Source organism: Olea europaea, chromosome 10, assembly GCF_002742605.1.
Source record: "Olea europaea var. sylvestris chromosome 10, O_europaea_v1, whole genome shotgun sequence".
Classification (NCBI taxonomy): domain Eukaryota; kingdom Viridiplantae; phylum Streptophyta; class Magnoliopsida; order Lamiales; family Oleaceae; genus Olea; species Olea europaea.
Window position 1 is genome coordinate 44,475,587 of NC_036246.1, and position 65,677 is coordinate 44,541,263.

The 65,677-nt window shown below is 34.0% G+C and overlaps 4 protein-coding genes and 1 pseudogene across 7 annotated transcripts in view; 3 read left to right on the forward strand and 2 right to left on the reverse strand.

The window, feature by feature from the left end:
* Nucleotides 1-8,744: 8,744 nt before the first annotated feature.
* On the forward strand, nucleotides 8,745-10,010 carry LOC111402800. The gene is made up of 2 exons (XM_023031131.1): nucleotides 8,745-9,076; nucleotides 9,159-10,010. Exons 1-2 carry the CDS (start codon nucleotides 8,864-8,866, stop codon nucleotides 9,738-9,740), a joined length of 795 nt encoding a protein of 264 aa, XP_022886899.1. The 5' UTR covers nucleotides 8,745-8,863; the 3' UTR covers nucleotides 9,741-10,010.
* Nucleotides 10,011-11,236: 1,226 nt separating this feature from the next.
* LOC111402467 lies at nucleotides 11,237-15,151 on the reverse strand. The gene is made up of 2 exons (XM_023030797.1): nucleotides 14,600-15,151; nucleotides 11,237-11,824 (listed from the first exon to the last, which is right to left on the reverse strand). Exons 1-2 carry the CDS (start codon nucleotides 14,895-14,897, stop codon nucleotides 11,763-11,765), a joined length of 360 nt encoding a protein of 119 aa, XP_022886565.1. The 5' UTR covers nucleotides 14,898-15,151; the 3' UTR covers nucleotides 11,237-11,762.
* Nucleotides 15,152-21,862: 6,711 nt separating this feature from the next.
* Nucleotides 21,863-32,886, reverse strand: LOC111400729 (annotated as a pseudogene).
* On the forward strand, nucleotides 32,770-36,193 carry LOC111402468 (syntaxin-51-like). The gene is made up of 6 exons (XM_023030798.1): nucleotides 32,770-32,985; nucleotides 33,722-33,942; nucleotides 34,561-34,766; nucleotides 34,856-34,956; nucleotides 35,090-35,134; nucleotides 35,826-36,193. The coding sequence occupies exons 2-6, from the start codon at nucleotides 33,725-33,727 to the stop codon at nucleotides 35,955-35,957; spliced, it is 702 nt and encodes a 233-aa protein (XP_022886566.1). The 5' UTR covers nucleotides 32,770-32,985; nucleotides 33,722-33,724; the 3' UTR covers nucleotides 35,958-36,193.
* Nucleotides 36,194-63,861: 27,668 nt separating this feature from the next.
* LOC111402469 (uncharacterized ATP-dependent helicase YprA) overlaps nucleotides 63,862-65,677 on the forward strand; it is a 19,340-nt gene continuing 17,524 nt past the window's right edge. For 2 of the 4 annotated variants that reach the window (XM_023030800.1, XM_023030801.1), the window contains exons 1-2: nucleotides 63,865-64,183; nucleotides 64,505-65,242. In XM_023030800.1, the coding sequence (XP_022886568.1) occupies nucleotides 64,019-64,183; nucleotides 64,505-65,242 (903 nt within the window). In that variant the 5' untranslated portion in view covers nucleotides 63,865-64,018. Of the gene's footprint in view, nucleotides 64,184-64,504; nucleotides 65,243-65,677 lie in introns of all 4 variants that reach the window. The other 2 variants (XM_023030803.1, XM_023030802.1) reach the window with 2 other exon arrangements.

The window sequence follows — 65,677 nt, forward strand, 5'->3', positions numbered from 1 at the left end:
ACTGGGCCGTTAAACACCGGCGGTGGTTAAGTTGGACCGTACCTCGAGGAGGCCCGGCCGAGTCTCATCACTCCTTCCATTTTTTTCTCGCCATTGTTTTAGAGATAGTAAAGACGATGTGTCATGTGTGGGGGAGCTTTTGAAGCAGAAACATTTTGAGAAAAATGCTAAACGACCCGCGGCGTTGACACCACGGATGACCGCTCCCTCACAGCTGAGGTGTGAGTCCCGCGTTGAATTAAAAAATATTTCCCCCCTTGTGTGTATGTGACTGCGCGGTTTGTCTAGCACGGTTGATATTTTGAAGAGGAGAGTATACTGTAGAGTTTGAGAGATGTCGCTTTCTTGGATATGAATTGGAGGTAGAGCATTTTAGTACTTCTTGGTTTCTCTGTTCTGTTAAAAAAACATTTACTTTGACATTGTGGTGAGGTGAAATTTTTTTACGCATGGATCTTCACGACACTTTAAAAAATCGATGGTACAGATTTTGTACACAAATGATGTACAACTAGTTTAATCAATTGTTAAAAGGTCAGCAAGACGAGGTTGTTGAAACACGGAAAACTTTAGTAAGACTAAACTGTTCATAATACCTTGTTCGTCGAGTGAGTAAAAGAGAGAAACATAATGGGTAAATTGTGATTTGAATGGTTCAAGTTCAATATATTGTGCTTAGAATATGTGCCGCTAACAAATGTGTATACGATCGTCAAATCGAGATATTTCTCGATCTAACAAGGAATACGCTTCGAAGGTAGTGTAGAGAAATTTAGCTTTTGTTATTTTAATTTTTGAGGATGACAAGTTTGAGAAAATCTAAATACTATGCATACAAAATCAGAGGTGATCCCATGTAAGGTGCTATTAAATAATAAAATCAATAAAGTTGACTTTTTTATCCACAAATATAATCAAGGGAGATTTGTTTAAGAAGCCTAGTCAACCATAATTTTTGCTAAAATAGCCTATATCAATAGTTTTTGTTCAGAGAGCCTATGTCATGTATTAAAAGTCTTATATACCCTTAAATTGAAATTACTAAAATATCCAATTTGGAGTTCAATATTTACCAAATCCCCACTTTTATACTAACTTTTCGCACACATTTTAAAACTAACGGCAAAATGGCATACTGCCTTTTTAAACTACTGAACGTCATTTTTAACTAATTTCATGTTTGTATCACTTTATGTTTCCTCGTATCCACATAAAAATTAATGAAAACAAGTTCTAACTGTATTTTGAGTGAAATTGAGAGTCCATGATCTAAAGCGGGATGCTGTCGTTGTAAACAGTTTGATGACGTTTTAACTAACGTAGACAATTTTTCACTACATTTATAGTGAAATCAAAGACCCTATATATCCAAAATGTCATGTTGTCATTTTAAATGAGTGGATGTCGTTTCAACTAATTTCGTATCCGTTTTTCTTTATTTTCACTCGTATGCACATGAAAATGAACGAGTAGAAGTTTTCATTTTATTTGGACCAGAGTAACGATATAAAGTTTACAGGATAATGATCAATACTATATTCCGTGAGTAAATTGAATTAGACTTAACTATGAACGAAGGCAAGTAAATTACATTATATTCTAATTATGAAATAAAATATTCAATAAATTACTGCATTTAACTTGTACAAGTCTTCTACGACGTTCCAAGTCTAATCGACTCATTTTGTACTGAAATCAAGGCCTCGTGACCCGAAAACAACATCATGTCAATGAAAAGGTTAGGTGTCATTTCAACTATTTTTGTGTTCATTCCACTTTATGTTCACTTGTATTCATATAAAATGAACTAGTTCAAGTTTTACCACATTTGGATATACAAAAGTTCACTCGATAGTAATCTACAATATTATTTCGTTAGTAAACTATAGTAGATTTCGATATGAATAAAGGTAAACAATTCAAATTCGAATTATGAGATAAAAAAATCAACAAATCGGCTCGTTCAACTTGTATAAGTCTTATATAATGTTCCAAAGTATGATCAACTCATTTTAGAGTGAAATCTAGAACCCATAATCCAAAATGTCATGTTGTCGTTTCAAGTGATTGAGTGTTATTTCAACTAATTTTGTATCAGTTTCACTTTATTTTCATTCGTATGCATATGAAAATGAATGAATTGAAACTTTCATTACATTTGTTCAAATTACATTGAGTCACTCCATAATTCGGTGGGAAATTACACTACACTTGATAACAAAGAAAAACATAAGTAGCAAGTATGGTATCCAAAACATAGCACATGTTGTTGTCCAATGTGTACGAGTTATGTATAATGTTTCAAAGCATGTTTTACTAGTTTCGAAGTGAAATTAATATCTCGTGACCCAAAGTGACATCTGGTCATTTTAAACGTATGACTGATGTTTCTACTCTTTTAGTGCCCGTTTCGGTTCATTTATGCCTGTAACCACGTGAAAAAGTTTAGGGATGAAAGGTTCTACTACATTTCGACATTGCTATCAACACATTTATTCAAACTATATTGAGTCACATCATACATTCGATTGGAAAGCACATTACATTTGACTACAAAAGAAAATGTAACAAATATGGTACACAAAACATAGCATGTACAATAATACAACTTGTACATCTTATCTATAATGTTTCAAACATTGTTTTTACTAGTTTCGGATGGAAATTGATACCCCGTGATCCAAAATGGCATCTGATCATTTTAAACGTATAACTGACGTTTCTATTCATTTAGTGTTCGTTTCGATTCATTCATATCCATAACCACGTGAAAGTTTTAACTATATTTCGACGTTGTGGTCGTCACATTTGTTCAAACTACAGTGAGTCATTACATAATTCGATAAGAAACTACACTACACTTAACAACAAGTATGCTATACAAAACATAGCATGTAAAATCATTTGAGTTCTACGTTTTATCTATGATGTTTCAAACATTATTTTTACTCATTTCAGAGTAAAATTGATACCACGTGACTTAAAACAGCATCTGATTATTTTAAATGTATAGCCGACATTTCTATTCATTTAGTGTTCGTTTCATATCATTCACGTCCGTAACCACGTGAAAGTTTAGGGATGAAAGTTTTTATTACATTTCGATGTTGCGATCGACACATTTACTCAAACTATAGTGAGTCAATTCATAATCCGTTAGAAAACCACACTTCACTTGACAAAAAAGAAAAACGTAAGTAATAAGTATAGTATTCAAAATATAGCACGTGTAGTTGTTTAATCTATACGACTCGTGTATGATGTTTCAAAGCATGTTTCACTAGTTTCGGAATGAAATCGACACCCCATGACCCAAAACAACATCTAGTCATTTTAAACACAGAGTTGCCGTTTAGGGTTTAGATTTTAGTGTATAGGGTTTATGTTTTAAGATATAGTGTTTACAAAATAGAAAAACATGTAATTATTCAACATGTAAAAGTCATGTATGATGTTTGAAATACTATTTTATTAGTTTTGGAGTGAAATCCATACCTTGTGAGGTCAAATGGCATCTGATCATTTTAAATGGAGGGTTGTCGTTTAGGGTTTAAGTTTTAGGATATAGGGTTTAGAAAACAGAAAAACATATAATTGTTCAACATGTACAAGTCTATATGATGTTCAAAATACTATTTTACTAGTTTTAGAGTGAATTTGAGACCCCTTGACCAAAACAGCATGTTATCATTTTACACGTAAGGGTGCCTTTAAAGGGGTAGAGTATACAAAAATATAGCTCATGTAATCATTCAATATGATCAAGTGAAATTGAGATCTTGTTACCCAATACCACATGTCATTCCAATACTTGTTTCTTAGTGAGATTGAGACCTCGTGATCCAAAATAGCATGTTGTCATTTTAAATGTATAACTGTCATTTTCCATACTAGATAAATTTGCATAGTTAATAATACAATTTGTTTTTCCATTGCGTAAATATATAAGCTATCATAAAAACTGCAACTCTATTTCAACCCTACTACTTAATGTTTGAATAAAACATTCATTCAATGGAAATCATTGCAAAATTTCATAGCTACACTAGTCAACATCCATACACATGTTCTGTAATCAATCATAAAAATCAATACTAACTAAACAAAATCAGCATTCATGCACTTATTTTCCAACCAAATCATACAAAACGCTCATAGCTAGATAAAATTAGCATCTAAGTCCTATATCCTTCGACTACATAAAATTGAAAAATATACAAAGAAAACAATTATGTTAACTCGGCCATTGAAAGCGAAATATATTCCACCAAAATACATTATCATAGATATGTTGGTCAAACTGTAAATATAAATGAAAATTTCCACTGATATGCTTATTGTTTCAATCACTTCCGCATTCCTAAGACTAAAATTTGACGTGACAAAATACTCTTAAAAATAGCAACACTACCTATCATAGATAAGATAAGATGAAACAAAATAGTTCTAAAGAAACATATTCAAGTTATTCTCGTTTAAACTTTGCACGAGCTACTACTAAAGCACCTAGTACCGAATACATCTAGTCATCAGAATATACCAATTGCAAGAGATAACTGCCAACTATGTACTGACTAAATGCATACTCCTGCAGAAGTAAATTCTCAAATAAGGACAAAAGAAAGAAAAATGACCATGTAAATTTCTCAAAACAAATGCCAAAATTAGCATGGACCTTGTTTTTAGGAAATTAAGCTAATGCTTGTACCATTAAATACAAACCCTTCAAAGGGTTTAGTGAATGAATGAATCAAAATTTCAAAATGCTCTTATTTCATTACAGCAAAAGTAAACAGCTAATCAAAACACTACCATCTAAACAAAATTAGCAACCAAGTCCTATATCATCCGATCACATAAAATTGAAAAATATACAAAGAAAACAATTATTCAATCTTATCATCGAATATAAGTTTTACGTCTAATCCGACCGACAAAAGTTCTATAAAGTTGATAGTGTATATTCCACAATCTCATCGGTCGACAAGACATAACTGCCAGCTACCTACTGATGTATCCATTGCTTATCTCTGCTCATCATTCAATTGTGCGACCAAAAGCTTTTCTCCCCCAAACATCATCTAACATTTCTTAAATATAGTAAGTCTTTCAAGGGAGCGTATTTTTTAAGGTCTACCTTTAATTTTATCTTCAGCGGGAATCACAAACTCAAATGAGTGTTCTATTTCTATAATAAAGGAATCACATACAAAAATGAGTGTTCCATTTCTACAATAAAAGACACAAAATGATCGTGTTAATTAATCAATGAACAAATATGAGAAATTTACAGTAATATTAAATGATACGTAATACAATTCATTTTCAAAAATAGAAAAAAGATAGGTGACATTTTCAAAATTACATAAACAACAGGATGCAATTTTCAGAACTAGATAAACTTCATGGTGCCAAGCTAGAAAATTCAACAACTAACATATCAAATATTTCAATCTCAACCAAGTAAATGCAATTTACATCATGGAAAAACATGCAAAACATTACCATATATTAGTTACAGTAAAAAATCATGATATTTTATTACTCTACCATATTCCATTTGATACAAATTGCAAAATAATACCAATTTGCTAAGACTTCAATGATATCACAGAATGTCTATTTCATTACACTAATATTGCAACTAACATGACATTTAAATATTTTCAACAAGCAAATACTTAAATATCTAATTTTTGATAACACTTTCTATTAAATTGCCATCTTTATTTCCACTTATTAGCTCAACACTAATTAGAATAAAAAAGAATCATATGTTGCTAGAATTTTTTTTTTTTTTTTTTAAGTCAAGAAGCAAAAATATCTCAAACAATAAGTAGAGCATAAGAATAAGACAATTGTGGTTTTTCATTTTCTGGGAAAAAACAATAATTTACTTGTTGTCAAAATTTCATCACGTAATTTTTTCATAGAAACAAGTTTAGGTTTGGTGAAAATGAATAATCTTGTGCAACTTCAAATAGGATTAAGTCCTATTTACAACAAATGTAGACATAAATCAAATTCAAAATCACCTACATTATTTACTTATAAGCCCATATGTATATGTTCAATATCTCATACTCAGAACACTCTACTACATATTTTTTCCCAATTTGCTTATATATCTACATCATGAAGAATAAACAAAGGAATAACATTTTTTCAAATTTGCAATTACAAGAAGAAAGTTGAATTATTAAGTATTTTTCGTGTAATTCAAAGCAATAATGAAAAATATGGAGAAAATTGAGTTCCAAAAGTTAATCACAACATCCAAAATATGAATAACTTTAAAGTTCTAAAAAAGCCCACCCTATTGGTATAATTCTTCCTGGCACAAATTTTTCTAAATTTTTTTTGTATAAAATCATATTAAAAATGAAAATTTGATGAATCATTCATACCTGGATAGCCTACTGTGAAATTGGTTCTTAGAAGTGGTTATTCACGTATGGGTGCTTTTTTTTGCGAGTTTCGATCTTGGAAAAATTGATGAAACCTTCATACCAAATTCCTCATTTCACTCAAGAAGACGAAGGAAATCAATTTTGAATGGTAGAAGGATCTGGAGATGAAGAAGCCACGAAGAAAAAATAAGGGGGGTTGTGGATTGTGAAGAGAGAACAAAGATGATAGATTTAGGATTCTGGAATTCAATTGATTTGAGAAAAGAAAATGGGGAATTAAGTTTTTTAGTGATGCTGAATAAGGGTGTTTTATGTAGTCTATAAATTATGATTTAATATATTTATTTTAAAAACATTATTCTGGTCAAAAGGCTAAAATCCCAGAGTGTATTATAACATAGGCTATTTGACCCAATTACCACTATAATCAACCTTATTTATATTGTCACGTCACATAGAAATGATCCCTTGCATATAGAGCGGTATTCAAATATACACACACACACACACACACACAAAAACAAACAAGCATTCGATATGTACAGAGGATGAGCTTATAGAATTGACACAATAGGAGGGGTGGATGGTTCTTATGGACAATATTTTAAGTGGAAATTACAGAACTCCTGGTATTTGAATATCACAGTGCAAAAGTCAGACCAGAAGGTTTTTTATTCAGATTTCAGGTTTTGAAAATATTAAATTTTCCCCACTTATACCAAACCCTAACTTGCTTCTCTCTTTCTCTGTCTAAACACACGCACACACAACAGTCACTTCTCTCCCTCTCTTGGTGCCACTCCTCTTCTTCCTAATATCTCCTCTCTTAACAGTGGTGGCACCGACCTTGATATGAGCGACTCTTTCAAATCTCTCGCCCCGATTTTGGGTTGCTTTGTGCGTAGCTTGAGTGCCATGTTGTAGCGGTGGTGGATGTCTATTCTGGTGTATGCCACATTGACAGCCTTTCAAGCACAGGTGACAGATGTGGTGCTGTGTGGGCTGAGTCGTTACCAATCGTTAGTACGATGGTGGTTTCATGTGGTGGTGGTGTTGGCAGCAGTTGTGATGGTGTTTGGCAAGGGTGGGTAGTGTTTGTGACCAAGTATTGTGGTGGAATGGGATCTAGATTGGGTGTGGTGTTATAGTGGTGTGGTGCTAGCGTCGATTGAGTGGTGGTGATTTGTGGCCAAAATTGGTGTTGGATCGGGATCGGTGTAGTGGGGGTGTTTGGAATCTGTGATCAACTATTTCGCTGATTTGTGACCAAAATTAGGTGTTTGTGACTAAAAAATAAATTGCGACCAATAAATCGTGACCTATGTGACCCATAGATAAAACGTGACTTATAATTTGAATGATCTGTAACCAAATAATAAATCTGTGACTTACAAAAATTTTGATTTGTGACATCGAAATAATATGTGACCAATTAATTTGATGATATGTGACCAGTGAATAAATCTGTGATCGATAATTATGAATCTATTACCATTAATTTTATAACAGTGATTTTATTATATTTAATTAATTATACACATACTTGAATTTTGAACTTTTATACTATTGACCTGGCTTTTGAATTTGTGTAAACAATACACTTGAAATGTTAATTTTCCCTATATTTTAATAACATGGGGCTCACCTCCATTTGATTGTCTATAGCAATTTTATGAAGCCCATTTTCTGCACAAATGCTTTAAACCATAAGAAAAACGCGCTTTACCAAACGAGTCAATAGAGATATACTTGGGTAAATTGCGCAAAAGGTTTCCAACCTTGCCATTTTTAGTAATTTCATCTTCAATCCCACCCCCAACATAAACAATTACTATTAGTTTGCTGATTTTCCTTTGTTTTTTTACTGCAAAAACTTTCTATTTTGCTCGAAATCATCAATGAATTTTGCAACTCTATGATCGAATTATCAAACTTTCATTTTTACTTAGTTAATTATTCAATAAATTGATATTTTTTCCGTTCTTTCCTTTACCCGTAACACAAGGGAAGCTTTAAAAGAAGGGAGGATTATTACTCTTTTAACTTTTCTTCCTTGTACATTTATTAATTTCTATTCAATATCAAGTCCTACTCGTTAGCAAAAGTTGCTAGCTAAAACATCGAGGTTGTGAAACAAGTATCTTTATAACGCATGCTTTGGCTGGGATGAGGACAATGTCGAGAAACTCCAAGACATCCTTGTATGAAATGAAAACGACTAGGTAACAAAGTTATCACTAATAGAGGAGAAAACATGGGAAAATCCAAAATGTGGATCCAGTTTGGATGTAAATGCCATCTTCATTGATTAGACGATATTACCAATGCTTAAAATCTTATGATAATTCGTCCAGTTGGAAAGCCCACAAAAGTATCCTTTATAAATTATAATTACTTCGATTCTCAAAGTTAAATACATAATCAGTTCGGTATCTTTATTTTTTTAAGTAGAAATGGAAGCAAAATTCTGTGGTTCTGGGCAAGCCAGTCCCAACAGATTGACCAGACATGGAGCTGATGACAAAAATGGCAGTCTAAAACCACTGGTAATGAACTTCATAGACATAAAGGCAAAACGTTTACGGTCTGCCATGAAAATAAGCAAAAAGCAGTTTCATCGACAAGAAAATCAACAGCAGGAGCTACTTTCGAAGAACACGAAAAAGGTAAGTGTAATATACAGTACTAGACAGCACTGCCCAAGATAACAAATTTTTAACCATTTTATCCTACTTCAATACTGTGCAGCATAATCAAATCCAGCCTACAAGTAAGGTGGTAACTCTACAGGACAGGATGTTATCCTCACCAGGTTTCAACAGAGGCCATTACAGTGGAGGTGATTTACATTATAGCGGTCTAAAAGGATCGTTGATGAAATTCATGAAGCCAATACGATTGTGGACTGCGATGAAAATACGAAAAAAGCAGTTTCATGGACAGGAAAATCAGCAGCAGCTTTTGAAGAATATCTGTAAGGTAGTAACATTGGAGGATTGGATTTTATCTTCACCAGGTTTCAATAATAGTACCGGTGGAGGTGATTTACATGTATCTAAACAATCTTCTAATAGAATCCATCCATCATTTGATGGAGAACATGAAGATTTTGTTCCTAACTCTAGAACAAGTTTGCCTGTGGTGACTCCTATAGAGATTGAGAAAAGCGACAAAGGGCAGTCGGAGAATACCTCATTGTGCAGAAACGAAAAACGGAAGTTGAAGAAGAAAGTAAGCTTTAGAAATCCAGAAGTAGCTGATATACTCCTACTGCAATCACCACAGACAAACTTGGGAGAGTATCCCTCGTCTCCTGTAGGACTCCAATGACAAAATTAGTTTAAACTAAAAGAAGCAAATGTGTGTTTGCGTGTTTTACCATAACTGCGTCTTTGCTTAGGATTGTCGAAATATGATCTCTGTCTGCCTGTGTATGGGGGGAGACGAATTAAATATGGGGGAGAGAGCATGTTCCCGGAAACGGGTTAATAAGACTTTGCTCAAATCAGAAGAAAAAGTGCAACTAAAAACCAAATATGATTCATTTACACATTGGCTGCAAATGAAATATTCAAGTAAAAATTGAAAAAAAAAAAAAAACCCTTGGCTGAAAATTGTTTCTTTTATTCACGTTTCCATTTTTCATTTTCCTATTTGTAAATTAACAGAACGCATAACTATGAGGATATTTACAACAATTTTTGTTCATGTCAGTTACTTATCTTAATGATTGTATGCTGGCATGTGGAAATTTTTTTTTTTTTTAAATAAACCATGCTTTTACAGTAAAGACCGGTTGTCAGACACAAATAAAACCACGAATCAAGTACCTGAACAAAATTTGAACAACGGGTGTTACAATGGATTGGAGAGCTCCAATGATGGTATTTGTTAACCCATAATTAACAGGAAATGTCATGAAATAGCCCTTTTGATTCGTCATAAATCCATCTGCACAAGAGATATGAATGAACTAAGGATAAAAAAAAAAAAAATTAGACGTGATCCTGGATGTGCCTTACAAACTTATAATTTAATAGAATTCATTTTTTAGGGTATATGTATATTAAATGTGACTGTAAATTAAAATAATAATAATAAATTAATTGGAAATTATTTTATGTCCAAAACCAAAATAACAAAAACGATACAACGGACCATCTTCTGATTTATAGGATTGGAGATAGACCATTGTCATGGTGACGCATGTACGTACTTCCTCCAAAATGGAGAGTCCAAGCAACAAATAGTCAAGGTAAGATACATGCAAGAAGAAACTTTTCGTAAAATGACGTTTTAAGTATCTAGAACAAGATGACCATTATACTGTAGTCCCATGGGATGGATAGTAAGATGAGTTTTTATGGAGTTCAGGTAACCTGTAATCCAGCTTATAGATTCGCAATCCCAAATACAAAACCAGTAAGCATCTGGTTTTGAGATCTCAATCTTCTCGTGAGTGTTTTGAAACTAATCAAAATTAGTCACATTAAATTGTAGAACCATATAATTTTTCCCCTATTGTGACCTCTCAAAATGAAATCACTTCCAACGTGTTCCAAGAAAGGGCAAAAAGAAAAAAAAAAAAAAAAAAAAAAAAAAAAAAAAAAAAGGGTTTTGCTAGATATTATATTTGACTGAATGTACTCTGCAATCACACTGAACTTAATCCATCTCAATCCGTTGGAGCAAGTTCTGAGGGTTCCCAAATACTCTACCATTCTATCACATTATTTTTTCTATAGTACTCATTTTCAACTACACATTATTCATTAAAATAATATTACATGTAAATTAAAAAAAAATTCTTCTTTTTTAATTACACATTTCAACATCAATTACTATTCCGTAATACATTATACACAAATAATGGGCACAAACACCCCCAAAGTTTTAAAGGAATTAATTTGTCATTGTCAAAGCGAATAAGAACATAATCCAGGAGTTCATGGACACATCCATTGATGCAGCAAGATTTATAGGAGGTTTTCTCATCTGAAACTTGAATTGGACCCTCAACCCAATCAACAGCATTATCTGGTGGAGACCTACCCTGCTCTGCATTCCCAGCCCTGGCAATCAAAGTTTCTGCAAGGTTTCCTCGTATAACTTCTCTTCCATTTAGTTGGCTTGATTTACCATTGGAAGTTTCTACGCCATGAGAGTCTTTGGAATCCCTAGGCATAACATGGTTTTCAAAAGATATCTTTGGCGGGCTTGCTTAATCGCTCGGCAAACTCTAGGAGCTTGTGAGTGGATAGACAAACTGGGGCTGTCTCTTATTTTGCAGGAGCTTGTGAGATGTTCGAGCAGTATGCGTCGTACCATGGATATTAATGGCTGCACCAGAATTCAGTTGTGCGTGTCGAGATGAATGCGGAGTAAGATGCAGAGAAATCCTCTAATTTTTCCATCTAAAACACGGAATAATAGAAAAGACTAAACATCAGTTTAACACGCAATATACAGTCTAATAAGCAGTACAAAAGCAACAAATGCAACACGCTATGATGCACCGACACGGACACATATCGAATATGTCGACTCGTGATTTTTCAAAAAAATACCTACACGATACGTCGCTGACACGTTCATTAAATTCTTTAAAATTCTCCATTTATGTAGTTTAAATTTAGTTTTATACTTAATATTGAATTTTCTTACCGAAATTTTTTAAATATGAGTACTTATTTGTTATTTACTAATAATTTTGAGTTAGAAATATATAATAGCTATAGTAAGAAAGAATAATAATTATTGTAGAGTGACGGAAGAGTGTCGGTATCGATACGTGTCAGATACGGATACGTTACCCTAGTTAAAATGTCGATGCTATAAAGGCAAGACGAAAAACCATATGTACTTTGTTCCACAAGGCAACATACCGAAATTAAACATGTCAAAGGAGATGACCATCCAAACCCACTAATACTATCAACAAATTTAACTGTAAGAGATTAAAAAATGTAGCATCTAAAAACACTGCCCCAAAATTAGTACTCCAAAGTTCAGAAACATACACCAAGGTGAAAAAATCATAAAAAAAAAAAAAAAAAAACCCAAAGGGAAAAAAAAAAAAAAAAAAAAAAAAAAAAAGTATGACCCCAACAACACCCAAATAAATGAATAATGCACGTTAACCTTATGAAAAACATTGTGCAATGGCCCATCTTATAGAGAGACTAGATGGCACAACTTTCACAAGCATGGTGAAATAACATTGGAAAACAAGTAAAATGTCTGATTGCATTATCAATCGTCTTGTCCAAATAGTTTATTTACTTAGAACCACATTTTCGTAATCAAACCAGTCTTCTCACCTTCAAGGCCCTTTTAAGTTACCCAAGATAGGGTTTATAACAGAGATAAACCTATAACAAACTGACGATCTTGAATTCTCCATTTCATTATTTTTTGTTCTTATCATGCCACAGATTTTACAGTTTGTTAGTTAATGTGTGTGAGTCCGAGATTTAGTACAATGGTTATTAATGTGTTCTTCCAATAAATTTTGAAAATACAAGTAGAAATCTCTTAAATAGTTTGTCAAAGAAATCTTCGTGTAAAAGGTAACATTCTATAATTCACCACTCAACATGTTCTCGTTGGAAAAGCTGGAACTATGGCAGACGGAGTAAAAAAAAATAGTTCAAAGATCACCAAAATCTAGAGCTCCTCTTGAGAACCAGATACCCACTTACAATTTACTAAGAAATTAAAATTCACCATTTCAAAATAGCTACAGTTTCATGCGATAAAGCTCAAAAAATCTCATGTGTGCAAAAAGGGCAGTTTTATATTCTCTCATTTGGTTGGCATTTTGCTTCCAGTCACCTGAACCTTTGAGGATATAATACTTTTAACGGTATCCCTTGAGAACAATACTCCTTGCATTGAACCTACAATGTAAACTATCTTCTTATAAGTTGTATCCATGCATGCCAATAATCAGACTCATTAGAGCTTTATGTTTGTGTTGTCAAATATCATAATCACACGGCCACAGCGATTGGCATAAACCTTTTTTCTATAAATTCCAATGTTACAGTATTTCTGTTATAGGTATAACCTTCAATATTAGCTCTTGATTGCATATAGACCCCCATCACTAACTAAAATATAAATCACAATGAAGTGTGATTTGCTAATTTTTTCTAAGATATATCTGCCTTGGAACTTAACATTAGTTCGTAAGTTATAATGCGTCTAAGGTACCATACAATTCTCATTCATGTGCTAGAAATTTTTAAAAACAGCTTGGTTTAACTTGAGACTTCACTTGCTAAGAAGTAAACAATTGAATCAAATGAACTGGATTTCACTTGATGGTACTATCAACTTTAGAAAGAATCCACCAGAATAATTAAATGGAATTCCCCATTTTAAGTTGGAACATGAAAACAATAACTAGTCTAAAAGCCTGGTGAAAATGGAAAAGATGTAAAGAATGGAATTTGAAAAAAGAGAAAAATAAAAAAATGAGAGAGAGACTGTTGAATATGGATGTAAAATAACAATATCTGTTTATCAGAGTTTTTTTCCTAAAACAATGGGAAATGAACAAAACGGCTATTGAGGCTTTATTTATTGGCCATATTCAAAATACGAAGAAGGAAGTCCTTTCTTAACAATGAAAATGCATGATCAAACTTAAAGACTGTAACTTTACAAATTTATGAGTACTTTTCAAAAAATAACAGAAGTTCACAAGTACTTGTAGCATTATACACTTTGTACAATACACTTGTCAAGTTCCATAGCATCTACTGACTTTTCCAGGTTCCAATTGGTCACCCACTTCACCCCCTAATGTATACATGACCAAGGAAGCACAGTCAGATTTTTCGGAAAAGGGCCGATAGCTAGAAGATATTTCAGAGTCTTCCCCTCTAACCACGTACCAAATTAAAACTCCACATTCATATTCCACAAAGTGTCTCGTACCCCCCCCCCCTCCCATAACCAGTTTTCTTAGCTTGTTCTTTATCAATTATAAACACCATAACTAGCCAATTATAATCTTACAGAATCTGAGTAGCCTAACAAAAATTCCGAATAAAAATCAAACGAAAAAAATTAAAAAAACTGTCTTTTAGAGAGCATCAACTCTTCAGCAATTGATATTTTGGGAGGACGAAATTCTAGCAACTGTTCTTTCAATTTATTTAGCCCCAAATCCTCAATCATACCTCCAAAAGCATCTTGCGGGAACATGTCCTTCGGAGCAAAACATTCACGTACCTTCGCCATCCTGCAAAGAGCATCTGTTATCAAGGTATTCTCGAGCTCCGTGGGCCCCCTCCCCACCCTCATTTTCCCCATAGCCGCCAACACCAACACCGTCTCAGCCAACTTCTTCACATTTCCAATCAAACCCCATCCTTCAATTCTCTTTGCCAGAGGACTCTCTTTCGATAACCTCACATCCCCTTCTGCCAGAACACTGTCCAATCTTCGTCCAGATTCAAACTCCACCGTCCAATCCATCTAATAAAAACCCAAAGAAATCATCACCACCAAAACCCCATAAACCAAGTCGCTTCAAAAGAATTCACGGCAAAATCGGCTGCTTTTTGAGCCGCAAAACGTAGATGGTAAATTGTACAAGTGAGTCAGTCAGCTGTAGACTCAGTGTAGAAAGCATGATGGGTTCGGGGAAAAACTTATGCAGAACGAAGAGAGAGAGAAGGGGAAATGTTTTAGAAAGAGGAAGGGTTGTATAACGGATTATTTTCTTTTTATTTTCTGTAATTACTGACTTGGTTATAAACACGAACGTTGCACGATTCGGCCGTGTGCTACTTTCGTGCTCTTTTTCCACGTTTGTCTTCGCTGAAAGCTTAGTCGTGATGTTCAAATAAGCGCGTTACGGAAAATGCGACTATAGCGGCTTCAATGGAAGTTCTATATCTGTCTTTCCAAATGAAGTTGTGTAATGGAATAATTTTATCACGAGTATATAAGCCTTAAAAGGTGTCGTCATCAAAATCCTATGGGAGTATTCAATGAATTGTAATGAAGGATAAAGGAAAAATCTATAATAATAGGAAGTAAAGAATGACTTAAAGTAGACACAAACTTATTAAAGTATGGCAGTCAAGTTCACATGCAAGGAACGTCAATATGCAAAGTGATTTTTATTATTTGTGAAGCAATTCTACCACTTTGAAGCAAGGTAGTAATGAGGTGCAAATTTCTATTCAAAACTTCATTCTCTTGGACCTAGTCCTCCACGACTAGAGTTGAAACAACACGTTCTTCCTTATTTGAGATTTGTAACTACACCTCTTACTATAGGACACCTATCAGCCAACACTTACATCCAACTCTACATAGAACAATGTGGTTAGCATAAACTTTAAATGTGAATACTTTGTTGTCCGAAATATCTAGGCTTAGTGAAGGGATCTTTTATATATAGAAGATGGAAATGAAGATTTTGAAGAGAGAAATTCCAAGGTTGTTTTACAGGGTTAGAAGACTCCAAAGCTTGTTCATAATTTTAAATCCAAAATTAGATTGGGTTTTACACATTTAATAATCCAACATTAATGATGACAATCAACATTTTGAGACAATCTAATAGGAATGAATCATGTTATCAAACATTATTGACGACACTCATTGTCGAGACTTGAATCTTGTTCCTACACTGGATTTCCTCAACCTTTTCCGTATTACTCAACAAAATAAATCCAAAAGGTTTTTGGGGATAATGGCTTAATGAAGGGAATTGCTAGCACAAAGGAAGAGAACAATAGTAAATCATTACAAGAACATAGCAAATCAAGCTGGTTTCTTCTGGAGGGTCTCTATATAACTTTTGCTATTATCGCAACCAAAAATAAAAAGGTTTTCGCGTACCCTGCACATGGTATGGAAGTGAGGTAATTTTGTATGTACAAGTGTTCTTTGGCATACAAGTAACACAACACTGTCACAAGAACACAAAAGATAGAAACACGAACCACCAAGAAAAATGAGATTTCAAATTGATTTTTGGGTCCCCGGCATGATATGTCGTGAACACATAATGCCGTTCTTTCTACTCATCTGAGGAGCTCGTCACTGTGAGTCGAAATCCCAAACTTGCCTGCACTTGAAGACGGCATTTCACCATGCAACTATATGTTTTCACTTTCATCAACCCAATAAATATAGATTAGAAAAGTAGTAAATCTTCCCAACTTCAGCTCTATAAGAAGTAATCTGGAGGCGGATTTTTGGCAAGCGATCCTCTTGATTCCTGCATTTCATCATAAACCGACTTACATGCATAGAACAAGTACATTGAAATATGACTATTTTCATTCATAAACAAAACAGGACTGCGCAAGTAATTTCATTGAATTCGAGGTGTACTCTCTCTCTCTCTCTGTGGGTGCGGTAAGAGGCGATAAAACCAGACTGAACCAACCAATAGGTCCGTCGACCCTCAAAGCAATACGGTATGCTGCTTCTACGCTATCTAGCAAACACAATGCTTTTCGGGCATAGTGATCAGTAAAGTAAATCCACTTGTTTTTCCACCAGAACGTCTGACTTGGAATTCTTGATGCCACGCCAGATTACTGTTTTTGATGTTAAACTCCATAAGAAAGATTTAATAAAAGTAACTTAACGAAAGGCAAATTTCAGTAACCACCTATCAAACAGAATAATAAAAGTAACTAACACAATACTTTGCTATAATTTGAGCAACTAATAGCATAATTACCAGACCTGACCTGGTGCGATTGACCCGATTAACAAATCAAGCCAAGGGATTAGTAGTTCAACCAATGGGTCATGACCATGTTAAAAGTTCAAACAAAAACACAACACGTATATGATAAAGATAATAAAAGTTATCATACAAGCATTATTTGTACTTTTTGAATCATATAGTCAATATTTTTCTCATATTCTTAAAACACAAAAATGTTTAAAATTGATAATATTAGATAAAATAAATAAGAAAACTGTTGGGCTGTGATGACCAATGATCTTTTCTGGGCTGTGATGACAAATGGGCTAAAGCCCAATAACTGTTTTAACAATTCAGGCTCTTGCCCAATAACATGACCCGATCCGCCCCGGCCCAATGGTAGATAAAACGTGTTTTGGCGTGGCATATTTTAATGCAGCCAAACACGCCTTTCTTCAGTTATATGGATGCCTCCTGACCATCAGATTAAATTTGATCTAAGGGTGTTTTTGGTTGTATATATATACTTGGCCCCTTTTGCCCTAATTCACTTGGACCGTCATTTTCCCTTTTCTCCAGCTGCGACTGAGGTTCGAGAGTCTTCCATACCCTCTCTTCTTCTTCGTGAGAATCCAATCTCTGATTGGATCTGGTTTCTATGTGATTCCGTCTTTGTGATACATAATACTGTGTGTATTGGAGAGTTTGGTGTGTGATTTTACCCCTTGTGGTTTCCTTTAACTGATAGAGGAAAACCTTAGGGTTTGGGGCGATCGGTGTGGGTCATACAGAAGGGTACAATCCTGTATTTTCTTGAGTCTGAGCCCTATTCTAGAAAGGAACTTCATCTTGATGCCGTGTGGTTTGAGTTCTCTGTGAATGACTGGAGGATTTCATTTTCTGCCTCATTTTTCTTGTAATCTTTCTTGTTTATTTCTGTGGTTTTGTACTGATAGTTTGTTGTAACAAAAACTGAAGACGCAGTAATCGAAATGATAATCAGAGAATTGTTATTTTCTTGAATTCGGTATATGATAGTATACAAAGATCAGTATATATATACAAGTTCTTGGAGTAGTAAATAAGCAACAAAAATTTTAACCACGTGATGTAACCATAAGAATCAAAACAGTTATAACAACTTATTGGTGGCCCCAAGGGTGCACGTTAGCAACTAATGGTCTGTCAAGTGCAAATATATTTCAACATCCTCCCTCAAGCTGGAGTTTATTCTTTTACTCCAAGTTTGTCTTTGAGAAATAAAAATCTGGTTTGAGCAAAGGGCTTAGTTAGCAAATCTGCAATTTGGTCTGATGATGGAATATATTGTATATTTAGCTTCCCTTCAAGAACTTTGCCTCTGACAAAATGTATATCCAACTCAATGTGTTTAGTTCGTGCATGATAGACAGGATTAGAAGCCAAGGCACTAGCATTGAGATTATCATACCACAATGTAGGAGGTGAAACAGGATGCAAATTGATTTCCTTAAGCAATGATTCAATCCAGGTTATCTCTACAGCAGTTTGAGCTAAAGCCCTGTATTCTGATTCTGTGCTTGATCTCGCTACAACCTGCTATTTCTTTGAAGAACAGGCAACTAAAGTGTCTCCCAAATACACACAATACCCAACTGTTGACCTCCTGTCATCAGGGCATGAAGCCTAATTTGCATCAGCAAAACCAGTGATGTTTATTCTGTCATTTCTTTGAATCCATAAACCATGATCAATTGTCCCTTTTAGATATCTGAAAACTCTTTTCACTACTTTCCAATGTACATCTGAAGGAATTTGTAGAAACTGATTTAATTTGTTCACTGCAAAGGATATATCAGGCCTTGTATGTGCCAGATACTGTAGTCCTCCAACTGTACTTCTATACAAGGAAGAATCAGCCATCTTTTCACCTTCATTTTTAGAAATATACTTACCTACTGTCATAGGTATTGTACAAGGTTTAAGATGCTCAAGGTTGAATCTTTTCAACAAGTCCTTTATGTACTTAACCTGACTGAGGTGCATACCAAATTTATCCTTTCTTACTTCAATTCCTAGAAACTGATGTAGCTCACCCATGTCCTTTAGTGCAAACTGTGCATTTAAGTTGTTGATGAAGCTTTGCAACAACTTGTTATCATTGCCGGTAATCACTATATCATCAACATATACTAAGGCAAAAATCACTTGCCTCCGATTCATGTAAAAGAACAAGGAGTTGTCTGCCTTTGATTTCGTGAACTTCCATTCTAGAAGTGTTTTCTTCAATCTTTCATACCATGCCCTAGGTGCCTGCTTGAGTCTATAAAGCGCCTTTTCAAGTTTACACACACGGTTAGGATTGTTTTTATCAACAAAACCTTCTAGCTGACTCATATAGACCTCTTCATTTAGCTTTCCATTCAAGAAAGCATTGTTGATGACTACCTGCCTAACACTCCAATTATTTGAGATTGCAAGTGTAAGGATTATTCTCAGAGTTGAGGCTTTAATTACTGGACTGAAAGTTTCATGATAATCAACTCCTGAAGTTTGTAGAAATTCTTTTGCAACAAGTCTTGCCTTGTACTTCAGCACCTTTCCTCCAACATTTCGTTTGATTCTAAACACCCACTTATTTCCTATTACCTTCTGGTTGATGAACAGGTGGTACAAGTTTCCAGGTTTTATTATTCTACAAGGCTCTATATTCATCCTCCATTGCATTTTTCCAGTCTTTATTTTCCAAGGCCTCAAACACATCATTTGGTTCAAGTCCGGTATGCTCCATCTTACATTGAGTTGAGTAGGCTTTTGGTTTGAAAATGCCAGCTTTACTTCTGGTAATCATGGGGTGTTCTACATTCTATTTGCTCTGTTCTGCCAAGCTCTGATTCTCCTCATTATTCATTTTAGTCCCCTCAATCTCAATATTTGCAACTTCTTCTTGATTTTGGATTTGAGTATGAACATTACTCGTCTCTGAATTTTCATTTTCATTTACCTCTGGTGCCCCAGTTTGGCATTTCTAAATGATCAAATCTTTGAGATGTTATTGTTGGGGTTGCTTCAGAGTGAATTATGTCAATTGAACATATTGGATCATAGTATAAGGAAGTATGAACTGGTAGATATTGAATAATGGTTTCAGTTTTCTGTGGATTACTCTTTATGTTAAGAAAACCAAACTGAAATGGAAACTCTTTTTCATTGAAGACTACATGTCTGGAAATGTAAACTCTATCAGTTGGACTAAGACATTTGTATCCTTTATGTGAATTGCTGAAACCAAAAATATACATTTAGTGGAATGGAAAGTAAGCTTATGTTTTTGATAGGGTCTGAGACAGGGAAAACAGGCACATTCAAAAACCTTTAGAGATTTGTAGTCAAATTGCTCATAGTGTAGAGTTTCACAGGGTGATTTCATCTTGAGGATAGGTGTAGGCAGTCTATTTATAAGATATGTGGCTGTGTGAAAAGACTCCCACCAATAATGCAAGGGCATACTTGCTTGAGCAAGAACAGTCAATCCGGTTTCAGTTATGTGCCTATGTTTCCTTTCTGCTCTACCATTTTGGGCTGAGGTGTAAGGGCATGAAAATCTCATATCAATGCCAGATTGTAGAGCTAAATCAGTAAAAGCTATGAATTCACCTCCCCAATCTGATTGAAGAGTTTTTATTTTATTGCTGAATTTGTTTTTATCCAAGTTCTTGAATTGAGTAAACAAGTTTAAGGCTTCATAGTCATCAATGAAGATGATGTATTATTTGAAACCTGAGGTAGATTGTATAGGTACAAGACCCCATACATCTGTGTGAATTAAATCAAGAGGAGCAGATGCATGTGAAGTAGAAAGTTTGAAAGGTAGGGAGTATGATTTACCAAGTTGACAGGCATCACATAAATGACTAATTTCATTCACATCAAGTTTTTCATTACATGATGTGAGCACTTGTGACATCACAGGACCTATAGGATGTCCAAGTCTCATATGCCACAATTTCATTTTGGACTCGTGTTCTGTGGTATTTGCAGACACTTTAGACTTAATGGCAAAGGTTGAAAGGTTCAACTTATTTGAATTGAATGGCTCTTGATAGTAGGGCCTTTTGACTTGATCTCAGTAGTGTTCAAATTGATATAATCCATCCTTAAGCTTCCCTTCCAACAATACCTCCTTTGTTTGTTTGTCCTTAACAACACAAAAATCAGAGTGTAACTGCACAAATACACCATTATCAGCAGTCAATTGTGAGACACTTATCAAATTTTTCTGGATTGATGGTACCAGTAGAACATTACTGAGAACCAATGATTTGTTAATACATGTTCTCAAGTGATTTGTGCCAATGTGAGAGATATGAAGTTTATTTCCATTACCAACAGTAAGACTCTCCTTACCACCATACTCATGTGCTTCAAACAAGTTCCCTTTCTCACTAGTTACGTGATTTCTTGCTCCTGTGTCTGCAAACCATGCTGGATTTGAAACAGTTCTTGATGAGGCCACAAGTGTAGCTAGTTCTGAGAAGTTGTGTTGATAGTACTGATTAGGTTTGGTACCTATGTATCTCTCATCATAACGGTTGAAGCACTTCTTAGTTGAGTGATTACTCATCCCACAGATTTGACATGGTCCTTTACTTCCAATTGGCCTGCCTCCTCTGCCCCTGCTTCTTCTTCCTCTGTTATTAGAGCTTCTTCCACCATAGTTAAATCTTCATCCTCTGTTTGTGTTGGATTTTTGCATAAAATTTGCTGAGGCTTGACTTAAGTTAAATGAGGTTAGGCTGCTTTACACAACATTTAGATGTTCAATCCTGCTTTCATAGTTCATTAGTTTGGATTGCAATTCATGCCAAGAGATGGACTCCCTACTGTTGATTTAAACGATAATAGGGGTGTATTCTTCATCCAATTCGGGCAGCACTTGGGTAACAAGGTCAGCATGAGGAATGCTATTTCAAGGTTGTCTGCTAGCTGCTTAATTGTGTTGAGCTATTTATCAATACTCATTGAACCTTTCCTTGTCCTTTTAAGTTCACTGATAAGGAAGATTATCCTTGATTTATTCATAACTCCAAAACTTTCTTGGACTGCATTCCAAAGATTGCAGGAGCTTGAAGATCCCATCACTCTCATTGCTATATCAGGTGTCATAGATGAATACAGCCAACCCATCAGTAGTTGATCAGTAGACATCCATTTTATATATTCAGAATTTGGAGTCATCTCCACGGTGACACCGGCAACACCAGTGGTTTGAGTTGCCAAAACCTCTACTGGACAAGCTTTTGTCCCTGTAATGAAACCTTCAAGATTGTGACCTCTAATGATTGGCATGACCATGTTCTTCCAAAGTAAAAAGTTGTTCCTATCAAGTTTAACTGGTGGAACTTGGGTGAGGCTTATCCCAAGTGATGGCAGCTGATTTCCTCCCAGTACTGAAGACACCAGTGTGGTTGAAGTTGGCTGAGCCGATTGAGCATTGTCATTGGATCTGGTGTTAGCCATTAATGGCTTTGATACCAAGATAAAATTAATAAGAAAACTGAAGATGCAGTAATTGAAATGAAAATCAGAGAATTGTTATTTTCTTGAATTCGGTATATTATCAATATACAAAGATCAGTGTATATATACAAGTTCTTGGAGTAGTGAACAAGCAAAGAAAATGTTAACCACGTGATGTAACCATAAGAATCAAAACAGTTATAACAACTCATTGGTGGCCCCAAGGATGCACGTTAGCAGCTAATGGTCTGTCAAGTGCAAATATATTTCAACAATATTGAATAGAAAATAACATTAAATATTTCACTATTCTTTATGTTAAATTTGCTCAATTATATTATATGAGACATTAGTTTATTACAGCAGCAGGGCAGGTGTCCTAGAGAAAAGAGTGACTGCATAACTCTGTGATCCCTAGTTTCAATCTTGAGAGAAGCACGTTTAAGTTTATTTTGGATGATTGATCGAGTTTAAACAAAAATGACATGTTTCAAACATTAAAAACCAGAGGTTCAAGCAGTGCTTGACCGGGTCATTTGCAGAATGGTTCATTAAGCAACTCAAACCAGTTACATTAGCGGTTTACCCGATTCTAGAACATGGCCGCACAGGACAATTCAGTCCAGTTTTGATAACTATGACTAACAAATGTTTTTAACAACTCTTCTAAGTTCTAAAATACAAGCAGTCCACACTTTTACATATTCACATGTTACAAGCCCCAAGTATCAACCGATAAAATAATATTTTACGAGTGAATTTTCATATGAACATCTCAGGAGTCATGGTAGCCTGTAAATTAAGACCTACACAAATTAATATTGATGTTGGTATTGCTGCTATTGATCTCTAACTATGTAGCTATTGATCTCTAACTATGTAGTAAGAACAGCTTTAGCAACTTAAATAGAATAGAATCATATGCACATACCTGTGGAGCTGTCTCAAATACACAAAACTTCCTTTCAAGATTATCGTCCAGTTCAAGAATTGCAGCTACATGTCCACATCTGCAACATATATCCAAAACCTATAACAAGTGGGATTCGGGAGAAATGAAAGAAAGAAATAAAGTTCGTTTCAGTATTTACCTGTAACAGTAATTTGATGCTGACCAGACAATAACTATCTGGCTGTTAAACATCCACTTATAACCTTCCATTACCAACTGATGGGCTCGACATACGTAGTCGATATTATTTGAATGGTTAAAGGAAGTCACAACACTACCACCGAATAAGAAACCAGTCCCACGAGGACTCAAACCTCATCCATCAACAATATCTTCTGGATCTGACCATAGGAGATCACACATGGCACCATTATGAGGCACTTCTTGCTTCTGGTCAATTGTTCGAATCTACCATATAGATGAAATTACTTTCCTTTCAAACAAGAAATATAGCAAAGGATAACAAACAAGATTTTTAACTTCTTTTTCTTCCTTAATCAAGATGATAAGTTCTACCACTCCAAACATGCCCAAGAGGTTCAGGATAGTTCTCAAAGCTTATCTAATGCTGAAATTGTTGAATATTTGTTTAAAATCAATGGAATGATAATGAGCTAATTGGTTAGCTTAATTGTGGAATTAGTAGAATCAAAAGAAATTGAAATTGAAAATTTTGGTTTATTGCATATGCATACGCACATGCTTAATTTTGTGCATACACGATATGTGTTTTGGCTAAAACAGAATCAAATTTGCTTCTACTATGCGTACGCAAGGTTTATACCATGCATACGCATAGTGTTAAAAAATAGCCGTTGGCTGATTTTTCAATTTGAAACTTGGGGGCCGTTTTGAATTAAAAGTTGCCGCTTTTCATCTTGTTTTGGCACCATTTCACGATGTATTGATTGAGGCCTATAAATAGGTGATGAATGATCAATCAATAAAAACACATTAGAAACATTAAAAAATATCTTGAGATCTACGTATCATTCCACATTGAATCAAACTATTGATTTACATTCATATTCGATATCTTCCTTTGTGTTCTTAAAGTTTCGGAGGATTGCACTTGTACTTTAGTGTTTGATGAGTGATTTACACTCATTATATTATGCCATTAATTTCATGATTTTGCTATCTTGAAGAGTATTTTAGAGGTGCTAACAAGTAATTCTGATGTTATGATGTAGATTGATGAAATTGAAGGAATTAAGCAAAACTTGGCAAAATTTGAGAGAATGGGCCAAATTGTAAAAGATCCAAAGTTCGAGGACTAAAATGTAAATAATCTAAACTTGTATCGAACCTTGCCATCAAGATCCGAGAGTGTTAGGAGTCAATTGGATGAGGAAAGATGTCAAAGGGATCAAATTTAGGCAAAATGTGATCACAAATCAATTTCTAATCGAAAAGTTATGCTCTAGAATTTCAAGTCTCATATTTAGACCTATTTCTGACATAGTAAATGATCTAATTTGAAAATTATATTTGAAGAAAAGTTATAGCCCTTTGAGTTACCTTTCCAGCGCATCTTGAATCACTTCAATCGAACATCGGACGAAAAAGTTATGGCAAAAATACTGAATGAGGCAAAAACTACATTTTCCACCCGAAGTGGGTGCCATGGCGCCCAAGATGCTGAAAATTAACAGTGAACGTGGCGCCACGGTGCCCATCTTGGGCACCAAGGTGCTGCCTGTGCGGAAAAATAAAATTTTATATTTTTGGAATCTTTTCTTGGCCCAACTCAACCCTAATTCGTCCAATAATTTCAAGATACTAAAAATAGGGGGGGCAAGATTGAAGAATTCAACCACACAATTTGAAAGAGGTAAAAATTGAAGATATCAAAATGAAGGAGGAATAACATCAAGGAAGAAGATTGAAGATCTACCCAAAAGAGTAGTTTTTTCTATCCTTTTCCTTATATTGTTTATTATAATTTGTATGATTTTCATTTATTACACCATGAATTAAACAATTTATCTAGGGTTTTGATGTAGCCGAATCAAGATTATGGTTTGATGATTTTATAATTATTTCCTTGATTTTCCCGCATATATTTAATTGTATCATAATTTTAATGCTTTTAATTGCTTGATCAACAATTGGATGATTTGATGTTAGTCAATTTCGACGCTCGAGAGAGTGGAAATTTAGGTGTGATCATAAGAGTGATACAACATAGAATTTATAGGTTTCTAGAGAAAGTATAAATCTATGAAGCTTACTCCATAAAAGAATCGGACCTTTATTAAATTCTTAATTTTCAATTTTGAACAGAGATGTTAGAATTGGGATATAGGGTTAATTTCTAATCGGTGCTCGAGAGAGGGGGTTAGAAATACATTAGGATTCTTGCTTTTAAATATGAAAAAATTAATTGGAATAATTTGAATTCGTTGAATCATAATTGAAAGTTAGGTGAAATCAATCCCTAGGCCTTCTCATTTGATAAATTTGCATTCTCCAATTTTGTCCAATCCAATTCACGTTACATTAGTTTAATTCATTCACTCATAAAACAATAAATCCATTCAATTATACATTTGTCTAAATAAAGTAGAAATTGCACAATTATAGTACTTAGTGAAATTTAAATTACAATCCCTGTGGGTTCGACACTTCTTACTTCAATACTATATTACAAAACTTGACACCGTACACTTGCGATATAAAATCACGTTGCATAAAATGCGTACCAGTGTTAAATCCTTTACAAGGCTTGATATAATCCTACAAACCGTTTGCCAAAATTCTTAAGCATCTCATTCAATCCCAAGAGGGGGTAAATATAGTTTGAGGACAGGGACTACGTGTTTGAGCCTTCATATTTGTTATGTTCTTCATCTTCTTGATCACATTTCTGATTGTTTGTTTCTTCTCCATTTTCCCCAATTGATGTAAATTTTCCAACAATCTCAAACTATAATTGGCTTTATAGAACGATATTACTTTGGCAAGATCAAGTTGATGAAATCCAGTTCTTGGTTGGATATTTGATGGGCGAACTTCATGTGAAGGCTAGTACAAATTGAAGTTTCTGTTGACGGAATTGAAGATCTCTTACATTCTAATTCCGAATTTGGTGATACTACCGAAATCAATGTTTCTTTAACGAAAGAAATTTGGAAAGGTTGAAAAGAAATGATTTCATTGAAGAAGAAAAAATGATAGAATCAGACATCATGCATTCAATTTCGGTAATATTCATTTATCTTCTAAAATTCCAATTTGGTAAGTCGATATAATGATCTTCTCACATGCAATTTAGATGTTTTGTTAAAATATATGCACATTATTAATGATGATACCCCCATGAATTTAATTTCGGTTGTGCATAATTTGTTGCATGTGTTTGTGAAAGTCGAAATATGGAAATTATGATGTTGCATGCAAATTAAACTTGCATATTCATTTGTAAGGTATGTTTATTTGATGATTTTGAATATGAATTTTCATGATCATCTAGAACTTTTTATTAAATGAATAATATAAATATTGTGTCCACAATTATGAATTGTGTTCGTAGAAAACCCGCAAGCGTACGGGATCGTTGACAAGTAATAATAAGTGAGTTAAGAGTTTATCGTCCCATGAGGAATAAGGTTTAATGTCTAGTTCGATAGTTTCTATCAAATTCGATAGTATCGTAACACAAAAGAGATTTTAATATTTTTCTATACTAATCCTAATCTAAGAAAGCGACTAAAATGTAGTAAACCGATATGTGTAGTAAACTGATATGTGAATGAGTGTATCGGAATCTCGAACCCCCCTATCGCCATTTATTTCAATTCTTAAATCGTAATCTAGATAATTTCATGCATTAAGATAATCGATAATCCACTTTGATTCAATATTCTTTTCCAAGATATATTAAACCTATGTTTAACACGACCCGATCCTATTCCTAGTCCGAATTCATATGAAAAACATGTATTGATTCACAGGATTTATCACACGTGATTGCACATGCCATAGAGATTATTCCTAATACCTATTGCCCATATGTTGATTTTACCATATTCTAGAATTAAAAAAGTTACCATGTCCTTTATCTTTTAATCATAGAAAAATATTTATGAAAGGAGAAAAGGTAGAGAAGTCCTTTTGTGGATAAATTGGGTGAAAGCCAGTCACGAAGTTTGCTAAACCAATGTGGATATTTAAGAATATTCATAAGTTGAAGATCACTGTAATATTTCAACGATGAAATCTAAATACCAAAGTATGAAATCCACAATAAAAGTAATTGATTAGTATAATAATTTGATGGAAATTAAAGCTTTAAATAAAGTTAGTAAGAAGCATGTGACTTCATAAAAGATTCCTTGGTGGTAACAATATGTATCTATCAAATGAATCGATTGTTGGCTAGCTATATTTGATAAGATACTAAATCACATGGAAAGTCTAGATATATGACGTGACTTCACAATGAAATTATCAAAGGTGAAATAATTTTCGTAGAGAATTTAGCCAATCTTTTAACTAGACTATTAAAAGGAAATTTAGTGGTATCTAGTTTGAATAGGATGAGGTTGAAACTCCTAAACTAAAAGGTCCACCAATGATGGCAACCCTACCTGTCATTACTCAAAAGGTAATCTACGGGTTCAAAGGGTAAAAACAAGTCATTCGATATATGGATAGTTGCAGTATTATTTTAATCCGTGATAACCCTATCCTAATTAAAATAATGCTGGTTGTTACTGAAGTGAGGGCGGAGTATTAAAACTCTTAATGAAGTTCAGTGCTAAAACACAAGTACCTCTAAAAGTAACAAAAGTGCTGGAAGAACTTCACCTAAACAAATTTCAAGGTGGTGCCGCCTCAATTGAGAGTTGGAGTTTCTCTCTTAAAAGTTTGTCGAATAGGATGAGCGCAAGGCCATAATAGCGACGCGAGTTGAGGAATTTAAGAACATGTGATACTTATGTGTGTGTTCTTACCGTATAGTCACAAGGAATAATTGGTTCAAAGCTTTCATGCTACCTCTAATTCCGACTTTACTTTGTTTGAATTACATTATGGTTAAATTCAAATCGAAAAATATCTAATCCTTATGCATAAGTATCGTCATTTTGAATATGTGATCGTATTGATTTTGAACAAGTAATGGATTGTTGAATATTTGTTCAAAATCAATGGAATAATAATGGGCTAATTGGTGAGCTCAATTGTGGAATTAGTAGAATTAAAAGAAATTGAAAAATGAAAATTTTGGTTTTTAGCCTATGTGTACGCACATGCTTAAATTTGTGTGTACACGATATGTGTTTTGGCTAAAACAGAATCAAATTTGCTTCTACTATGCGTACGCAAGGTTTATACCATGTGTACGCATAGTGTTAAAAATAGCCGTTGACTGATTTTTCAATTTGAAACTTGGGGCCGTTTTGGATTAAAAGTTGCCATTTTTCATCTTGTTTTGGTACCATTTCGTGATGTATTGATTGAGGCCTATAAATAGGTGATGAATGATCGATCAATAAAAACACATTAGAAACATTAAAAAACATCTTGAGATCCACGTATCATTTCACATTAAATCAAACTATTGATTTGTATTCATATTCGATATCTTCCTTTGTGTTTTTAAAGTTTCGGAGGATTGCACTTATGCTTTAGTGTTAAATCCTTTACAAAGCTTGTTATAATCCTACAAACTGTTTGCCAAAACCCTTAAGCATTTCGTTCAATCTCGAGAGGGGGCAAATATAGTTTGAGGACAGGGACTACGTGTTTGAGCCTTCATATTCTTTATGTTCTTCATCTTTTTGATTACATTTCTGATTGTTTGTTTCTTTTTCATTTTTCCCAGTTGATGTAAATTTTCCAACAGAAATTGTAGGTGACAGACCGCCATGAACACAAAATACCTTGTTTTCTATTAGCGCTGATGGGCTGCAAAAGATTGTCAGCAAGACACAAATGTTATGAAAGCTATAAGTTTCAAGCAGGCCACTCCATCGACATGCAATGCAAGTAAAATGTGCAACTGCGGTCATATACATAGTGGAAAAAGAAAGCATATACAGAACATCAGCATAAAAAGTATAGAGCTTGTGAAGGAAAAATCCCAGCCAAATATTTATAAAAGCAACTAGAAAGTTTGGCTTTATGTATGACTGCAAGTTATAAATTTCCTACAGTCTAGCTACATGAAAATTTATTCACCCTTCCAAGTTTGCACATACATCTAGAAAAGGCAAACCTTAAGTAGTCGAAAATGTTTGTGCAATATCTCCACACATTCACGGAACCATACTTGCGTAAACACTCATCGTAAAATCCATACACCTGGAAGCAGAGGAAACCAATGAATTCTCATGGAACATAACAGCTCAAAGCTGATAAATAACATAGACTCAACCTGTGTGATCTGTCGGCTCTCACAGTTCCCTCAGACGAGAGTAATTCGATCAGGGTATCTCACCTGAAAATTCACTCTCTCTAGGCTAATTTGAACAATATACAATTTAGAAATTTAAGGAAAACTAATATATTAGAAACTGGGATGTGGTTGCAATTGAGCAGTGCATTGACCGCAGCCAATGGGCATCCCCAAAAGGCTGGACCATCTATATCATTGTAAAAAATACCGGGCTAGATCATCTACGCCCCGTTGAATTATTTTTATTATTGATTGATCTTATAAGCCTTGTTGAATTACCTAAATGATATATCATTTAGGTAATTAGATGATTATTATGTTTTCGGGAGATTCATGATTAAGTTTAGAACTTGAAATTCCAACATACAGACAATAGATGTTGTCATGTGCAATCATGTGGATAATCGTGAGATCTAATGCATTATTTTGCATATGATTTCAGAATAGGAATACAATGAGATCATGCTTATAATATGTTTAACTTACCTCGGAATATATAGTCCAATAAAATTGGATTATCAATCTTGCCAAAACTACACAAATCACACTAGGCTTGTTTAGTATAGATTTTAAGTCAATTAAAATCAATTTTTTGACCGTTATTTCACTATTTCAGACGTCATTTTTGAATTCTTCTCTTATATGTAGGACATGCTTTATCTTTAACGGTTAAAAATTTAATTATAAAAATCCCTACCAAACAAGTACAATTACATAGGTCAAAATTTGAGAATATTATAATAGTCGGTGAATTCGAAATTTCAACACATATATCTCATATTTAATTGATACTTTAGATAATTAGCAAGATAATTTAGATACAAGCAAATAAATATCTTATGTGTTATGTTACATTTGAATCTGATAACGGGTTAATGTTATTCAATTTAAGATTTATTCTTCGTGGGAAGAGGCTTTTCTCAATGCTTTATTACTTGTCAACAATTCAATACGCTCGCAAGTATTCACTGAACACTGTAGTTTTGAATTTTTAGCACTGAAAGTGTTGTTCCAAATCCTAAACTTATTTAAACATTTGAATCAAGGGTCTCGCATGATGGGAACTATCAATGTAGATGTCAAGATCTAAATAGCTTTCACTTAAACATGAAGGCAAATTTATCAAATCACTTGACATCTAAAGTTAAATTATGCGAAATATATGTGCAATTTTAGTGTTCACATTTATATTTTTCTCGCACCTAGAGAACAATAATCCAAAAATTTAAATAGGATGACAGTCCAAAACCTTACACTTGAAATTTTGGGATTTAAAAAAAAAAAAAATACTATGTGTACACAATGTATTACACCCCTCTCACATGCAAGGAGTCCATGAGTCCATGTGATCATCCATGTGAGAGGTGTGTAATGCTATGTATACACCATTGTGTACACATAACATTTTCCAAAAGATAAAAAGCATTCCTTCAATTGCAAAATACCGCCTACTAACCATCTCTCTCCCCAAGCCCAAGCCACCTCACCCCAATCTCTCTTCTACGATCTCCGCCCCCCATTCGGCACCAAATAATCCATTACCCAAACCCGATGCAGTTCACCATCCAAACTCCATGTCGTCGCATTGGCAACCGCATGGTTGCAATCCATCTTACCCATTTCTGTCATCACATTCTTCACTCCAATTCGACACCAACGCAATCCACCGCCCAAAATGGATAGTAGTTCACCGCCCAAACCCCATGCCAGCCGCTAATCACTACAAACCACCAACATGCACCCAACACCCCAGATTTACACAATTTTTTAATTATTATTCAGAGTTTTATTTCACCAAAATGGATGCTATGAGCCGTGGTTGTGGCGGTTGATGGTATGAAATTGTTAGTGGTGATGGTTATATTTGTGGTGATTTAGGGTGGATGGTGGTGCATATGGAGAAATTGTCACAAAACGACCGACTCAAAAAAAAAAAAAGTTGGTTCAATTTGTAGGATAAATATGTTCTCGTGTCGAATTAGACTTGAACCCAACTCAAAAACTTAGCAAGGTGGTTGAGTTGGATCTCGAGTTGATTTGATCCGACCCGCCTACCATGAACCATTGATGGAGCCTAGTCGGTGATTAATTTTTGGAGACAACCATGTTTTGCACTTCTAAAACCAAGAAAATCTAAATTGTACTTGACCTTTTTCCTTTTAGGGGGGAATTTGTTGTAGGTCCTCAATAGCATGTTCCGACTCATTCTTCAACAGGCACACGATCAGAAACCTAACTCCTCCCATTGCCTAGGAGCTTATGATTTTATATTCTATTTCACTCCCCTGATCGAAGTTCTTTTCAATCATTAATCTTTCAAAACGAGCAAGTTGGTTCCTAATATAAAATCATTGGTCAATCTCCAACAGACTCACATAATTTACAGAATGTACTTTAATCAATTAAATATGAGATGATCACTTGATGATTTAACATAGATTTAGACAATTTCCATTATAGGAGAGTAGGACTAAGCGTGTAATAATAATGGAAAGTCAGGTTAACTTGCAAAACTTTAAAGTGAGGGACCAAATTGCACCAAAATAACAGATTGAGTGCCATTACCGCAAGTTTTCAATTTTCACTACTTTTTATTTTGCTAACAAGCTGTCCAACATTTGGGTATATTTAATTACATTTATTTTTCATGAAAAATATCAGTTTTTCACCCAAATTTCTATTTGAAGTGTTTGATTGCTATTTTTTTCCATGAAAAACATTTTTCAACTATTAAAAATATACCTAATTTTTCTTATTTTTAAGAAAAACATTTTCCTAGTTGATTTTTATTTTTCACACAAAAATGAGAAACATTTTCTTTTCTAAGTCACATGTCAATCAAAGACTCTTAATTATAATCATTTGCTGTGGTGAAGACGACGATTACGTCGGACAAAATTTGCCGGTAATCGGTGGCGCCGCCTGTCACTCCCATTTCAAATCGTTCTTAATTATTGTAAATTCACCAATTATTCGTCCCATCATTAACTACGATTCCACAATTTAGATCGCCGCTCCCGATTCCAATCAAAAGGTAAACTCTTCCGCCTTTTTAATCTTCATTACCAGCGCAACTTTTTCAATTTTATGTAATATAATTCGATAATTGATTTGACGGAGTTTGCTCTTTTTTAAGCCCTAATTAAATTGCGGCGTTTGAATACCTGATCGCTTGTATTTCCGCCGCGTTTCTTGTGATGCTAACTCAAGTTTGACCTTTTTGCATATGCTTGCTTTGTGAGTTTATGAATTACTGATTGGGCTGTGTGATTCTGTTAGAATTTCATTTACTGCATTTCCTTTTTTGATCGTTTGAAAAGTTGTTAATCTCTTGCTGCTTATTATGGCTTATATTAATTATAATTGGTGTGTGATCAATTAATGACGTGTGTTTGATTATCTTTTTTAACTGAATGAAGACCTTAATAGTACTATGAGAATAAGAATTTTTGTTTATTGCTTTGCATACAATTTATAATTGGGGAAGTCACGCGTAGAGAGAACGTGGGCATTGATTTCATCTCGTGATGCGAAATTCCTGATTTTCTTTTTTCTTTTTCTTTTTCTGAACTTTGATGCTCTCCTTTCACAGTTGTTTACCAGAATTTAAGACTTATTTCTGTATAGCTCATAGCATGAATTGGTTCCTACCTAATTCATGATAGATTATCGATTGATTATTTTTCTTTTAGTTTCCCTTCTTGATTGGGACATATTAATTACTTAGTAAAGGTGGTCATTAGTAAAAAACTATTTTGTCTTAATTACAGACAATGGCAGCTTCAGGGGATTCATGGGTAAGGGAGTACAATGAAGCAGTAAAACTTGCTGACGACATCACTAACATGATATCAGAAAGGAGTTCCTTGCCCACGACTGGTCCAGAAGCACAGAGACACTCATCTGCCATTCGTAGGAAAGTTACCATACTTGGAACGAGGTTGGATAGCCTACAGTCTCTTCTGTCAAAGCTTCCTGGAAAGCAACCTCTGTAAGTTGGCTTAATCGAACAGCCGTCTAGCTACTTTGTTATTGTGGAATAATCTAAGATGTCTGTTGTAAGTAGCTGAGTCGCCCAAGTATAATTTGTGGTTTTCACTGTACTTTGCTTCTCTCAACTCGCATGCTCTCTTAAATTTAGAGATAAAATACAGTGTATATATATCCCCTCTTCAATTTTGTTTGAGATGCTTTAATTCCAAATTTCCTGGCATGCCTATTAGAAACAAGTTAGCATCTCCGAAAATATGATTGTTTCCTTAAAAAAATAAAAATAACAAAATACACTACTATGCTCTCGTTCTTTTATTTTATATCTAACTTTCGAGTAAAGTACTTGACATAACGATTTTTATCTGCAAGTTAATAATGTATGTTATTGCATTAAAAAAAATAATAATAATAATAATGTAAAATATAAAATATAAAACTTGAAAGGAAGAAGAAAGAAACTGCAGCATGCCACTATGCCAGCATCCAACACCCTCACTTAATTGATAGAAAACAGGATGGACCTAACACTTGGTTCTATATTTTCATTAAATTTCTCATCTTTTTCTCTGGTGGTGATCTTTTTATGGTTCTTGAACCTGCTCATACTTATATGCAGGACAGAGAAAGAAATGAATCGGCGCAAGGATATGGTTGCAAATTTAAGGTCAAAAGTAAACCAGATGGCTTCCACATTGAACATGTCAAACTTTGCAATTAGGGACAGCTTACTCGGGCCAGAAATTAAGCCGGCTGATGCAATGAGCAGAACAACCGGGCTTGACAACTATGGCGTTGTTGGTCTTCAACGACAAATCATGAAAGGCTAGTGGCTATAATTTTTTTCTTAATCTTTGTTTTTTTCTTTATCTTTCTTAATATAGGATGGATTTCTGGTTTGCATCTTTGTGCAGAACAAGACGAGGGTCTTGAGAAATTGGAGGAGACAGTTATAAGCACTAAACATATAGCGTTGGCAGTCAACGAGGAGCTTGATCTGCATACAAGACTAATTGTGAGTGTACTTGTATTATTACATACCTGCTTTTGTTCTCGACTTCTGGCATGAAAACTAGTCCTCCATAATTCGCATATAGCGATGAACTATTTTCTTGAAGTTCATTTCTGTTTGATGTCATCTTGTGCAGGATAATCTGGACCAACATGTTGATGTCACAGACTCCCGACTGCAGGTGACACTTCGTCTAGTAAAATTTATTTGAATTGTAATAATACCTCCTCGGGCTAGTGAATAGTTTTCTGGCAATATCTTTTATAGCATGTGGTGATTGAAGGTGAATGTTTTCGAGCATTGTGATCCTCTTGGTAGTGACACTAATGGATAGACTCATCATCATGGCTGGGGTATGCTAGACTTCTTTATATTTCACATAACACATTAAACAAAGCTAAGCCTGAAAAGTATAATTTTACAATTATGCTTGGATAACTTTTCTTTCTACTTTTAACTTTTTAAAAAATGATATTTACTTTGAAAGTAACTCCTACATTATCAGTAGAAATTTTTTTTATTCGTAACTTACTTATTTACTTAGAAGTTAACTTTTTAAGCTTAGCCAAACATGCTCTGTCAAACAAGAGTTAAGAGTGGGTGTGGGTGTGGGTGTGGGTGTGGGTGTGGGTGTGGGAGAACCTGTTTCTAGGAGATTTCTGTGATTTAGGTGAAAGACATTGTCATGCCTATGCATTATGTATTGCTTACTTTAACTTTTCATAACATATTATTAATGTAAATCGTGTTAGCTCAGGGAATTTTAGCGACTTGATTAGTATTTATTTACTAATTTGCTCTTGATCTGAACAATTTTATTATGTGCTATTCCACTTACTTTATTTTGTCTTTTTTCCCCCTAATGAAAACAGCGAGTGCAGAAGAGGCTTGCGATATTGAATAAACGCACAAAGAGTGGATGTTCATGCTTGTGCCTGCTTTTATCTGTAATTGGAATTGTTGTTTTGGTTGCCGCTATATATCTGCTGATCAAATATTTGTAATATAGAGAAGAATGGAATTGAAACTTTCTGCTGTCCTCGTGTGTCCCGGATTAAAATTTAACATTGATGTTAGAAAAAAAGGGGAGAAAGAGAGACGGGATTGGAATGCTGTGTGTGATTTGTAAAATCGCTTGGATTTTCGTTGCCTCTGTTTGGATTCCTTGTTTTTGAGATTGATATGATTTGTTTGGATAAATTTTCATTTGAGCTTTATAAGATATCATCAAGTTAATCAACCTATTCATTAGATTAATGTGGTTCTGATGTATACATCATTTAGCAACACACAGGTATAAAAAATCTTGGGCTTGTTTGGCGAGATTTTACTTTTGCTTCTTGTAAAAAAAAGCCTCTTGAAGAAGTTTAACTTATTAGATTAACTTCCTTTAAAAGTTCTCATGCACTTTCAGAAAATTATTCATACTCAAAAGCATTTTATTAGTTTTAAAGCAATCTCTGATTTTTCAAAAGCTTGGACGAACAACCATTAGTATACCCTATCCCTTTTTAAAAAATAAAATTGACTTTTTAGGCTGAAGAACCTTTAATGTGATTATGATGTATATTTAATTTTAGCAACGGGTTTCCAAAGAACTTATTTTTCCGTTTCTTCGGACGCCACACGCTTTAGTTCTATTCATCCCATTTTTAATTAAAGAATTATCATGGGTATTAGAAACTGAAAGGTACAGGATACGATACGGATGATATTACAGAAATCAATCAAGGATCATGAAATGCAGCTTCACCGCTTACTAACAGATAAAAAGGAAATTAAACAAATAAGATGGAAAAACAAAAAGTGAAGGAGAGTAAAGAAAGCCTAAAAAAGGAGCTTTCGAGGGGCGCTGGAATTTGATGCTGACGACTAGAGGGAGACAGGAGATTTTGTGCTTTCATGGTTCCCTCCAGCTTTATCGACTAGCTTTGCTCGTCTAGGGTCGGAAAGGACTGTCTTCTGAAATGATTGTGTAAAACCAGTTGTAATGATGGTCACATGTTTGCAGAAGGATCTGCCAAACTGGTAACAACCTGGAAACCATATAAACAATTTAAGCCCTTGATTGATTTTCATTTTGGAGGAAATAATGTATTTTGAATGATAGATTGATAGAGAATGTGTGGTTAAAAATTAAACAAAAATTTTGGATTTACGTGTAATATTATTTTATTTGAAGAATGTAAAGTTAAAAACAAGTTTTGAAAAAAATGAATTTTTAGAAGAATGAAAATCAAACAAGGGCTAAAATACGAAACACTATATCCCGATGCTCACAATCACAAAACCGAGGATTCATATACATTCAATTGTAGCGTACTATGCAAAATCCAAATTTTCAATTTAACTGTTTTGAGGAAGATCCCATGGACCTCCTACGAAAGAGAAAAGCTCCACATAGGATTGGATAAAACTCTCGAACCGAATCGATCGAGTTGTTCTTCTTAAATTAAATACCCGAATAGGTATCTAAATCGAAAATCAACGGGTTTGATTCGGTCCTCGGTTCTTGATTAAGAATCGAATAAGAATTGATTTTTCCTAATTTTTCTAATTAATTTATTTTAAATAAGTTAAATTATTTTATTTTTCTAAATAAATTTGCCAACTAGTTAATTTAGTTCAAATCCAAAAATATGATTATCCTATTTCTAATTTTCAGTTCAAAGCCAACTTAATTAAATTGATCTAAGTTTTATTTAAATATGTTACTCTACTGTAGTGCCATTTTGAAGAAATCGAATTGAAACTCGACAACGCCTCTCTTAATTATTGTGAGCTAAATCTTCATCTTCCTGTAATTTTACCAATTAAATTTATGAAGAACTTAACAAAAAGAGATGCAAAAGGCACATACAATTGGACTGTTATTTTGAAAGAACAAATATTGAAAATATCATTAGTTGAATTAACGGAGTTTTTGTAAACATTAAACTTCTTGCAGAGTGATATCCTTCAGTAAAATTACTTCAACTAATGTGGAGATAGGGCTGGATGTGGTCCGAATCAGAATCGAAATTTTCAAGTATTTAATAAGGGAATCGTCGAGTCCAAATTTAATTATGAAACCATTCGGGTTCGATTCCATTTGTTAAGTTCAATTTGGTTCCGTTCGGTTTCATTCGGTTCCCAGGTTTCATATTATAATTAAATTTTTTAATGTTTACAAAAACTCCGTTAATTCAACTAATGATATTTTCAATATTTGTTCTTTCAAAATAACAGTCCAATTGTATGTGCCTTTTGCATCTCTTTTTGTTAAGTTCTTCATAAATTTAATTGGTAAAATTACAGGAAGATGAAGATTTAGCTCACAATAATTAAGAGAGGCGTTGTCGAGTTTCAATTCGATTTCTTCAAAATGGCACTACAGTAGAGTAACATATTTAAATAAAACTTAGATCAATTTAATTAAGTTGGCTTTGAACTGAAAATTAGAAATAGGATAATCATATTTTTGGATTTGAACTAAATTAACTAGTTGGCAAATTTATTTAGAAAAATAAAATAATTTAACTTATTTAAAATAAATTAATTAGAAAAATTAGGAAAAATCAATTCTTATTCGATTCTTAATCAAGAACCGAGGACCGAATCAAACCCGTTGATTTTCGATTTAGATACCTATTCGGGTATTTAATTTAAGAAGAACAACTCGATCGATTCGGTTCGAGAGTTTTATCCAATCCTATGTGGAGCTTTTCTCTTTCGTAGGAGGTCCATGGGATCTTCCTCAAAACAGTTAAATTGAAAATTTGGATTTTGCATAGTACGCTACAATTGAATGTATATGAATCCTCGGTTTTGTGATTGTGAGCATCGGGATATAGTGTTTCGTATTTTAGCCCTTGTTTGATTTTCATTCTTCTAAAAATTCATTTTTTTCAAAACTTGTTTTTAACTTTACATTCTTCAAATAAAATAATATTACACGTAAATCCAAAATTTTTGTTTAATTTTTAACCACACATTCTCTATCAATCTATCATTCAAAATACATTATTTCCTCCAAAATGAAAATCAATCAAGGGCTTAAATTGTTTATATGGTTTCCAGGTTGTTACCAGTTTGGCAGATCCTTCTGCAAACATGTGACCATCATTACAACTGGTTTTACACAATCATTTCAGAAGACAGTCCTTTCCGACCCTAGACGAGCAAAGCTAGTCGATAAAGCTGGAGGGAACCATGAAAGCACAAAATCTCCTGTCTCCCTCTAGTCGTCAGCATCAAATTCCAGCGCCCCTCGAAAGCTCCTTTTTTAGGCTTTCTTTACTCTCCTTCACTTTTTGTTTTTCCATCTTATTTGTTTAATTTCCTTTTTTATCTGTTAGTAAGCGGTAATTAAATACCCTATTCACTTCTTGCAGAGTGATATCCTTCAGTAAAATTATATACAACTCCAGTAGCAGATTGAATGAGCCAATTAAAGGAGCCAAAGTTGCCTATTCCGCTGCTTCTTCAGCACGGTTCTTGCTGGAGAATCCTTCATCACTGCCTTAACATCTGCAAAATCTACATTTACCAGCCCAGGTATCTGCGAAACAAGAAAAAGAAAAAGCTCAAATTGTCTGTTGGTTTGTCTCTGACAGAGCATGTTTGGCTAAGCTTAAAGTTACTTGAGGATTGAATAACTAACTTTTAACTTTGCAAGTAAAAAAATTGGGTATGAATTAAGCAACTTTTTTATTTCCAACTTTAACCGATAAATAAATTTATTTTAAAACTTACTTTTTTCAGAGAAACATATTAAACTGTACTTATGTACTGATAAGTAAACTTTTCAAGCTTTGCCATACATCCTCATAAACTTGCGATGGAAGGTCTCTCAACAAAATGTGGCCTAAGGAAACTTTTGGAAATATTTGATTCGCCTGAAAAATGCGGCAGTCTGCATTTAGGCAGCAGGAAACAGCAAGCAGTATTGATACTCAAAACTGTTACAGATTTTAACTGCAGTAAACATTTCCAATTTCCAACATTCATTATTAGATTATTTTGGCATGAAAAGCGGAAAAATTAACACATTTTAGCATGATGCACAGCGTTGGTAAATATCAAAATGTTGTCATGGAGCTAAAAAGCAACTGATGGTGGTCAAGATTCAATAGCTCATAAAAGCATCCTGCAGGGGAGGCTGTTCGTCAGCAATATCCAGCAGACGATCAATTGGAATCACGATCAGTGAATCCACATCTTTCTGGAGTTTTTCAATAGCTTCCAGAGCTTGATGACAGGAAAAATGAAATTAAAAGTTTTGAATGACAACATTTTATGGTGAACTTGAAGCCCAGGAATTTGGCATCGCATCAAGAATCAGTTATTCATTGAAACAAAAAATTAACAGATTGGGTTAGAAGAAAAAGATGAATGGAATTTAATTTATGAAGGATCAAACCAATGCATTCGGTATTTCACTTGTGTATTTCGAGAAGGGAAGGATGACCTATTTAAACAATTCATTGAAACTAATCTATACAGGTGTCAGGGAGAATTTGTTACAAATTTACAGTACAACAGAATTCTGCTTCATTTGAGCATGTGCGTGAGCTGTTTCCTCATGCTTCTAGGACCTTCTTGGTTGTACAATTATTTGATATTTAACAGCCCCCCTCAAGATGGAGAGTGGATGTTTTCCGCTCCCATCTTGGACAGATGAAAATAGAAGGCGTCAAGGGAGAGGTTTTGTAAGAATATCAGCAATTTGAAGACCAGTTTTAACATGCCTTGTAATGATACTTCCCTCCTGAATTTTGTCACGCGCAAGATGGCAATCCAATTCAATATGCTTCATCCTTTCATGAAACACTGGGTTAATAGCTATGTGCAAGGCTACTTGATTATCGCAAAATAATTCAGCCGGCTATGAGTGAGAAACCCGCAGATCATCAAGGATATACTTAAGCCACGTTAGTTCACAACATACAGCTGCTATGGCCCTATATTCTGCTTCGCCTGAGGATCTAGAAACAGTGTTCTGCTTCTTTGATCTCCAAGACACTAACGAGGAAGCAATAAATACACAATAACCCATGATCGATCTTCAAGAATCTGAACATGCCCCCCAATCTTGTCCTGGAGCTCTCTTGATGTATCTAAGGACCTTATGTGCAGCATTGAGATGTGGTACTCTAGGATTCTGCATATACTGACTTAATAAATGTACTGAATAGGATAAGTCAGGTCTAGTGATTGTCAAGTAAAGTAACCTCCCAACCAACCTTCTGTACTGAGTAGGGTCGGACGATATTTCTCCTTCATCTTTGGATAGTTTGATGTTTTGGTCGAGTGGAATCTTGGCTGGAGTGACCCCAATTGTTCCTGAATCAGCTAAAATATCCAATGCATACTTTCTTTGACATATTTGGATTCCTTTTGCTGATCAAGCAACCTCAATTCCAAGGAAATATTTCAAGTTCCCCAAATCCTTAATCTTAAACTTATCATTGAGAGAGATTTTAAGAGAATTTATGACTTCATCATTGTCTCCAGCAATAATTATGTCATCAACGTAAATCAATATAGCCGTAAAAGAACTTCCTGTGGCTCTTGTGAATAAACTGTAATCTGCCTTGGATTGTTGAAAACCCTTATTAGTGATAAAAATGGACAACTTTGAGGACCATTATCGAGACGCCTACTTCAAGCCATATAAGCTTTTATTTAGCTTGCAGACTTTTGATGCTCCGTTTATAGGATATCCAAGGGGCGTCTGCATAGATACCTCTTCTTCTAAGTCTCTGTGCAAAAAAGCATCGTTAACATCAAATTGGTGCAAATACCATACTCTTACTGCTGCTATTGCAAGTAGTGCCCTCACTGTTACCAACTTTGCCACCGGTGAGAATGTCTCGTGGTAGTCTATTCCCTTCAGTTGGGTGTATCCTTTTGCCACTAATCTCACTTTATGCCTTTCAATTAATCCATCAGCATTGAATTTCACCTTATAAACCCACCTGCATCCTATAGGTACCTTTCCAGGTGGAAGATCAGTTACATCCCAAGTTTGGTTTGACTCAAGTGCTTTTATTTCAGCCTTCATAGCTTCACGCCACTCAGGGTATTTGACAACCTCTTGAAAGGAAGCAGGCTCTGGATGTTCAAGTATAGATGAGGCAAAGGCTTTGTGTTTGTTAGATAATTTGTGATGTGAAAGTGTTGCACATAAGGGAAATGGACTACCTGGTTTCACAGCACCTTTCTACTTGTTGAACTTCTGAGAATGGGTGAGTGAGGATGCCTGTTGACAAATAAAATCCTGCAAATAGGTTGGTGCTTTTCTGTTCCTATCAGACCTTCGAGGCATGTGAGGGCTGTCTAGGACATTACATTGCCTGTTGACAAATAAAATCCTGCAAATAGGTTGGTGCTTTTCTGTTCCTATCAGACCTTCGAGGCATGTGAGGGCTGTCTAGGACATTAGATAACACTCCATACTCAATAGAATTTTCATTGCTTTCTGCAGGCTCTATATTTTGATCAGAATCTTGTGTAGGTTCTATTTGCAGATGATGATTAGAACTAACAGGATAGTTTAAGTCAATGTCACTTGGTTGGGTATAAGGCAAACTTGTAAGACTTGGCAGCTTGTAAATAGGATTTGGTAAGTTATCATTGGTTTTAGGATTAGATCCTTTGTAAGGGAATATTTTTTCATGAAAATTTTGTTAGTTTCTATGTCCAGCAGCTTGTATCCCTTTGTCCCAAGGAGATATCCTAAGAAGATGCACCTTTCTAGTGAATGACCTAGTAACTTGCAAAAGGTGCAATAATACCTTTTTTGAGGCCCTAGATTTCTCTTTTCTGCCTCTCTTGGGACAGTTCTTGACACGAGTGACATTCCTTCAGTGCTAGGCACATCAGTGGAAATATCACTCCTCTTCTCTTCTTACTGAATTATAGAGTATACTTCATTCAATTTGGGAAATGGTTTGATTAGCAGGATCTGAGCTTTGAGTACTTTGTAGGAGTCATTGAGTCCCATGAGAAATTTCATTACCCAATCTCTTTCCTGGTTACTGACAACTATCTTCAATCCTCCACAGGTGCAATTAGGAATATATTCATAATTCATTAACTCATCAAGTAGTGTCTCCAGTTTTGAAAAATAGGTACTCATAGTATCCTGCCCCTGCATCAGTCCTGTGATGCTTTGCTTGACTTCATAAATCCTGGGAGCATTTTGTTGAGCCAAACGTTGTTCCAATTCTAGCTAGAGTTGGTGTGTTGTTTCAGCATACAAAGTGCTCGCCTTAATGTCTACTGCCATGCTATTTTGGAGCCAAGTGATAACTATATCATTACAGCGAAGCTAATGTTCCATCAATGGACTATCTATGTCAGTTGGCTCACAAATGCTACCATCAATGAAGCCAAGTTTATTCTTGATTCTAAGAGCCCTCTTCATGGACCTTGCCCAAGAGTGGTAATTGCTGGAATCAAGCATCTGTGTAACGAGCAATGCTCCCGAATTTTCGTTTGCCCCAATGAAGTATGGACTGCTGGGAAGGGACGGATCATGAAGGCTTGTATTTGAATTTGTGTTTTGAGGTATTGTTTGGTTTTGGATTTTATTTGTGTTGATGCTATCACCATCTTTGTCAGCCATCTTGGCTCTGATACCATAAAACAAAAAATTAACAGATTGGATTAGAAGAAAAGGATGAATGGAATTGAATTTATGAAGGATTAAACCAATGCATTCTGTACTTCACTTGTGTATTTCGAGAATGGGGGATGACCTATTTATACAATTCATTGTAACTAATCTATACTGGTGTCAGGGAGAACTTGTTACAAATTTATAGTACAATAGAATTTGGAATATGCTTCATTTGAGCATGTGTGTGAGCTGCTTCCCGATGCTTCTAGGACCTTCTTGGCTATACAATTATTTGATCTTTAACATGATGAGATAATCGATAGCCAAGACTCAAATGTGTATTATTCTATTAGCCTTCAGAATTTAAGCCCTGTTTGATTGTTGGAAATTTTTCATGGAAAATGGAAAATCAAATTCATTTTCCATCTTTTGGCTGTTTGATACCTTTTTTTTTTTGTCGATGAGAATTCGAATTCCAGGAAAACCTAGAAAATTGCTGCTTCCCAAGACAACCAAGAAAATGAATTCTTTGGAAGGTGAGAATTTGAATTCCAGGCATTGTAACGATTTTATTTTTTTTCAATTTTTTTTTGTTGACAATGGAAACAAATTTTAAGAATTATTGTAAAAAAATATTTACCTTTAATTGAATAATTTTCATGTAAAACAAAATCGAACACCAAAAGATACCAGTAAATTTCATCCCTTTAATTGACAATTTTCATGTAAAACTAAGTCAAACGAATACCAAAACATACTTTTATTTTAACATTTTTCACGTGGAAAATTATACCAATTAAACACAATAATTTACAATTCCTAGAAAAATAATTTTTAGACAACTCAATTCTCTGGAATTCGTTATATTTTCACCCAAATTCCATCTTTAGAATCAAACAGACCCTTAGGTGAATCTAAGACGTAAAAATATCCATGCCTCAAAAGGACAAGTTCGTGGCATTTCAAATTTCACTTTATGGAACGTGCTGCATGAATAAGAATGGGATTATGGAACAACTTCCATACAATTACTGAACTCTCGGATCCTTTCTCTCTCTCCCAGTCCCTCTCCCTCTCCCTCTCTTCCACCCCCCATCTGCACACTGCAAGTCTTCAACCTCAGCTTCCTTCCTTTGTTCCACTCCAACATTGAGAGTAGAGAATCAGAGGCAAGAAAGTAGCAGATCAATGAATAAACCTCAAAACTAGGAACTGAGAAACCCTCCATCCCTAAACAGGTGATTTTGAAAAAAGAAAAGCACGCAATGCACAGCGACTAAGAGAGAGGAGCAATTTCAATGAATCCTAGATCCCAGTATTTAATGTGACCCTTTCTGCATCCTACTTCATTGCAATTGCAACTCTCATTCTATAGATCTTAATATGAAAGAAACACCCACGTGCATACCTAAAGGAGCCGTCCCAGGGCTGGACATGGTCCGATTCAGTTCGGTTCTAAAGAGAACCGAACTAACCCTAAATTTTCAAGTATTTAGTAAGTGGAGCCGTCGGGTCCAAATTTAATTACGAAACCGTTTGGGTTCGGTTCGGTTCCGTATTATAATTAATTTTTTTAATATATACAAAGTTACGTTAATTTAATTAATGATATGTTCAATATTAGCTCTTAAAAAAAACGTAGTTCAATCTTATGTGTTTCACGTCTCTCTTTGCTGAATTCTTCATAAATTTGATTATTAAAATCACAAAAAGAGAAAGAGAGCGAGCTCAAAATAATTAAGAGAGATGTTGTAGAGCTTAAATTCGACTTTCTCCGATAGAAACTACACTACAGGAGAATAACAGATTTGGATAAAATTGAGGTCAATTTGATTAAGTTGATTTTGAATTGAAAATCAGAAATAGGAAAATCATATTTTGTGGTTTGAACTAAATTAACTAGTTAACAAATTTATTTAGAAAAAATAAAATAATTTTACTTATTTAAAATAAATTAATTAAAAAAATTACGGAGATTCGATTCTTCGGGTCTTGGCCTAGAATCGAGAACCGAACCATACCTATTGATTTTTTATTCAAATACCTGTTCGGGTATTCAACTTGAGAATAATCTTCGGGTTCAGTTTGGTCGGTTCGATTCGAGAATTTTGTCCAGCCCTAAGCCGTCCAAGTCATTTGGTCGGGACACAAGCATGATTCAAAATTCTGACATGCTTACATCAAATGCATAAAATATTTCCATTTCAGAACTTGTGAAAGAGACATGCAAGGATAATTTCAAAATTATAGTATTTTCAAGTTTTTCTTATGTAATAACGAATGTTGGTGAAAGTTCTTCCAGTATCTCAAGATTCTATCATTATTTTACAGGTAGATAAAACCTTATAAGTTCCATGATAGAGGGTATAAGGAAACATATGTATGCCGTGTTATCTGTGTGCACGTTGTCAGTACCTAGCTTCCATCACCCCTAACATATGTGTATCCTTTAAACATGTTAAATTTTTGTGGAGGTTAATGAGAAAATAGTCTTGGGAAGTGAAAGGGGGCCAAAAACCCACACAATAAGTTGCAAGATACAATCGATCAAAATAATAGAAATTAAACTTGCAGAAAATAAAGAACACAACAAGATTTTTCGGCCAAAACCCCAGAGGTTCAGTGACTAAGCACCGAATCCCCTGTTGAGCATCCAATCGAAAGTGGATATTGCTCGGTTGCACTAAAGCCCCAAAAACAGGCAATCGAAGGTTACAGAATTCAATCACTACAAGAATACACAAGAAAAAGACTTATCTCTTCGAAGGAACCACAAATCTACCTCAGACTCACAACGAATCAACAGACCACATCCCTAACCTCAACGCATGAGGACTCTAGGTATCACTCAAGAATATACCAGTATTCAGTGGTTAACAGCCTTCCAAAATACACATCAAATGAGATGATCGATTATAAGAAAATAGGGAAACAGAAAACCCTAACTCGAGAGAACAGAAGAACACTCTCGAATCTTACTCAAGAGTCAGACAAAATGAAAAGTCGCGTAGCCAAACAAAGCGTCAAATCCCATATATATCACAAAAAATGTAACCCTTCATCCAACGGTAAGAATAAAGCCAGGTGTCATCATCAGGCATAATGCCATTTATAAAATCGCATTTTCATAACACATTTCAATAGCTAAAAATATGGAAGCACCAATATCATATATCGAGTCACAACAATCTCCACCTTGCTACCATATTTTTTGGTTTAGTGCAGCCAGGAGACAATATCACTTTCTCCTTTCATTTGCTCCAAGTACCTGCAATTTGTCACAAAGAATCAATAGATAATGTCTTCAAACAGTTTTTAAATTTGTTCAAACGTATTATCTTTGTCCCCATATCGGATGGGTTATACTGAGTAGGCACTTTACCAATTTTCAAAACACCTTTTGAAATAATGTCTCTAATAAAGTGATATTTAATGTCTATGTGTTTAGTCTTATCATGATACATGAGATTTTTACTAAGATGTATAGCACTTTGATTATCAGAATATAACGTTGCATTTTCATCAATAACTCCAAGTTCATTAAGTAATCCACTTAACCATATTCCTTCTTTAAAAGCATCAAAAGCAGCAATGTATTCTGCTTCAGTTGAGAATAAAGCTACAATATTTTATAATTATGATTTCCAACTAACTACTGTACCACATAAGGTAAAGAAATAGGATGAAGTTGATTTCCTATTATCTCTATCTCCAGCAAAATCTGGATCATTAAATCCCCTTAAGGTTACCCCTTCTTTGTTCATCTTAAACACAAGACCCAAGTTTGCAGTACCCTTTAAGTATCTCAAGAGCCATTTTAAAGCATTCCAGTGTTCTTCCCCAGGGTTACTCATAAACCTACTTAATATGCTAATACTGAAAGCAAGATCAGATCTAGTACATATCATTAAGTACATCCAGAACCAATAACATTTGCATAAGGTACTTTTGACATTTTATCAGATTCTTCAAGAGTTTTGGGACAGAGATCAGAGGTTCGCTTAAAATGATTTTCAAGAGGCAGAGACACAGATTTACAGTCAAACATGTTGAATTTTTTCAAAATCTTTATCACATAATCATATTGATTCAGAAATAACATGTTTTTCTCTTTATCTTTATAAATTTGCATGCCAAGAATCTTTTTAGCATTTCCAAAATCTTTCATGTCAAATTCAGATTTAAGTTGTTGCTTAATATATCCAATTTCAGATTTATCACAACTTGCAAGCAACAAATCATCCACATAAAGTACAAGATAAAGAGAATATTTACCTCCTTTACCTCTACAATACAAACATGTATCATAAATGCTCTTTTGAAAACCAAGTTTCAATACAAAAGAATCAAACCTTTTGTACCATTGCCTAGGAGCCTGTTTCAGGCCATACAGAGACTTCTTTAACAGGCACACAACATTTTCTGGATTTCCTTTAACAAATCTAATCGGTTGTTTCATATAAATTGTTTCTTCCAGATCACCATAAAGAAAAGTAGTCTTAACATCTAACTGGTCAAGTTCCCATCCAAATTGAGCAACTAAAGCAAGTAAACGTTTGATTGTAGTGTATTTAGCTACAGGAGAAAATATTTCAGTGTAATCTACACCTTCCTTTTATGTGAACCCCTTTGCAACTAATCTAGCCTTATACCTAAGACTATTATTTCCTCCCTCACCTTCTTTTATCTTATAAATCCATTTACAGTCTATAAGCTTGTGACCTTTTGGCTTCTCAACTAATTTTCAGGTTTTATTTTTAAGAAGTGAACTCATTTCATCTTCCATAGCTGCTATCCAATGCTTAGAATCTTTGCAATTTATGGTATCTTCATAAGTGTTAGGCTCATTTTCAGTTTGTTCTTGATAGGTAAATAATGAAACAAAATCATTAGAATCATATCTTACAGGTAGTCTAGTCTGCCTTTTTTCCCTATCTCTAGTTAATTGATATTCTTCAAAGGGATAGGTTGGATTTTCAATCTAGTCATTAGTGTTATTATGCAAATTATTTTCAGTTTCATTTTCAGCATCATTTTCTGCATTAATCATTTCTGGTACAACAGGTACATGTGTTTTTCCTTCAATCTTAGGATGCTCCACCTCAATTTGGACATCATCAGAAGTCAAATTATGTTTTCCTTCTAGCCATGGCATAAGGGATTCATTAAAGACAACATATCTTCTAACAATCACACTATACCCTTTCTCACTTTTAACCCACAATCTATACCCCTTCACATTTTCACCATAACTAAAGAAAACACATTTAAGTGATCTAGGTTCTAATTTTCCAATATTTTGGTGTCCATAAGCAGCACATCCAAAGGTTTTTAAATGTGAATAATCAACAGAATTTTTAGTCCACACTGATTCAGGTACTTCAAAGTTTAGGGCAGAAGTGGGTGTTCTATTAATTAAGTATACAGCTGTTTTTATAGCTTCACCCCAAAATATTTTTGGCAAACCAGAATTTAATAGCATGCATCTAACTTTATTTAGTAAAGTTTTGTTCATTCTTTCAGCTATGCCATTTTATTGAGGTGTATAGGTGACACTGAGATGTCTTAATATACAATGTTCTTTACAGAAGTTATTGAACTCATGATTACAAAACTCTAGACCATTATCTATCCTTAATATTTTTATCTTGTGATCGGTTTAATTTTCTATTTGTGTTTTCCAGTCCCTAAAGACTGAAAAAGTCTCATCTTTAGATTTTAATAAGAAAATTCAGATTTTTCTTGAAAAATCATCAATGATTAAAAGAAAATATTTAAAACCTGAAAGAGTACACACAGATGTAGGTCCCAATAAATCAGCATGCAAGTACTCGAGAATTTGTTTAGTTTTATGAGTTCCATGTAGAAAAGGAAGCTTAACCTGTTCACCAATCACACATTGTTCACAATGACCAATATCACCAAGATTTTGTTTACCAAAAATTCATTTGTTTTCTAAAGCCTTTAAATTTTCTTGCCAATGTGGCCAAATCTTTCATGCCATAATTTTACAAGAGAAAAATTTTCAATTAAAGCAGTAGCAGTTAAGTCAAGTAAAGGTTTAGCTTTAAGAAAGTAAAGTCCATGTGTCTTAGGGGTGCTAATGACTAGATCATTGTCCCTAAGAATTTCAATATGTCCATGACACAATTTTATGTTGAACTCGATATCATCCAACATTCCTAAAGACACTAGATTCCTCTCAAGTTCAGGAACATATCTGGTTCCTTTTAGAAATATAACATTCCCGTTATCAAGTAACAATTTAATAGTACATATTCCATTTACTTTACATGTCATATCGTTACCCATTATGGCTTGCCCACCAGTAGTTTTTTCAATTTCAAGAAAACTATTCTTATTAGGGCACATATGAAATGAACAGCCTGAATCAAGAATACATTCATCACTTAGTCTCTTGTCCCCATTAACAAGGACCAAGCCATCTTCAATTTTATCTTTGTTATACACTAAAGCAGCATCCCCAACTTCATGCTTCTTTTCTTTTGACTCATTTTTCTTTTTATAACAGTCTTTGATAAAATGTCCCTGTTTTCCACAATAAAAGCATTTCTTACCTTTGGCCTTGTTTTTAGACTTACCCTCTTCACCCCATTTTTGCTTATTTTCAAATGAAGCTTTTGAGTGATAGTTGGATTTACTAAAGCCTTTTCCTTTTGTCAATAAGGTATCCCCATTATGACTTTCTTTATTCTCAGATTTGATTTCTCTGACCTTATTTTTTAGGGCATTAATTATTATTTCTATAGTCAGTTCATCCCTATCATATTCCAATGGAACCTTGATATCTTTATATTTATCACTAATGGAGTTCAACAAGATCATAGCCAACTGATCTTGTGAAAGTTTTTCATCACAGTTGGTAAGATCTTGAGTCAATTTTGTAAACCTATTCAAGTTATCATCCAAATCAGTGGAAGGATCCATCTTAAAAGAAAAGAGTTGTTTTAACAGATAACATTTGTTTGGGATGGTTTTTGTCACATACTGTTTTTCTAATTTAGTCCACAATTCAGAAGCTGGATTGGCTTTACCAATAGTTCTGATCACATTCTCAGACAATCTACAAGAAGATAGTACTCCAGGCTACCTTTTCTAATTCAGCCTTCCTAGTAGGGTTCATATCTTGAGGCCAAGTGTCATCTAAAACCCTAACACATCTCATTAGCATTAGTATAGCTTTCATCTTTTGACTCCACATATTATAATCAATTTTTCCATTGAATTGTGCAACCTCAATTTTAGAAGTAGCCATTTTCTTATGTCACACAGAATGTATAAGTTCGAGTCAAAAGATCACACCACAGCATACACTGGACACACAACAATGTCAACACAAATACACAGTATTGTTCAAGAAGACACAACACAAGCAAGTTTAAATCACATATGTAATAGGCAGATCAAATCAAGGACACAATAACAGAGGGCAGAAATTTTAGGTTTCTGAAATTCTTCCTTCAAGATTCCCTAGATACAACCCCAAATTGGGCTTTTCTCAGATTCCCAAGACCTCGCAGAAGTCTTTGGACAAAGACCAGACACCAGTGGTTAGCTGGTGTATGGTTAATCAAGGGAAAAAATTGAAATACTCAAATTTTGGAAAGTAAACTTTACAAAATTAAAAGATCTCACCCAACGAGTATAAAATACTCATGGTCCTTCAATACTGCTTAATAGCAATTCCAAAAATTTCAGATTTGCAGCAGATCGATTCTCTCCTTCAAAGATCCAGGTATCTTGACCTAGTTCAACGCTCTGATACCACTGAAAGGGGGCCAAAAACCTACACAATAAGTTGCAAGATACAATCGATCAAAATAACAGAAATTAAATTTGCAGAAAATAAAGAACACAATAAGATTTTTCGGCCGAAGCCCCAGAGATTCAATGACTAAGCACCTAATCCCCTATTGAGCATCCAATCGAAAGTGGATATTGCTCGGTTGCACTAAATCCCCAAAAACAGGCAATTGAAGATTACAGAGTTCAACCACTACAAGAATACACAAGAAAGAGACTTAGCTCTTCGAAAAAATCACAAATCTGCCTCAGACTCACAACGAATCAACAGACCACATCCCTAATCTCAACACATGAGGACTCTAGGTATCACTCAAGAATATACCAGTATTCAGTGGTTAACAGCCTTCCAAAATACACATCGAATGAGATAATTGATTACAAGAAAATAAGGAAACAGAAAACCCTAACTCAAGAGAACATAAGAACACGCTCGAATCTCACTCAAGAGTCAGACAAAATGAAAAGTCGCGTAGCCAAATGAAGCGTCGAATCCCATATATATCACAAAAAATGTAACCCTTCATCCAATGGTAGGAATAAAGCCAAGTGTTATCATCAGGCAGAATGCCATTTATAAAATCGCATTTTCATAACACATGTTAATAGCTGAAAATATGGAAGCACCAATATCATAGTTCGAGTCACAACAGGAAGGTATTAGTAGAGTACTCTGCATCTCTTTAGAAACCCTGTCATTTAATTCCATTCCCATTTGTGCTATGTAATATATCTCAAGTTGAGATTTCAAATGAGTAATGTCAGAAAATATAGTGAGTTTGCTAACCAAGTCCACGAGTCAAAAGTTTCCCAACCTGAAGAGGGTTCTCAGCAGCAGATTGAAATAAGCATCCGTGTTTATGGCATAGAAGTCAACACCCTGTCATGAAACATGCAATCACAAAATTGTTATCAGAACCTTATATTTAATATTTACGTCATAGAAGTAAAAAAAATGCTGCAATTTTAATGCTGCAGAAGATGGCTGAAGTACGTAATTACTAATTCTGACAATTGGGAGTTCCAGTTGTTTTGTTAGGAAGAAGAAGCATCTCAATAAAACTATATGAAAGAAGGATTTTGTTACACATATAGATGGATATAGGGCGATAAATATTAGATTTTAGAGGACATTAAACTTCCAGAATAACACAAAACACATTTGAGTGTGTTATTCTTCAAATGCAAAAACAAATAGAGCCAAAAGTGAATACTTATTAGCACATTCAAATTAGGGTTCTATAACTTAACCTGATAGTGATCTTGACAACCTTATCCAGAGGCATCACAACCGTAAATGCAATTTAAAATGCGACATATTCTAGTTTTTATATCCAAAAACCAAGAAAAAATAAACCGCAATGTTTGGTACACATTAATGTAAAAATGAGCATGAAAAATATATTCGTTATGGGTCCCACAGAAGAGATAGAAATTCAAATTTGGTGACTTGATGTGATGGATAACGGTCATATTTTTCATTTTAATGAAGCAAAAATGAGAAACAAATAGGGGCTAATTAATCATGGTGGGGAAACAAATGACCCAGCATTGATTTTAGTGACATTTTATCTTGAAATTCCGGTCATGACATTGTTATTAGTATATTTTTATTTTTTTAAATTCCAATGTGTGTGATAAGCTGTAACATTTTCAAGCATTGACAAGGACTAAAAAAGAGATTACTCACAACCTTTTTTTTTTTTTTTGGTCTTAAAAATATTGGGATGACTAGAACTAAAGAGAATATTAAGAAAAAAAAAATTCCCACTCCTGAACCCCAATGAAAACATTCCATAACTAATGCAACGGCTAAAAAAATCTAAATATTTTCAAAACAAGGAGGCTTTGCACCCTATTATTTTGTATTTCATCTTTCACATGCAATTTATAATTTTGGTTTTCTAGTTTTGCCTTATCATTATGCATGCATTTCATTTGCCTCAGGTTTCATAAATTTTGAGAGCTTAAAGTTTGATGCCCCATTTTTGTAAGAAAATATGTTATAGAATGACAATGTGTGATTAAAAATAAGAAACAGTTTTCAATTTACGCGTAAAATTATTTTATGAAAAAATGTGTAGTCGAAAATGAGTTTTGACAAAATAAGTTTTCAGTTGAGAGATTTGAGTGCGGATCAAAATATTACGTACTTTTGTTATGTTAAAGATTTTGAAAATTTCACGATCTTTGCTAGTTTTATGTTGTTAGGATCCATGAAAATGATGAAATGTAATTTGAGGTACTGATTATTACATGTCTATCCTCTTCTTCAACTTCTTATTTCGAGAGGTAATTGGATTATATTGAAAGATTTGTGTATCAATCAATAATGCTATTTGTACCTCATTGTGAATATAATGGTCTACAAATAGATGACATAGAAAAGATAGAAAGAGGAAAAAAGATGAAAAGAAAAAAACTCAGTTATTATAATCTTTCACTCGCTTTCATGTCATATATTTGTACACCAATTATGTACACAATGGTTGTATTACCTCCGATGAAAATATTATATACTTTTATGATATCAGAGATTTGAAAATTTCACAGTATGACTACGTAGTCTTTGATAATATTTTGGTTTTCAATATCTATGAGAAATATGAAATGCGATTTGAGGTACTAATTATTACATATATATCCCAATTTTTCCTTTTTTGGAGAACTAATTAGATATCTTTGAGAGATTTGTGTGCCAACCAAAATATTATGTACTTCTATGATATTAAAGATTTTGAAAATTTCACGGTATGGCTACTTAGTCTTTGCTAGTTTTCTATCGTTAGGATCTATGGAAAATATGAAATGTAATTTGAGGTACTGATTATTACATGTTTATCCCCTTCTTCAACTTTTTATTTCGAGAGATAGTTGGATATATTGAGAGATTTGTGTACCAACCAAAATATTATGTACTTTCACGATATTAAAGATCTTTGCTATTGTTTATGTTACCAGGACCTAGGAGAAATAAGAAATGCAATTTTACGTATTGATTATTAAGGGTCGAATTGATTATTAAGGGTCTATTCCAATTATGAAGGTGTATCGACTATGCCATGTTGCACTTGCCCAAAGAAGGTCAATGTAGGTCTGGAGAGGTGCACTACGTTTTATAATAAGATTATTATGACGGTAAAACGTTATTAAAAAAAAAGGGAATATTTTCTTCAACTGATATTATCCTAAGGACATCTTCAATGCATAAATGTAAATTGCTAAACATAAGGAAAACAAATTGAGATAGAGAGAACAATATCTCCAATGGATATGTAAATTGAAAATTCTGGGGATCCTAGGTACAAAGAGGATGAAAGGGGAGCGGAGACAGATTATAAAAAATTAAAGAAGGATGATGATGTAGTACATTTCTATTGCAATTTATATTTCATTGGAGTGTTTATTGATATTTTAGTGCATTATAAGTTTTATGAAATTTGTCTCCTTGCTTCAATCAATCTCATGTACATTGTGTCACGTAATTATATAACGTTCAAATAGACTTTTTTTTTTTTTTTTTTTGGTTAATTGAAGATACGAGTGTTATAGTTTTAAAAGACTGAGGATATGAGATTAACAAATAAATGAAGGGGAATTTGGCCCATTAACCTAACTGGACAATGCTTTTGATTAAATGGCCTTTGACCAATAATAAAAATAAATAGAAAATTATAAAATATCTTAGTTGGCAAAATGACAAAATTATCCTTTAATTGTAAACTTAACATCTTTCAATTTTTTCATTTCATCTCGTCGTTTCTCCTCCACCTTCCTAATTTTTTTATTTTTTATTTTTATAATAATGTCTTCTTCCCTTTTCATCTTCTTCAATGTTAAGTCTTCAAAATTATAATAATCTATTTTTTTCTTCAATTACCATTCTTGCTATCCTAAAATTATATTTTTTATTATATTCTCACTTATTTTGGATATCTTTTTAGTATTTGAATAAGAGTTGGGTTATCATATCATTTACATTGAGAAATTACATTTACATTTGAAGAAAGGAGAAAGATACTCTTAGAAATGACATTTATGTTGTATTTTTATTATTAAATATAGTATTAAAAAATATTTAGTTGATATTATTTTCGTATTTAGTGTGTTTTTTTTGTGTTTTCTACAACCATTGGATATAGCAATACTTCACCTGTTATCTGAAATATAGAACACTACTCCAGCCGTTATCTGTAAAGTAAAACAACACTACAGTTGATATCTACTCTAATTTGATTTTTTCAATAAAATGACTCTAATAATGGATTCACTAAAGTATATATTACAAAAATATTCACTAATCACAATGAACGATTGAAATGACATAACTTTTATACTATTGAAATGGTGAAAGTACAAGTCATCACAATTATATATGTCGATTAAATTAATAAACATATCTATCAACTTTTGTACGTGTCATGTACATAGTACAATATAAATAAGTTCTGCTCATTATTTTTCAGGGAACAAATGGGCCGTGACTGTTTATACTCGTATTTATACATGTAACAATATAAGTGTCGTTTTCATGTCCAGTAACGACACTTGTGTCATTTTGAAATTCACATATATCCTGAAATTCACCTATATCCGATTTTTTCAACAAAACAACATTTAATAATGGACTTCCTAACATATGCAACATAAAAAGTTTGACAATATCATAAATAACGTAAATGAGTTATCCTATTGGTTCCTAGGGCATAGATAAGACGTAACTATTTTTACTCGTGTTTACACATATAACCCTTGTTTGAGTCTCATTTTTCATCAAAATACATTCGTGGACAGTAATTTAATCTCATTTTAACCGCACGTTCTTTAATAACATAATATTATATGCAAACTTAAAAAAATTTCTTATTTTTTAATCACACATTCTCCATCATAACATTATCACAAAATTCTCTTTTAAAAAAGAAAAAGAAAAAAAGAGGGGCCTTAAACAACGTCATAATGGCACAATGGTCGTTTTCATATTAATAACGACATTTGTGCTGTTTTGTTGATTTTTCATACATTTTTGTTAATGTCTTTTAAGTTAAATGAAAATGGCACAACTTAGGATGTTCAATTCTAAAGCTCGCTGCTAGTGGTGGCAAAGGCTCGGCTCGACCCATGAGCTCGTGGGTCGAGCCGAACTTGAGCTCATGGGCTTGTCCAAAATTTTTTTTAAAGAGTTTTACAAATAAATGAAATAATAGAAAACACTTTTTAAAAAAATAAAAAGTGTTAAAAATACAAATAATTTAACGAAAATAATTTTTAATTTTTTTTATTTATATCATATTGTAATACTTTTTATAAAGTATAAAATATTTATATAATGAAAACGAATTAATTTTTGAAATACATTTATAAAAAATATTTTTTTATTTCTTTTTAAAGTAGATAAAATGTAAACCTTCCTCCTTTATTCGGGTTTGGGACCGACTACATAAATTTTAAATAGGCGGAGTTGAAAATTGTACAAGAACAACTTGTTGTAACATGTACAATTTTTTAAAGAAAATTAAATTTAACGATTAAAAATAAAGAAATTTTGATTAATATAATTAAATCAAATATCACTTACCTGACGATATGCAATTTCAGCGTATTTATCTTGTAGTCGAAAATGAGCGTCCCGCCAATCCTTCATGTACATTAACGGTTCCAAAATATCTTCTTTCAGTGTCGGCTCCTGATATCGGTCAAAACCCTTTTACCTGCACGAAAAACAGACTCCGAAGCAACAGTACTAACCGGAGGTGTCAGCGGATCTTTCACAATTGCAGAAACAATTAGCCAACGTCTTTCATATTTTTTTCATAATTCAATTACTTCTTCTGAACTTTTTTAATTGTTCTATCTGTTGGCATATTATGATTGAAATAATCAATTAATTCGACAGGCATCGCATTTTCAGTTTCGATCGATGTTTGATGAGATGCAATTGTAGACGACATGTCATTAGATGAACACATTGCAGTTGCATCATATCTAAATGTATTAATGCCTTGAAATAAATTCATTATTTCGGCACCATCTTCTTCAATTTCAACAGAAGGAGTAGGTGCAGAGGGTACCCGACTAATATTCGCACCCATTCTTTTCACATATAAATCATACATTTCACATAATATTTGCTCTAAATTCTTATAGGTGATAGGTGTATCAAGTATTAAAACTTTATTGATTTGATCAATTACGTATTTAGTTCCCGAAATATTTTATCAGGGGTCCATTGCGCATCCTAAAGGAAATAACATATGCAGTTCTTCCCAATATTTTCTAAACTTTAATTCCATAGCATTTATAATTTCACTAAATGTAGGATCATTTTTATATTTATGGAATGTTCTTGCAATTATATAAAGTCGTTCAAGCACCATATAACTTGTGGGATAATAAATGCCAGATATAATCTTTGTGGTCTCATAAAAAGATGTCAAAAATCATTTAACTTTAAAGCTAAAATCCAATCGAATTCATTTAACATACCATCGTCATCACTTCTAACGTGTCTATTGTTATAAAAATCAGTTATTAAATTTTCGAAATCTTCACATGACTTTAATAGCAAGTAAGTAGAGTTTCATCTATGGTTTACGTCGCTAACAAATGTTTTAGCAGTCGTCACCTCTAATTCGACACAAAAATCTTCAAATACTCGTTTTTTACTAGAAGAGATCGTAATATATACTAATGCATTCATAATTTTTTGAAATTCATCCTTTATATATTTTAAACCATCTTGCACAATTAAATTTAAGATATAATACATACAATGAATATGAAACAAATACCCACCAAAATTAGGTTGAAGCGTCTTACACAATTTATCGACGACTACCTTATTAACACTAGCATTATTAAAAGTAGAAGACCGAATTTTAGTCTCGCAATGATATTCTCTAACAATACTGATAATAACATTATATATATTATTAGTATTGTGAAGAAACTCAATAATTCTAAAAGCAATAATTTTCTTATGCATGCACCAAAGTGGGTCTATATAGTGTGCGGTTGCAGCTATATATGCTCTTTTATTAACCCCTTCCCATACATCAGAAGTTAAAGATATAATACCCCCTATTGTTGCAAATTCATAATTAATTGTTGTTTTTAATTATTGAAATAATTCATTGTATCGGCACGAAGAGTGTTTCGACTTACCCCAACGTACCTCGATCGTAGATATTCTTTCACGAACGAGACGAAATATTGGTTGCCTGCAATAGCCGGAGGCAACTCGGTGGCGGCAACAAATTTCACCATTTCGGTTCGAGTTTGTCCTCTGAATACACCCACGTGTATAGGGGTGAAGTTGTAAAATCGGCGCCTAAACTGCCAAATTGCAATTGTGTTTGACCAGCTGGAAGAAGTCCATGTTTGACCGCACATACTTTGTAGTGGCAGTGGAGATGGGTGGTACCAATTCTTTTTTACCATGTCAATCTTTGTTGACAGTATTTACATACTGCTTTAGATTCTGCAAGGCCATTGACGATTTTTCCCGTTGAAATCAACTTAAAGTGATTCCAACATTTTTTTTTGCCTTTCGCTTTTCCCTCGCATCTGGGATGTTTAATTCGGCATCTTTATCCTCATGTTCCGCTTCGGGAACGTTAATATCATCCAAATCAATTGGATTGTGGCTTTTCTGACCGTGAATGTGAGCATCTTCAGGTATCGGTAGGTCAGTTAGACTGGCAAATTCATTTGAAAATTAATTTTGAAGCGTCCTAGGCGTTCACCATGATGTGGCCCGCATCCTGTATCGAACAAGCTCTCCACAAATGAGCGTTGATACATTTGTTTGATTATTTATGATGAAATCTTAACTAGAAGAATATAAATGTAGTGAGATTGTGAGAATTGAGAATCGGATGAAGTGAAATTGTAATTAATAAACTGTAAAAATTGAATTGATATTGTATATTTTGCAGCACAAGAGAGTAAAAACTCGATAATTGATATAATAAAAGAGAGTTGAAGACTTGGAGTAGCAATTGATATGAAAAAAATAAAGGGGGATGGGGTATTTATAGTAGATGAGGGGGGAAAATTAAAAAAAAAACTGAAAGAGCTTGGCTCACCTCCTGACGAGGCCCGCTCGGCTCGTGCTCGGGCTCCTGATTTTACGAGCCCGAGCCGCCCACGAGCCCCATTTTCATGAGTCGAGACGACGAGCGACTCGGCCCTTTTGACATCCCTAGTCGTTGCGTTGGAAAAAATGAAAATAAAGGAAAAATCAATAGAACAGCTCAAGTGCTATTACTGATTATAAAACGACGCTTGTGTTGTTCTATCTAAAAACATGAGTTTAAGTAACAACGACTCTTCCATACCTTGAGAAATAATAAGTTGTAAGGTTGACATGACATTTAAAAGGAATTGAGAAATATGCTCATTACTTGTATTTTGTTGAAAATAATAGAATTACTTGTGCTTTTATTAACTTTATATCAAATAATCTATGATATTTCAACCGTTCTTTGTTACATGATCTACTTTTCTTGCTTACTTTAGGGATCCAATGCTTGAGGATGAAAGGTTATTGAGAACGACACTTGTATCGTTATTAAGATGAAAAATTCTAAGAAAACGACACAAATACTATTTAGAGAATGAAAAGGTTATTAAGAACGGCACTTATACTGTTACTGAGATGAAAAATTCTAAAAGAACGACACAAGTGTCGTTATCGAAATATAGCTTATCTAGGAGAACGTCACTTGTGCCTAGGGATGACAATTCGGCTCGTCGGGTCAGGCTGCTCGTAGCTCGGCTCGAGAAAAGCTCTAGCTGGTTTGGCTCGAGGCTCGAGCAGAGCCTGAGCCGGCCCATGAGCCTGAGAAGGGGAGAAAAATTTAGGCAGGAAAATGCTACCTTAAGAGGCAGCTGACTATCTTAAAAGGCAACCATTAATATATAATATATATATATAAAAAAGGTAAAAAAAGCGAGTCTGCCTGGCTCGGCTTGAGCCAAAAGCTCGGGTCAAGCAAAGTTTTTTTGGCTGAGCAAAACTCGGGCTTGAAAAAAAGCCCGCTTACTTTACCCGACTCGAGCCATAAGTTTTGGCTCATGAGCCAGCTCGACTCGTTGACATCCCTACTTGTGCCGTACATGTAAAGAAAACGTCACTTGTACCGTTGTGTTTATAAACACGAGTATAAGCAGTCACAACCTATCTAGATCTCGAAAACCTATAAGTTAAATTCCTTTCAATTGCAAGATAAATATGTCATTTACAAAAGTTGAGAGATGCGCTCATTAATTTTATTTCTAACATATCAATACATTGACTTGTGATTTTGCCAAGTTGATATTATATAATCTATATCAAATCAGCTATTCTTTATCACGTGATCAACCTTTTTTTACTACATTAAGTTATAGATTTAATATTTGAGGTCGTTGAGTTGGAAAATAAGCAAAATATTTGAAAAATCAAAAAAAGGCACAAGAGCTGTTAAACGACACTTGTACCGTTCTGTCTATAAATACGAGTATACATAACTACGACACATCCATGCCTCGAGAATCAATAAGTTGTACTCATTTCAGTTGCAAAATGGACATATCGTTTCTAAAAGTTGAGAGATTTGCTCATTTCAGCTGCACAAGTGACGTTTTAACTATACAAAAACTCGTTCATGAGGACAATACAAGAGAAGTTAAGGGATCCAATATATGTGGTCGTTACGGTGAAAACGAAGTAAAGTATTGGAAAAATCAACAGAACGGCATAAGTGTCATTAGACGACACTTGTGTCGTTCTCCCTATAAACAAAAGTATAAGCAGTCACGACTCGTCCGAATCCCAATAATCGATAAGCTGAACTCATTTATATGGCAAGATGGACATGCTGTTTATAAATTTTGAAAGATGTGCTCATTAATTATATTTATTAACAAATATAGATAATAACTTGTGATGTCATCGACTCGATATCATATAACTTATATCAATTCCATCTATATTTATTACATAACTAACATTTTGGACTTTCTTAAGTTATGGGGTCTAATTGTTGGGATCGTTACGATGGAAAAAGAATCAAAATATTGGAGAAATTATCATAATGACACAAGCGCCGTTAAACACCACTTGTGCCATTCTATCTTATGCTTATTAATTATATTTTTTAATGAATGTAGATAATGCTTTGTGATTTCTTCAACTCGATATCATACAATTTATGGCGATTCTACCAACATTTGTTACATAACTAATATTTTCGACTTTCTTAAGTTAGGAAATCCAATGTTTGAGGTCGTTATGGTGAAAACGAAATATAATATTGGAGAAATCAACATAACGACAAAAGTGCTGTTAAACAATACGTGCGTCGTTCTATTTATAAACACGAGTATGAACACCTACGACCCGTTCGAGCCTTGATAATCAATAAGTTGAATTTATTTGAGTTGCAAGATGGACATGGAATTTACAGAATTTAAGAGATATGCTTATTAATTATATTTTTTAACGAGTGTAGATAATGCCTTATGATTTTTTCAACTCGATATCATACAATCTATGTCAATGCTACCAATATTTGTCACATAACTAACATTTTCGACTTTCTTAAGTTAGGGAATCTAATGCTTGAAGTCACTAGGGTGAAAATGAAGTAAAATATTGGAGAAATCAACAGAACGATAAAAGTACCGTTAAACAATACATGTGTCGTTTTGCTTATAAACACAAATATGAGCACCCACGACCCATTCGAGCCTCGATAATCGATAAATTGAACTCATTTAAATTGCAAGACGGACATGAAGTTTACAAAATTTGAGAGATATTCTCATTAATTATATTTTATAACGAATATTAATAATGCTTTGTGATTTTTTCAATTCAATAGCATATCATTTATGTCAATTCTACCAATATTTGTCACATAACTAACATCTCCAACTTTCTTAAGTTAAGGAGTCTAATGTTTGAGGTTGTTGCGGTGAAAACGAAGCAAGTGTGATTAAACAACACGTGTGTCATTCTGTCTATAAACACAAGTATGCGTACTCACAACCTATCCAAGGCTCGATAATCAATAAGTTGAATTCATTTAAGTTGCAAAATGAGTATGACATTTACTAAATTTGAGAGATACTTATTAATTATATTTTCTAACGAATGTAAATAATGTCTTGTGATTTCTCCAATTTGATATCATACAATCTGTCAATTGTACCGATGTTTGTCATATAACTAACATTTTCAACTTTCTTAAGTTAGGAAGTTCAATGCTTGATGTCATTTCTATGAAAAATGAGCAAAATAATAGAGAAATCAACATAATGGCAAAGTTGTTGTTAAACGACACATGTGTCATTATGCCTATAAACATGAATATGAGTATCCAAAACCCGTTCGAGTTTCAATAATCGATAATTTGAACTCATTTAAATTGTAAGATGGACATGACATTTACAAAATTTGAGAGATATACTCATTACTTAATCAACATAAAAAAGAAAACAGCACAAGTGCCGTCATGTATATAAATATGACATGAATAATTGATACCATGTATACTTTGAAATTAGTTGCTATTAAATCAATAATATTTAATTTTTGAACATCATTTTTATATTTTTTAGATGAAATATTTAAAACGATACCAATATTGTTTTATAATAACAAAATAAAAGTATACCTGTCGTTATGGTTTCATCGATAAAAAGTTTGCTTTTCAAAATGACAAAAGCATAACATCATAAAATCACCATTATTTTTCAATATTACAAAAGCAGCACATCATAGACCACAATAACTGGCAGATGTATCGTTTTGTTTTTATCATGCATGTCTATCGCTGAGTGGTACATGATCTGTACAAGTGATGTAATTATGCCCAATTTTCAAACACCTATTACACTTACGGTTTTATTGTCGCTTTACATAGACGATAACAACTGCAGTGTCGTTCTACACTATAGATAACGACTGGAGTGTCGTTATCGTCTAAGAGTTGTAGACAGCTAAAATACATAAAATGTAAAAGAAAATCAACTAAAGTATCATTTCATACTATATTGAACAATAATAGTATTAATGTACACGATATTTCTAAAAATATCTTTCTTTTTTCTTTAAATATAGGAGAGATTTCAATGTAAATGGTATAAAAATCAAAATTCTTATTCAAATGCTCAAAATATTGAAGAAGATGGGTGAAGTAATGGATAAAAATAATTTATAGTACTAAAGGGAGAGCAAATCGATGATTTTTGGAGATTAAATAAGGAATTTGAATGGATTGCAAGGAGTATTTGGGTCTTTTTCATGGTGAGTGTATTTTGGACTTTTGATATTATTTGTTTATTATATTTTGTAATTGAAGATTATTATACCAACAAATATTGAAATGAAGTTATTTAATCAAATACTTTGTTTGACTCCCCATAAAAGAAAGAGGACAGGGGTGCTACATGATGGAATTTATCCATAAAGGCCAAAAAGTCGCACGTGCGTAGAATAAAGAAACACGCGTGCCTCAGAAATCAACTCCCCGCCAAATCCCAGGTTTTTCTTACTTCCCTAAATTCCCTTGTAATCGTTACTCTATAGCAGAGGAAAAGGAGATAGGAAAAAATCTTAATCCGGCAGAGGAATCGAGCAATTCAGAAATGTGGGAGAGTGAAAACGAGAGGGAAATTGAAGTCCGTAGCTTGAATGGAGAATCAATAACAGTATCAATTGAACCAAACAAAACCGTTCAGGACCTCAAGACCATCCTCAAGAACCAATTCCATCCGGCAGCCTCGTCCCCGAATTTCCACCTATTCCTCAAGGTAATTTCCTTTCCCTCCCTTTTTATGGAAATGACAAGGTACTACCAGTGATGCACATGGTACAAGATTTATCACCAGTGCATGATGCTTCAAAGGTTGTACCTAGCTTTAGAAACTCGCGTCTTAATGCTTATGTAAACAACAATGTAGAACCAGTGATGCACATGGTACAAAATTGATCACCAGTACATGATACTTTAATGGTTGTACCTCGATCTAATAACCATTAGCTACATTTGTACCTCTGAAATGACTGGCAGGATTGTGCCATCTATGGTGGTTTTCTTTTAATTTTTCTCATTTTATTTTTTCTTGGTCCAGGGTGTGAAACTGAAGTTGCAGCATGAGATTAGTAGCTATGCTGTGGGCCTTGGAGAATTTTTAGTTCTCTTTCCATTTACAAAGAAGGATAAGCAACAGACTGAGAGAATGGAGGAATCTGCAGGACCATCAAAAGAACCGAACCCAAACGAGAGCTCTGTAAATAACTTGGCTGAGTCAGCATGGTCGGAATTGATGCAAGACCTATCTGCTTTGCATGACATTTCTAGCAATGAAAATCTGCCCAATGTTGAATTGAATAGCACGAATGTTGAGGACACCCATGCTGAGGTGACAATTTCAAGAACCAAGCACAAGAGAGTGCCGAATAGGGACAAAAAGGAAGGACCTTTGGATGACCTTTTGTCGAGTATGCTACAGAAGTCTAGCAATGAGATTCTAGATAAACAGAACTGTAAAGTATTTATTGAGGTTTTGGAGTCATCATGTTGTTTAAATGATCCAAGATTGGGGATTTGTGTGATGAGGGAAGCTAGTGATATACTGGACAATGAAACAGACCCTTCTACGAGCAATAGCAGTTCGTGCATCTGTCCACCATGGTTGAAGGACATAATTATGGCCTTTTCTTTTTCAAACATTTATTCTGCATGGCTTCAATTTCGCCAGGAAAAGATCACCATCAGTGCTCTTCAGGGTGCATTAGACCAACTCCATAGATTTGGGTTCCGGCCTGGTATTACGGAACTGGAGAATCTATCTGAACTTTGTCCTCAGGTAACAATTAGATTGGTTAATTACATAATAATCTCATTCCCTTACCTAATCTCACAACCTGATGGATTTTCTGCCATTTTTTTTACTAAAATTTTGAGTGTCTCCAAGTTGATTGTCTTAATTATGTACTTTATGTACTCATCGGTGCTTTCATTTATTTCCAAAAATAAAAGATCCATGTTTTATGTTACAAAACACTGTGGACACATTTTAAGACAATAATAACATCTAAACACCATCTACTTTACTTTTTGACATTGACTGCTCCCTTTCATCTGCCAAATAGGCATGATAGTGATGTTGAGTTGAAGTGTAATCTGGGAGTTTTGATGAACAATTTTTTTGATACACACGTGGCCTGCTTCTTACTTTCAATTCGGATCCAGCACGTTAATGTTATACATGATTGTTTGGGGGGGGGGGGGTGGGAAGGCT

Excerpts from the sequence above, each read along its gene's own strand:
- LOC111402468 (XM_023030798.1), top strand. The coding sequence starts at position 33,725 with ATGGCAGCTTCAGGGGATTCATGGGTAAGGGAGTACAATGAAGCAGTA. Across the intron at positions 34,767-34,855 it reads TCAACGACAAATCATGAAAG|AACAAGACGAGGGTCTTGAG; the intron begins GCTAGTGGCTAT and ends ATCTTTGTGCAG. Across the intron at positions 34,957-35,089 it reads ATCTGCATACAAGACTAATT|GATAATCTGGACCAACATGT; the intron begins GTGAGTGTACTT and ends CATCTTGTGCAG.
- LOC111402800 (XM_023031131.1), top strand. The coding sequence starts at position 8,864 with ATGGAAGCAAAATTCTGTGGTTCTGGGCAAGCCAGTCCCAACAGATTG. Across the intron at positions 9,077-9,158 it reads TTTCGAAGAACACGAAAAAG|CATAATCAAATCCAGCCTAC; the intron begins GTAAGTGTAATA and ends AATACTGTGCAG.
- LOC111402467 (XM_023030797.1), bottom strand. The coding sequence starts at position 14,897 with ATGGATTGGACGGTGGAGTTTGAATCTGGACGAAGATTGGACAGTGTT. Across the intron at positions 11,825-14,599 it reads CCCGCAAGATGCTTTTGGAG|ATGGAAAAATTAGAGGATTT; the intron begins GTATGATTGAGG and ends TCCGTGTTTTAG.